Source organism: Triticum urartu, chromosome 1A, assembly GCF_056163025.1.
Source record: "Triticum urartu cultivar PI428250 chromosome 1A, HENAU_Tu73, whole genome shotgun sequence".
NCBI classification, from domain to species: Eukaryota; Viridiplantae; Streptophyta; class Magnoliopsida; order Poales; family Poaceae; genus Triticum; species Triticum urartu.
The window spans coordinates 528,401,473-528,462,420 of NC_141873.1; the positions used below are offsets into that span (position 1 = coordinate 528,401,473).

Consider the following 60,948-nt stretch of genomic DNA (forward strand, 5'->3'; position numbering starts at 1 on the left):
AAAAATCTTAAAATGCCACCGCGGTTGTACCGTCAGGCGGAATATGATGTCTGCATGCATGAAATCAAAACATCCGAAATTTTTAAGTATATGACCAAATTTTTGAGATACATAATACCTGCCATCGTTGGGCGTGAGGTTGGCTTGGCCAATCTTGAAGCGGAGTTTTATAAACCCACACTATTGGAGGAGATAGCAGCTCCTGTATATATATGATGCCGGTTTACTATGTAAACCGTGCCGGGTTATAATAAACACCGTGTTACTCCGTAATAGGATGTTAACAAAAATCAAACCGAGCAAATAGTCTCCGGATTAAAATGGACCGTGTACCGTCAATAGACAGTGTGAACCGGTTTAAAATTTTGTCGGTTTAAAAAACGCAATAAAAAGAAAGAAATATATTTCAAAGAAAAAGTGTAAAGCAAAGGCAATGACAAAACCGTTTGCAAAAAGAGGCTTATTTGAGCTGATCAGATGGCGTTAGCATGGTCGAACACGACCAAGCTCCCGATAGGTGTAGCTATGGTTCAAGTCAGCCAGGTCCCCAAATGAAACCGTGGCATTTATGCCGATCAAGTGGCATGGTAATGGTTCGGGTTTGACCAAGCCCCCAAGTGATTCTGTGGCCTTAGGCCGACCAAGAGGCATGACTGGTTCAGACGTGACCAAGTCCCCAAGTGATCTGGGGGCTCTCGCCTATCAAGAGGTATTGCATTGGTTCGGACACGACCAAGCCCCCAAGTGATATAACATGATGCTTTTGAAAAGCTAACTCAAGGGGTAAACCGGAGGCCGCTTTAGAACAACTCCGTGTAACCACACATGATGTAAAAGAACAGATACCCCGCTTTAGTTGAGGTTCCGGTTTATTATATTTAATCATAATATATACATCGTCGTAATATGTACATAAGTAGAGCCAATGGCTCAGGTATAGTAAGGCCGAAGATGAGCTATATTCCACGGCCTGTTGGTCTCCTCCTCTGATGTACGTGAGTCTTTATGCTCTCGAATATCGATCAGATAGTATGACCCGTTGTGCAGATTCTTGCTGACCACAAAAGGTCCCTCCCAAGGTGGGGATAGCTTATGCATATCAGTCTGGTCTTGGATGAGCCGAAGCACCAAATCTCCCTCTTGAAAGGTTCTGGTTTTAACTCGGCGACTGTGATAACGACGAAGATCCTGTTGGTAAATCGCTGAGCGAGCAACTGCTATGTCACGCTCTTCATCCAACCGGTCCAAAGCATCTTGCCGTGCTGTCTCGTTGTCCACTTCAACATAAGCCGTCACACGAGGTGAATCATGATGGATATCACTGGGGAGAACTGCCTCCGCCCCATAGACCATGAAGAATGGTGTGTATCCTGTTGATCTGTTGGGTGTGGTATTGATGCTCCATAACACAGATGGTAATTCTTCTACCCAACAACCCGGTGTTCTTTGCAAAGGAACCATAAGCCGAGGCTTGATGCCTCTCAAAATCTCTTGATTATCCCTTTCTGCTTGACCATTGGACTGTGGGTGTGCCACTGATGAAACGTCAAGCCGGATGTGCTCCCGTTCGCAGAACTCCTTCATGGCACCCTTGGACAAATTGGTACCATTATCTGTGATGATACTATGTGGAAAACCAAACTGGAAAATCACTTTTTTGATAAACTGAACCGTCGTGGCCGCATCACACTTGCTAACCGGTTCTGCCTTCACCCACTTTGTGAACTTGTCAACCGCCACCAGGAGGTGGGTCTTCTTATCTTTGGACCTTTTGAAAGGCCCAACCATATCCAGCCCCCAAGTCACAAATGGCCAAGTAATTGGAATCATTCTCAATTCTTGAGCTGGCACATGAGCACGTCTTGAAAACTTTTGGCAACCGTCACATCTTCTGACCAGATCTTCCGCATCGGCATGAGCAGTTAACCAATAGAAGCCATGGCGAAACGCTTTAGCTACCAAAGATTTTGAACCGGCGTGGTGACCACAATCTCCTTCGTGGATCTCACGCAAAATTTCATAGCCTTCTTCAGGAGACACACATCGTTGAAATGCCCCTGATATACTGTAATGATGCAACTCGCCATTGACAATAGTCATGGACTTGGACCGCCGGACTATCTGTCGGGCCAGAATCTCATCCTCTGGTAACTCGCCCCGGTTCATGTACGCCAGGTAAGGAAGCGTCCAATCCGGAATGACATGAAGACCTGCCACCAATTGAGCCTCCGGATCAGGAATAGCAAAATCTGCTTCACCAGGGAGCTTGACCGACGGGTTGTGCAGCACATCCAGAAAAACATTGGGCGGGACCGGTTTGCGCTGAGAGCCCAGCCAGCTTAAGGCGTCCGCCGCTTCATTCTTCCGTCGGTCCACGTGGTCCACCTGATAGCCTTTAAAGTGACCTGCAACAATATCCACCTCACGATGATATGCTGCCATGAGTGGGTCCTTGGAGTCCCAAGTGCCAGACACTTGTTGAGCCACAAGGTCCGAGTCACCGAAGCACTTAACTCGACTTAGATTCATCTCCTTAGCCATCCGGAGACCATGGAGCAAGGCTTCATACTCAGCTGCATTGTTAGTACAAGGGAACATTAAGAGGAGAACGTAACAAAACTTATCACCTCGTGGGGAAGTTAATACGACTCCAGCCCCCGAGCCTTCCAATTGCCTGGATCCATCAAAATGGATGGTCCAATATGTGTGATCCGGCTTTTCTTCAGGTGCTTGCAGTTCTGTCCAATCATTGATGAAATCAACAAGTGCTTGAGACTTAACCGCTGTCATAGGCACATACTTCAATCCGTGCGGCCCAAGCTCTATAGTCCACTTGGCAATCCGGCCAGTCGCTTCTCGGTTCTGGATGATATCCCCCAAAGGAGCAGAACTGACCACCGTAATTGGGTGCCCTTGGAATTCGGCTTGCCATAAAAACTCCGTACACCAGCTTCTGCCAATGCGGATACCTTTGCTTGGACTCAATGAGTACCTCGTTGATATAATAGACCGGATGTTGAACCGGATGCTCCTTACCTGCCTCCTTTCGCTCCACCACAATAGCCACGTTGACCGCATGAGCATTAGCAGCAACATATAGCAGTAACGGCTCCTTGTCAATGGGAGCGGCGAGCACAGGCGGATTGGCCAATTGCCGCTTTAAGTCCTCAAATGCTTCATCAGTAGCAGAACTCTAGACGAACTGATCCGTCTTCTTCAACATCTGATACAAAGGGATTGCCTTCTCACCAAGGCGGCTGATAAACCGGCTTAACGTGGCAATCCGGCCTGCCAGGCGTTGAACATCATTGATACACTTCGGTTTAGCCAGGGAGGTGATGGCTGTGATCTTCTCCGGATTAGCCTCAATTCCCCTGTTGGACACCAGAAAACCCAATAACTTGCCCGCCGGTACACCAAAGACACACTTGTCCGGATTAAGCATCATCTTGTATGTCCTTAGTTTATCAAAGGTTTCCTTCAAATCGTCAACCAGAGTCTCCTTCTCCCTGGACTTAACAACGATATCATCCACGTAAGCATGCACATTACGGCCAATCTGCTTGTGAAGACAATTTTGTACACACCATTGATAAGTTGCCTAGGCACTTTTGAGCCCAAAGGGCATAGACACATAGCAGAAGGCTCCAAAGGGAGTTATGAATGTTGTCTTCTCCTGGTCCTTAACTGCCATTTTGATCTGATGATAGCCAGAATATGCATCCAAAAAACTTAAACGCTCACAACCCGCCGTAGCATCAATGATTTGATCAATACGGGGGAGGGCAAAAGGATCTGCTGGACAAGCCTTATTAAGATCTGTGTAATCCACACACCTGCGCCAGGTGCCGCTTTTCTTAAGGACTAGCACCGGATTGGCAAGCCACTCAGGGTGAAAAACTTCAACAATAAAACCAGCTGCTAAGAGCCTGGCTACCTCTTCTCCAATCGCCTTGTGTCTTTCTTCGTTAAACCGGCGGAGGAACTGTTTCACCAGTTTGTATTTAGGATCCACATTAAGGGTGTGCTCAGCGAGTTGCCTCGGTACACCTGGCATGTCAGAGGGCTTCCATGCAAAAATGTCCCGATTCTCACGGATGAACTCGATGAGCGCGCTTTCCTATTTCGGATCCAAGTTGGCACTGATGCTGAACTGCTTGGACGAATCGCCAGGTACGAAGTCAACAAGCTTAGTTTCTGCTGCCGATTTGAACTTCAGGGCCGGATCATGCTCCGTAGTTGGCTTTTTTAATGGAGTCATGTCCGCCGGATCAACACTATCCTTATAATACTTCAGCTCCTCGGTGGCACAAACCGACTCTGCGTAAGCCGCATCTCCTTCCTCACACTCCAAAGCGATTTTACGGCTTCCGTGAACCGTTATTGTCCCCTTGTAACTCGGCATCTTGAGCTGCAAATACACATAACAGGGCCGTGCCATAAACTTGGTGTAGGCCGGTCGCCCAAACAGGGCATGATATGGACTTTGGATTTTCACCACTTCAAGCGTCAATGTCTCCGACCTGGAATCATGATCATCTCCAAAGGCCACTTCCAGAGCTATCTTACCAACAGGATATGCTGACTTGCCAGGTACTACACCATGGAACACCGTATTAGACGGTTTGAGATTTTTATCTGTTAGTCCCATACGACGGAAGGTCTCATAGTATAAGATATTAATGCTGCTCCCTCCATCCATGAGCACTTTGGTGAACTTGTAACCTCCCACCTGAGGTGCCACCACCAGAGCCAACTGACCCGGATTATCAACCTGGGGAGGGTGATCCTCTCTGCTCCATATGATTGGCTGTTCAGACCAGCATAGATAACGGGGCACGGCCGGTTCAACAGAGTTGACTGCCCGCCTCTGAACCTTCTGGTATCGCTTATCCAAGCTAGTGGTGAAGACATGGTACTGCCCACTATTCAACTGCTTTGGGTTACTCTGGTAACCTGACTGTTGCTGCTGCTGGTTATAACCACCCTGGTTGTTCTGATTATTTTGATTATTATGTCCGCCCGGATTACCATTAAATCCTGAATCGGAATTTCCTCCACCATAACGCGGCTCGGATCCTGAGCCACCGCCGGAGCCGTGATCATACCGGAAAAGCATTAGAATTCTTGAACTCCTGCATAATAAAGAAATCCTTCCAAAGGTGGTTTGCTGGCACCTCCTTCGTCCCATGTCTTGGACAGGGCTGGCTCAGTAGATAATTTAGGCGATCCGGGTTAGGGTTGGGTGCCCCACTGCGATTTTTCGGTTTACCCTTGCGTCGCTGGCCATTGTCCTGCGCGTTGGTATTAGCCACAAAGTCCATGTTACCATCCGCTTTACGCTTACCTCCACCACCATTGCCTGCCCAGTGATGCTGCTGACCTTTGGAGTTGTTGTTCCTCTTTCCCTTCCCTGCCTTGTCATCATCAGATTCGAGATCCTTGGTACTATCAGAATCAGCATACTTTACCAAAGCAGCCATGAGGGTCCCCATGTTAGTGCAATGGCGCTTCATCCGTCCCAACTTCAGCTTTAGGGGCCCAAACCGGCAGTTGCCTTCTAGGGTTAAGACTGCGGTGCCAGTGTTGATGCGGTCTGATGAATGCAACACTTGTGAGACCCGGCGCACCCAATGAGTCGTCGATTCTCCTTCCTCCTGGACACAGGCAGCTAAGTCTACTATCAACATGGGCTGCTTACATGTATCCTTGAAATTATTGATAAACCGGGCTCGTAATTGGGCCCATGAACTGATAGAATTGGCCGGTAAGCTTTTTAACCAAGTGCGGGCCGTTCCTTCAAGCATCATGGTGAAGTATTTCGCACATGCCGCATCATCCACATCCAGCATCTCCATGGCCATCTCATAGCTCTCCACCCATGTCTCTGGGGGTTGATCCGCCGTGTAATTTGGTACCTTGCGCGGGCCCTTGAAATCCTTGGGTGGGCGCACATTGCGTAAAGCGGGGACAAGGCAAGGCACCCCCAAAGAGCTAGAAGTAACACCGGGTTCGACCGAAACAGTTGGACGAACCGGCGTAAGCTGCCGAGCCTAATATTGTGCGGCTAACTCGGCCTCCCTGCGTGCTCGGGCCCGGTCCACCACTTCCTGAGCGTTATCCACACCACCCGCCGGGTTGTTGCTGCGGGGTGCTCCACGTCGTTCATTACTTGACACTGTCGGTTCCTCCATACGCCTGCTATAGCTCCGGCTTGGGCGAGGGGTCGAGTGGATCCGGTCGCGGCTGTACGAGTATGCTTCCTGTTGGTCCAAAGCTGTCCTAAGGAGCTCCTTGACCCGTCGCGTCTCTATCGCCTGCGGTGAGTCACCATCAATTGGAATGGCCTCCAGCCGTGCAGCAGCTGCGACGAGATTGTCCATTGGGATGGAGCAGTGACCCGGAGGTGTTGAAACAGCCTAAGGTATAACGGTGTTTTGACGAGGCGGATCCATCCGACGAGGCTGAACCGGCGCACCGGTCCCAGGAGCTTCCGCCCAGTTTCCCTCCAGCGGATTACTGGTTCCCGCTCCCGGGGTGTTGAAAAGGTCTCTGGCCTCGAAAACCGGAGGCAAACGGGATCGGTACTTCCTCCTCATGACTCCATGCGACGCATTCTGGTCCAACATGAGCCTGTAAGCTTGTGCGTCTAGAGCGGCCCGCTCTGCAGCCATCCTGGTATCCTCAGCTGCCAGGTCCGCCTTGGCCTGGGTGATCTGTTCCCTTACCTTTGCAATCTCCGCATTGTGGACGTCCTGATCCGCCGGATTAGCTTCCGCCATAAGCACAGCCAATGCATCAAATAGCTCTGATAGAACTTGAGCCGACGGGCGCACAGGGCCTCCTGCCCCGGTAGCCGTCGCCGCTGCTGAACCGGAGGCTGTTGCCGCAGCGGTCGAAGAATGAAGCACTGCTTGTGTGCCGGCCATGAATATTCCAACTCGGTTGGGCAGATCAGAGGGGTCCGGAATACTGTCGCCATCAGAACAGCCCCCAATCCGGCCATCTTGTAGCTGATATAGAGATTCGGGTTCTCCGGTTAATGACTCATCGCCGGAGTAAATGACGGTCTCGCCGCCAGATCCTGATCCATCCTCATGACCTCCTCCATGGATGACTCCCACGAAGGCACACTTCATGGTCGGTTTAACCCGGGCAGATCGCGCACGCTGAGCCGTTTTGACGAGGTTGGTGCAGATATCCGGCTCAGGGCCCGGTTCACCGATCTTGCCGATGAAAACGTGTATGCCACCAAAGGGGACCCGGTACCCGTACTCAACTGAGCCGGCCTCGGGGCCCCAACCTGCATCATCGATGTAGAGCTTGCCGCGATGACTCTTATGTTGGGTTTCGTAGTAATTTCAAAAAATTTCCTACGCTCACGCAAGATCATGTGATGCATAGCAACGAGGGGGAGAGTGTTGTCTACGTACCCAACGCAGACCGACTGCGGAAGTGATAACACGACGTAGAGGAAGTAGTCGTACGTCTTCACGATCCAACCGATCAAGCACCGAAACTACGGCACCTCCGAGTTCGAGCACACGTTCAGCTCGATGACGATCCCCGGACTCCGATCCAGCAAAGTGTCGGGGAAGAGTTTCGTCAGCACGACGGCGTGGTGACGATCTTGATGAACTACAGCAGCAGGGCTTCGCCTAAACTCCACTACAGTATTATCGAGGAATATGGTGGCAGGGGGCACTGCACACGGCTAAGGAATAGATCACGTGGATCAACTTGTGTGTCTAGAGGTGCCCCCTGCCTCCATATATAAAGGAGGAGAGGAGGGGAGGCTGGCCGGCCAAGGGAGGAGGCGCAGGAGAGTCCTACTCCCTCTGGGAGTAGGATTCCCCCTCCAATCCTAGTCCAACTAGGATTCCTCGGAGGGGAAAAGAGGAGGAGGGGGCCGGCCACCTCTCCTAGTCCTAATAGGACTAGGGGAAGGGGGGGCGCGCAGCCCATCTAGGGCAGCCCCTTCTCTTTTCCACTAAGGCCCACTATGGCCCATATAGCTCCCGGGGGGTTCCGGTAACCCTCCCGGTATTCCGGTAAAATCCCGATTTCACCCGGAACACTTCCGATATCCAAATATAGGCTTCCAATATATCAATCTTTACGTATCGACCATTTCGAGACTCCTCGTCATGTCCGTGATCACATCCGGGACTCCGAACAACCTTCGGTACATCAAAATGCATAAACTCATAATATAACTGTCATCGTAACCTTAAGCGTGCGGACCCTACGGGTTCGAGAAAAATGTAGACATGACCGAGACATGTCTCCGGTCAATAACCAATATCGGGACCTGGATGCCCATATTGGCTCCTACATATTCTACGAAGATCTTTATCGGTCAGATCGCATAACAACATACGTTGTTCCCTTTGTCATCGGTATGTTACTTGCCCGAGATTCGATCGTCGGTATCCAATACCTAGTTCAATCTCGTTACCGGCAAGTCTCTTTACTCGTTCCGTAATACATCATCTCACAACTAACAGATTAGTTGTAATGCTTGCAAGGCTTATGTGATGTGTATTACCGAGAGGGCCCAGAGATACCTCTCCAACAATCGGAGTGACAAATCCTAATCTCGAAATACGCCAACCCAACATCTACCTTTGGAGACACCTGTAATGCTCCTTTATAATCACCCAGTTACGTTGTGACGTTTGGTAGCACCCAAAGTGTTCCTCCGACAAACGGGAGTTGCATAATCTCATAGTCATAGGAACATGTATAAGTCATGAAGAAAGCAATAGCAACATACTAAACGATCGGGTGCTAAGCTAATGGAATGGGTCATGTCAATCAGATCATTCAACTAATGATGTGACCTCGTTAATCAAATAACAACTCATTGTTCATGGTTAGGAAACATAACCATCTTTGATTAACGAGCTAGTCAAGTAGAGGCATACTAGTGACACTTTGTTTGTCTATGTATTCACACATGTATTATGTTTCCGGTTAATACAATTCTAGCATGAATAATAAACATTTATCATGATTATAAGGAAATAAATAATAACTTTATTATTGCCTCTAGGGCATATTTCGTTCAGTCTCCCACTTGCACTAGAGTCAATAATCTAGATTACACTGTAATGATTCTAACACCCATGGAGCTTTGGTGCTGATCATGTTTTGCTCGTGGAAGAGGCTTAGTCAACGGGTCTGCAACATTCAGATCCGTATGTATCTTGCAAATCTCTATGTCTCCCACCTGGACTAGATCCCGGATGGAGTTGAAGCGTCTCTTGATGTGTTTGGTCCTTTTGTGAAATCTGGATTCCTTTGCCAAGGCAATTGCACCAGTATTGTCACAAAAGATTTTCATTGGACCCGATGCATTAGGTATGACACCTAGATCGGATATGAACTCCTTCATCCAGACTCCTTCGTTCGCTGCTTCCGAAGCAGCTATGTACTCCGCTTCACATGTAGATCCCGCTACGACGCTTTGTTTAGAACTGCACCAACTGACAGCTCCACCGTTTAATGTAAACATGTATCCGGTTTGCGATTTAGAATCGTCCGGATCAGTGTCAAAGCTTGCATCAACGTAACCTTTTACGGTGAGCTCTTTGTCACCTCCATATACGAGAAACATATCCTTAGTCCTTTTCAGGTATTTCAGGATGTTCTTGACCGCTGTCCAGTGATCCATTCCTGGATTACTTTGGTACCTCCCTGCTAAACTTATAGCAAGGCACACATCAGGTCTGGTACACAACATTGCATACATGATAGATCCTATGGCTGATGCATAGGGAACATCTTTCATATTCTCTCTACCTTCTGCAGTGGTCGGGCATTGAGTCTTACTCAATTTCACACCTTGTAACACAGGCAAGAACCCTTTCTTTGCTTGATCCATTTTGAACTTCTTCAAAATTTTGTCAAGGTATGTGCTTTGTGAAAGTCCAATTAAGCGTCTTGATCTATCTCTATAGATCTTAATGCCTAATATGTAAGCAGCTTCACCGAGGTCTTTCATTGAAAAACTTTTATTCAAGTATCCCTTTATGCTATCCAGAAATTCTATATCATTTCCAATTAGCAATATGTCATCCACATATAATATCAGAAATGCTACAGAGCTCCCACTCACTTTCTTGTAAATACAGGCTTCTCTGAATGTCTGTATAAAACCAAATGCTTTGATCACACTATCAAAACGTTTATTCCAACTCCGAGAGGCTTGCACCAGTCCATAAATGGATCGATGGAGCTTGCAAACTTTGTTAGCTCCCTTTGGATCGACAAAACCTTCCGGTTGCATCATATACAACTCTTCTTCCAGAAATCCATTCAGGAATGCAGTTTTGACATCCATCTGCCAAATTTCATAATCATAAAATGCGGCAATCGCTAACATGATTCGGACGGACTTAAGCATCGCTACGGGTGAGAAGGTCTCATCGTAGTCAATCCCTTGAACTTGTCGAAAACCTTTCGCAACAAGTCGAGCTTTGTAGACAGTAACATTACCATCAGCGTCAGTCTTCTTCTTAAAGATCCATTTATTTTCAATTGCTTGCCGATCATCGGGCAAGTCAAACAAAGTCCATACTTTGTTCTCATACATGGATCCCATCTCAGATTTCATGGCTTCAAGCCATTTTGCGGAATCTGGGCTCACCATCGCTTCTTCATAGTTCGTAGGTTCATCATGATCTAGTATCATGACTTCCAGAACAGGATTACCGTACCACTCTGGTGCGGATTTTACTCTGGTTGATCTATGAGGTTCAGTAGTATCTTGATCTGAAGTTTCATGATCATTATCATTGGCTTCCTCACTAACTGGTGTAGGTGTCACTGAAACAGTTTTCTGTGATGAACTACTTTCCAGTAAGGGAGCAGGTACAGTTACCTCGTCAATTTCTACTTTCCTCCCACTCACTTCTTTTGAGAGAAACTCCTTCTCTAGAAAGGATCCATTCTTGGCAACGAATGTTTTGCCTTCGGATCTGTGATAGAAGGTGTACCCAACGGTTTCCTTTGGGTATCCTATGAAGACACATTTCTCCGATTTGGGTTCGAGCTTATCAGGTTGAAGCTTTTTCACATAAGCATCGCAGCCCCAAACTTTAAGAAACGACAACTTTGGTTTCTTGCCAAACCACAGTTCATAAGGCGTCGTCTCAACGGATTTTGATGGTGCCCTATTTAACGTGAATGCGGCCGTCTCTAGAGCATAACCCCAAAATGATAGCGGTAAATCAGTAAGAGACATCATAGATCGCACCATATCCAGTAAAGTACGATTACGACGTTCGGACACACCATTACGCTGTGGTGTTCCGGGTGGCGTGAGTTGCGAAACTATTCCACAGTTTTTCAAATGTACACCAAACTCGTAACTCAAATATTCTCCTCCACAATCAGATCGCAGAAACTTTATTTTCTTGTTACGATGATTTTCAACTTCACTCTGAAATTCTTTGAACTTTTCAAATGTTTCAGACTTATGTTTCATTAAGTAGATATACCCATATCTGCTTAAATCATCTGTGAAGGTGAGAAAATAACGATATCCGCCACGAGCCTCAATATTCATCGGACCACATACATCGGTATGTATGATTTCCAACAAATCTGTTGCTCTCTCCATAGTACCGGAGAATGGTGTTTTAGTCATCTTGCCCATGAGGCACGGTTCGCAAGTACCAAGTGATTCATAATCAAGTGGTTCCAAAAGTCCATCAGTATGGAGTTTCTTCATGCGCTTTATACCGATATGACCTAAACGACAGTGCCACAAATAAGTTGCACTTTCATTATCAACTCTGCATCTTTTGGCTTCAACATTATGAATATGTGTATTACTACTATCGAGATTCAATAGGAATAGACCACTCTTCAAGGGTGCATGACCATAAAAGATATTACTCATATAAATAGAACAACCATTATTCTCTGATTTAAATGAATAACCGTCTCGCATTAAACAAGATCCAGATATAATGTTCATGCTCAACACTGGCACCAAATAACAATTATTTAGGTCTAATATTAATCCCGAAGGTAGATGTAGAGGTAGCGTGCCGACCGCGATCACATCGACTTTGGAACCGTTTCCCACGTGCATCGTCACCTCGTCCTTTGCCAGTGCTCGCTTATTCCGTAGTCCCTGTTTCGAGTTGCAAATATTAGCAACAGAACCAGTATCAAATACCCAGGTGCTACTGCGAGCTCTAGTAAGGTACACATCAATAACATGTATATCACATATACCTTTGTTCACCTTGCCATCCTTCTTATCCGCCAAATACTTGGGGCAGTTCCGCTTCCAGTGACCAGTCTGCTTGCAGTAGAAGCACTCAGTTTCAGGCTTAGGTCCAGACTTGGGTTTCTTCTCCTGAGCAGCAACTTGCTTGCCGTTCTTCTTGAAGTTCCCCTTCTTCTTCCCTTTGCCCTTTTTCTTGAAACTAGTGGTTTTGTTAACCATCAACACTTGATGCTCCTTTTTGATTTCTACCTCCGCAGCTTTCAGCATTGCGAAGAGCTCGGGAATAGTCTTGTTCATCCCTTGCATATTATAGTTCATCACGAAGCTCTTGTAGCTTGGTGGCAGTGATTGGAGAATTCTGTCAATGACGCAATCATCCGGAAGATTAACTCCCAATTGAATCAAGTGATTATTATACCCAGACATTTTGAGTATATGCTCACTGACAGAACTGTTCTCCTCCATCTTGCAGCTATAGAACTTATTGGAGACTTCATATCTCTCAATTCGGGCATTTGCTTGAAATATTAACTTCAACTCCTGGAACATCTCATATGCTCCATGACGTTCAAAACGTCGTTGAAGTCCCGATTCTAAGCCGTAAAGCATGGCACACTGAACTATCGAGTAGTCATCAGCTTTGCTCTGCCAGACGTTCATAACATCTGGCGTTGCTCTAGCAGCAGGCCTGGCACCCAGCGGTGCTTCCAGGACGTAATTCTTCTGTGCAGCAATGAGGATAATCCTCAAGTTACGGACCCAGTCCGTGTAATTGCTACCATCATCTTTCAACTTTGCTTTCTCAAGGAACGCATTAAAATTCAACGGAACAACAGCACGAGCCATCTATCTACAATCAACATAAACAAGCAAGATACTATCAGGTACTAAGTTCATGATAAATTTAAGTTCAATTAATCATATTACTTAAGAACTCCCACTTAGATAGACATCCCTCTAATCTTCTAAGTGATTACGTGATCCAAATCAACTAAACCATAACCGATCATCACGTGAGATGGAGTAGTTTTCAATGGTGAACATCGTTTATGTTGATCATATCTACTATATGATTCACGCTCGACCTTTCGGTTCTCCCTGAGTATTCTGCGTGTGCAAAACTGGCTTGCACCCGTTGTAGATGGACGTAGAGCTTATCACACCCGATCATCACGTGGTGTCTGGGCACGACGAACTTTGGCAACGGTGCATACTCAGGGAGAACACTTCTTGATAATTTAGTGAGAGATCATCTTATAATGCTACCGTCAATCAAAGCAAGATAAGATGCATAAAAAGGTAAACATCACATGCAATCAATATAAGTGATATGATATGGCCATCATCATCTTGTGCTTGTGATCTCCATCTCCGAAGCACCGTCATGATCACCATCGTCACCGGCGCGACACCTTGATCTCCATCGTAGCATCGTTGTCGTCTCGCCAATCTTATGCTTCCACGACTATCACTACCGTTTAGTAATAAAGTAAAGCATTACATCGCGATTGCATTGCATACAATAAAGCGACAACCATATGGCTCCTGCCAGTTGCCGATAACTCGGTTACAAAACATGATCATCTCATACAATAAAATTCAGCATCATGCCTTGACCATATCACATCACAACATGCCCTGCAAAAACAAGTTAGACGTCTTCTACTTTGTTGTTGCATGTTTTACGTGGCTGCTACGGGCTTAAGTAAGAACCAATCTCACCTACGCATCAAAACCACAACGATAGTTTGTCAAATAGACTCCGTTTTAACCTTCTCAAGGACCGGGTGTAGCCATACTTGGTTCAACTAAAGTTGGAGAGACAGTCGCCCGCAAGCCATCTATGTGCAAAGCACGTCGAGGGAACCGGTCTCGCGTAAGCGTACGCGTAAGGTTGGTCTGGGTCGTCTCGTCCAACAATACCGCTGAACCAAAGTATGACACGCTGGTAGGCAGTATGACTTGTATCGTCCACAACTCACTTGTGTTCTACTCGTGCATATAACATCAACATAAATAACCTAGGCTCTGATACCACTCTTGGGTTTCGTAGTAATTTCAAAAAATTTCCTACACTCACGCAAGATCATGTGATGCATAGCAACGAGGGGGAGAGTGTTGTCTACGTACCCAACACAGACCGACTGCGGAAGCGATAACACGACATAGAGGAAGTAGTCGTACGTCTTCACGATCCAACCGATCAAGCACCGAAACTACGGCACCTCCGAGTTCGAGCACACGTTCAGCTCGATGACGATCCCCGGACTCCGATCCAGCAAAGTGTCGGGGAAGAGTTTCGTCAGCACGACGGCGTGGTGACGATCTTGATGAACTACAGCAGCAGGGCTTCGCCTAAACTCCGCTACAGTATTATCGAGGAATATGGTGGCAGGGGGCACCGCACACGGCTAAGGAATAGATCACGTGGATCAACTTGTGTGTCTAGAGGTTCCCCCTGCCTCCGTATATAAAGGAGGAGAGGAGGGGAGGCTGGCCGTCCAAGGGAGGAGGCGCAGGAGAGTCCTACTCCCTCTGGGAGTAGGATTCCCCCTCCAATCCTAGTCCAACTAGGATTCCTCGGAGGGGAAAAGAGGAGGAGGGGGCCGGCCACCTCTCCTAGTCCTAATAGGACTAGGGGAAGGGGGGCGCGCAGCCCATCTAGGGCAGCCCCTTCTCTTTTCCACTAAGGCCCACTATGGCCCATATAGCTCCCGGGGGGTTCCGGTAACCCTCCCGGTATTCCGGTAAAATCCCAATTTCACCCGGAACACTTCCGATATCCAAATATAGGCTTCCAATATATCAATCTTTACGTCTCAACCATTTAGAGACTCCTCGTCATGTCCGTGATCACATCCGGGACTCCGAACAACCTTCGGTACATCAAAATGCATAAACTCATAATATAACTGTCATCGTAACCTTAAGCGTGCGGACCCTACGGGTTCGAGAAAAATGTAGACATGACCGAGACATGTCTCCGGTCAATAACCAATAGCGGGACCTGGATGCCCATATTGGCTCCTACATATTCTACGAAGATCTTTATCGGTCAGACCTCATAACAACATACGTTGTTCCCTTTGTCATCGGTATGTTACTTGCCCGAGATTCGATCGTCGGTATCCAATACCTAGTTCAATCTCGTTACCGGCAAGTCTCTTTACTCGTTCCGTAATACATCATCTCACAACTAACAGATTAGTTGTAATGCTTGCAAGGCTTATGTGATGTGTATTACCGAGAGGGCCCAGAGATACCTCTCCAACAATCGGAGTGACAAATCCTAATCTCGAAATACGCCAACCCAACATCTACCTTTGGAGACACCTGTAATGCTCCTTATAATCACCCAGTTATGTTGTGACGTTTGGTAGCACCCAAAGTGTTCCTCCGGCAAACGGGAGTTGCATAATCTCATAGTCATAGGAACATGTATAAGTCATGAAGAAAGCAATAGCAACATACTAAACGATTGGGTGCTAAGCTAATGGAATGGGTCATGTCAATCAGATCATTCAACTAATGATGTGACCTCGTTAATCAAATAACAACTCATTGTTCATGGTTAGGAAACATAACCATCTTTGATTAACGAGCTAGTCAAGTAGAGGCATACTAGTGACACTTTGTTTGTCTATGTATTCACACATGTATTATGTTTCCGGTTAATACAATTCTAGCATGAATAATAAACATTTATCATGATTATAAGGAAATAAATAATAACTTTATTATTGCCTCTAGGGCATATTTCCTTCATCTTACTCATCCGGCCTACGGCGTAGCCCTCAAGTCCTTCAAAGCGGCCCTCCAAGAACTTGAAACCATCGTGCGATAGCCCCACGGTGGGCGCCACCTGTCGTGGTTTTGTCACGGTAGATGTCCTAGAGAAAGGACGTAGTCATGGAGCCATCGCGACGGGTTAGCTTGAAGGGGTTAAAGCGGACACAGGGACGCAAGAGAGTTTATACTAGTTCGGCCCCTTCGATGAAGGTAAAAGCCTACGTCTAGTTGTGATGGAATTGATGGGGTTTCGATGACCAGGGAGCAAACAAGCTTCGCCTATGTCTCAAGTTGTTGTCTCTTCTCCTTGAACCGCCGCCGGGTCGTCCCCTTATATACACGGGTGACGCCCATCGGTTCACAGAGTCCCAATACCGGCTCATAGATGTGTCCGGTTTGGTCTCTACTTATTCCTAACTTACAATACAACTTAAATACTAACGCCGGTTTACGGCTACAGGCCTTGAACCGGCTATGGGCCTTGAGCCCTCATCTGCCTTCTTGGGCTTTAACATACTTAACTACTGACGAAGTTAACCCGGCCCAGATAGGCCGGTTTACGCCCAGTAGTGATATCCCCAACACATTGGATCAGTGATAGAAGGTGTACCCAATAGTTTCCTTTGGGTATTCTATGAAGACACATTTCTCCGATTTGGGTTTGAGCTTATCAGGATGAAACTTTTTCACATAAGCATCGCAACCCCAAACTTTAAGAAACGACAGCTTTGGTTTCTATCAAAACCACAGTTCATATGGTGTCGTCTCAACGGATTTAGATGGTGACCTATTTAACATGAATGCAGTTGTCTCTAATGCATAACCCTAATATGATAGTGATAAATCTATAAGAGACATCATAGATCGCACCATATCTAGTAAAGTGCGATTACGATGTTCGGACACACCATTACGCTGTGGTGTTCCAGGTGGCGTGAGTTGTGAAACTATTCCGCATTGTTTCAAATGAAGACCAAAGTCGTAACTCAAATATTCTTCTCCACGATCAGATCATAGAAACTTTATTTTCTTGTTACGATGATTTTCCACTTCACTCTAAAATTCTTTGAACTTTTCAAATGTTTCAGACTTATGTTTCATCAAGTAGATATACCCATATCTTACTCAAATCATCCGTGAAGGTCAGAAAATAACGATACCAGCCGCGAGTCTCAACACTCATCAAACCGCATACATCAGTATGCATTATTTCTAGTAAGTCAGTTGCTCGCTCCATTGTTCTGGAGAACGGAGTCTTAGTCATCTTGCCTATGAGGCATGGTTCGCAAGCATCAATTGATTCATAATCAAGTGATTCCAAAAGCCCATCAGCATGGATTTTCTTCATGCGCTTCACACCAATATGACCTAAACGGCAGTGCCACAAATAAGTTGCACTATCATTATTAACTTTGCATCTTTTGGTTTCAATATTATGAATATGTGTATCACTACGATCGAGATTCAATAAACCATTCACCTTGGGTGTAAGACCATTGAAGGTTTTATTCATGCAGACAGAACAACAATTATTCTCTGACTTTAAATGAATAACCGTATTGTAATAAACATGATCAAATCATATTCATGCTTAACGCAATCACCAAATAACATTTATTTAGGTTCAACACTAATCCCGAAAGTATAGGGAGTGTGCGATGATGATCATATCAATTTTGGAACCACTTCCAACACACGTCGTCACTTCACCCTTAACTAGTCTCTGTTCATTTTGCAACTCCCGTTTCGAGTCACTAATCTTAGCAACTGAACTAGTATCAAATACTGAGGGGTTTCTATAAACACTAGTAAAGTACACATCAATAACATGTATATCAAATATACCTTTGTTCACTTTGCCATCCTTCTTATCCGCCAAATACTTGGGGCAGTTCTGCTTCCAGTGACCAGTCCCTTTGCAGTAGAAGCACTTACTCTTAGGCTTAGGTCTAGACTTGGGCTTCTTCACTTGAGCAGCAACTTGCTTGCCGTTCTTCTTAAAGTCCCCCTTCTTCCCTTTGCCCTTTCCTTGAAATTACTGGTCTTGTCAACCATCAACACTTGATGCTTTTCTTGATTTCTACCTTCGTCGATTTCCGTATCACGAAGTGCTTGGGAATTGTTTCCGTTATCCCTTGCATATTATAGTTCATCACGAAGTTCTAGTAAGTTGGTGATAGTGACTAGAGAATTCTGTCAATCACTATCTTATCTGGAAGATTAACTCCCACTTGATTCAAGTGATTGTATCACTCAGACATTCTGAGCACATGCTCACTAGCTGAGCTATTCTCCTCCATTTTGTAGGCAAAGTACTTGTCAAAGGTCTCATACCTTTCGACATGGGCATGAGTCTGAAATACTAATTTCGACTCTTGGAACATCTTATATGCTCCGTGGCATTCAAAACATTTTTGAAGTCCCGATTCTAAACCGTAAAGCATGATGCACTTAACTATCAAGTAGTCATCATACCGAGCTTTGCCAAAGGTTCATAATGTCTGCATATGCTCCTGCAATAGGTCCGTCACCTAGCGGTGCATCAAGGACATAATACTTCTGTGCAGCAATGAGGATAACCCTCAGATCACGGAGCTAGTCCGCATCATTGCTACTAACATCTTTCAACTTATTTTTCTCTAGGAACATATCAAAATAAACGGGGAGCTACATCACGAGCTATTGATCTACAACATAGTTATGCAAATACTATCAGGACTAAGTTCATGATAAATTAAAGTTCAATTAATCATATTACTTAAGAACTTCCACTTAGATAGATATCCCTCTAATCATCTAAGCGATCACGTGATCCAAATCAACTAAACCATAACCGATCATCACGTGAAATGGAGTAGTTTTCAATGGTGAACATCACTATGTTGATCATATCTACTATATGATTCAAGCTCGACCTTTCGGTCTCAGTGTTCCGAGGCCATATCTGCATATGCTAGGCTCACCAGGTTTAACTCGAGTATTCTGCGTGTGCAAAACTGTCTTACACCCGTTGTAGATGAACGTTGAGCTTATCACACCCGATCATCACGTGGTGTCTCGGCACGACGAACTTTGGCAACGGTGCTGATGACCCACAAGTATAGGGGATCTATCGTAGTCCTTTCGATAAGTAAGAGTGTCGAACCCAACGAGGAGCAGAAGGAAATGATAAACAGTTTTTAGCAAGGTATTCTCTGCAAGTACTGAAATAAGTGGTAACAGATAGTTTTGTGATGAGATAATTTGTAACGAGCAACAAATAACAAAAGTAAATAAAGTGCAACAAGGTGGCCCAATCCTTTTTGTAGCAAAGGACAAGCCTGGACAAACTCTTATATAAGGAAAAGCGCTCCCGAGGACACATGGGAATATCGTCAAGCTAGTTTTCATCACATTCATATGATTCGCGTTCGGTACTTTGATAATTTGACATGTGGGTGGACCGGTGCTTGGGTGATGTTCTTACTTGAACAAGCATCCCACTTATGATTAAACTCTATTGCAAGCATCCGCAACTACAACAAAAGTATTAAGGTAAACCTAACCATAGCATGAAACATATGGATCCAAATCAGCCCCTTACGAAGCAACGCATAAACTAGGGTTTAAGCTTCTGTCACTCTAGCAACCCATCATCTACTTATTACTTCCCAATGCCTTCCTCTAGGCCCAAATAATGGTGAAGTGTTATGCAGTCAACGTTCACATAACACCACTAGAGGCTAGACAACATACATCTCATCAAAATATCGAACGAATGCCAAATTCACATGACTACTAATAGCAAGACTTCTCCCTTGTCCTCAGGAATAAATGTAACTACTCACAAAGCATAAACATGTTCATAATCAGAGGGGTATTAATATGCATATAGGATCTGAACATATGATCTTCCACCAATTAAACTAACTAGCATTAACTACAAGGAGTAATTAACACTACTAGCAACCTACTGGCACCAATCCCGGACTTGGAGACAAGAATTGGATACAAGAGATGAACTAGGGTTTTGAGATCAGATGGTGTTGATGAAGATGTTGATGGAGATTGCCCTCTCCCGATGAGAGGAGCGTTGGTGATGAGGATGGCGATGATTTCCCCCTCCGAGAGGGAAGTTTCCCCGGCAGAACAGCTCTGCCGGAGCTCTAGATTGGACCCGCCAAGGTACCGCCTCGTGGCGGCTGAGTTTCGTCCCGAAAGGTTGCTTCTTATTTTTTTCTTGATGAAAGACTTCATATAGGAGAAGATGGTCATCGGAGAGCCACCAGGGGGGCCACGAGGTAGGGGGCGTGCCCTAGGGGGCGCGCCCCCCACCCTCGTGAGAAGGGTGTGGGCCCTCTGGTCTTCATCTTTGGCGAGGATTTTTCATTATTTATTATAAGGTGTTCCATGGAGTTTCAGGACTTTTGGAGTTGTGCAGAATAGGTCTCTAATATTTGCTCCTTTTCCAGCCCAGAATTCCAGCTGTCGGCATTCTCCCTCCTTATGTAAACCTTGTAAAATAAGAGAGAATAGCCATAAGTATTGTGACATAATGTGAAATAACAACCTATAATGCAATAAATATTGATATAAAAGCATGATGCAAAATGGACGTATCAGGTGCATAATCAGGGAGAACACTTTTACCTGGAAATTTAGTGAGAGATCATCTTATAATGCTACCGCCGAACTAAGCAAAATAAGATGCATAAAGGATAAACATCACATGCAATCAAAATATGTGACATGGTATGGCCATGAACATCTTACGCCTTTGATCTCCATCTCCAAAGTACCGCCATGATCTCTATCATCACGGGCATGAAACCATGATCTCCATCATCTTGATATGTATCAATGTGTCATCACATGGTCGTCTCGCCAACTATTGCTCTTGCAACTATTGCTATCGCATAGCGATAAAGTAAAGCAATTATTTGGTGATTGCATCTTATGCAATAAAGAGACAACCGTAAGGCTTCTGCCAGTTGCCGATAACTTCAACAAAACATGATCATCTCATACAACAACTTATATCTCATCACGTCTTGACCATATCACATCACAACAAGCCCTGCAAAAACAAGTTAGACGTCCTCTACTTTGTTATTACAAGTTTTACGTGGCTGCTACGGGCTGAGCAAGAACCGTTCTTACCTACGCATCAAAACCACAACGATAGTTCATCAAGTTAGTGTTGTTTTAACCTTCTCAAGGACCGGGCGTAGCCACACTTGGTTCAACTAAAGTTGGAGAAACTGACACCCGCCAGCCACCTGTGTGCAAAGCACGTCGGTAGAACCAGTCTCGCGTAAGCGTACGCGTAATGTCGGTCTGGGCCGCTTCATCCAACAATACCGCCGAACCAAAGTATGACATGCTGGTAAGCAGTATGACTTGTATCGCCCACAACTCACTTGTGTTCTACTCGTGCATATAACATCTACGCATAAACCTGGCTCGGATGGCACTGTTGGGGAACGTAGTAATTTCAAAAAAATTCCTACGCACACACAGGATCATGGTGATGCATAGAGACGAGAGGGGAGAGTGTGTCTACGTACCCTCGTAGACCGAATGCGGAAGTGTTAGCACAACGCGGTTGATCTAGTCATACGTCTTCACGATCCGACCGATCCAAGTACTGAACGCACGGCACCTCTGAGTTCTGCACACGTTCAACTCGATGACGTCCTGCGAGCTCCGATCCAGCAAAGCTTCACATGAGAGTTTCATCAGCACAACGGCATGGTGACGGTGATGATGATGCTACCGACGTAGGGCTTCGCCTAAGCACCGCTACGATATGATCGAGGTGGATTATGATGGAGGGGGGCACCGCACACGGCTAAGAGATCAATGATCTATTGTTGTGTCTTGGGGTGCCCTCTTGCCCCCGTATATAAAGGAGGGAGGGAGGAGGAGGTCGTCCCTAGGAGGGGCACGCCAAGGGAGTAGGATTCCTACTCCTAGTAGGAGTAGGTTTCCTCCTTTCCTAGTCCAACTAGGAGAAGGGGGAAAGGAGGGGGTGGAGAAGGAAGGGAGAGAGGGGCCGCACCCCAAAGCCCTTGTCCAATTCGGACTGGGCTTGGGAGGGGAGCGCGCCACCTCCTGGCTGCTGCCTCTCCTTCCCACTAAGGCCCATTAAGGCCCATTGACTCCCCGGACGAATTCCCGTAACTCCCGGGTACTCCGAAAAATACCCGAATCACTCGGAACCTTTCCGATGTCCGAATATAGCCTTACAATATATCGATCTTTATGTCTCGACCATTTCGAGACTCCTCGTCATGTCCCCGATCTCATCCGGGACTCCGAACTACCTTCGGTACATCAAATCACATAAATTCATAATACTGGTCGTCACTGAACTTTAAGCGTGCAGACCCTACGGGTTCAAGAACTATGTAGACATGACCAAGACACGTCTCCGGTCAATAACCAATAGCATAACCTGGATGCTCATATTGGTTCCTACATATTCTACAAAGATCTTTACCGGTCAAACCGCATAACAACATACGTTGTTCCCTCTGTCATCGGTATGTTACTTGCCCGAGATTCGATCGTAGGTATCTCAATACCTAGCTCAATCTCGTTACCGACAAGTGTCTTTACTTGTTCTGTAATGCATCATCCCGCAACTAACTCATTAGTTGCATTGCTTGCCAGGCTTATAGTGATGTGCATTACTGAGAGGGCCCAGAGATACCTCTCCGACAATCGGAGTGACAAATCCTAATCTTGATCTATGCCAACTCAACAAGCACCATCGGAGACACCTGTAGAGCACCTTTATAATCACCCAGTTACGTTGTGACGTTTGGTAGCACACAAAGTGTTCCTCCGGTACTCGGGAGTTGCATAATCTCATAGTCATAGGAACATGTACAAGTCATGAAGAAAGCAATAGCAACAAACTAAACGATCATCGTGCTAAGCTAACGGATGGGTCAAGTCAATCACATCATTCTCTAATGATGTGACCCCGTTAATCAAATGACAACTCATGTCTATGGTTAGGAAACATAAACATCATTGATTCAACAAGCTAGTCAAGTAGAGGCATACTAGTGACACTTTGTTTGTCAATGTATTCACACATGTACTTGTTGGGGATCGTAGCAGAAATTTAAAATTTTCTACGCATCACCAAGATCAATCTATGGAGTAATCTAGCAACGAGGGGAAGAAGAGTGCATCTACATACCCTTGTAGATCGCTAAGCGGAAGCGTTGCAAGAATGCGGATGAAGGAGTCGTACTCGTAGCGATTCAGATCGCGGTTGATTCCGATCTAAGCGCCGAACCACGGCGCCTCCGTGTTCAACACACGTGCAGCCCGGTGACGTCTCCTACGCCTTGATCCAGCAAGGGGAGAAGGAGAGGTTGGGGAAGAATCCATCCAGCAGCAGCACAACGGCATGGTGGTGAAGGAGGAGCGTGGCAATCCTGCAGGGCTTCGCCAAGCACCGCGGGAGAAGAGGAGGACTTGGGAGAGGGGGAGGGCTGCGCAAGAACTTGAGTGCGGCTGCCCTCCCACCCCCACATATATATAGGGGCAAGGGAGAGGGGGCCGGCCCCCTCAGATCCAATCTGAGGAGGGGGCGACGGCCAAGGGGGTTGCCTTGCCCCCCAAGGCAAGGGGGCGCCCCCCTTTAGGGTTCCCCCAAACCCTAGGCGCATGGGCCCTAGGGGGGAGGCGCCCAGCCCACTAAGGGGCTGGTCCCTCTCCACACACAGCCCATAGGGCCCTTCGGGGCAGGTGGACCCTCCCGGTGGACCCTCAGAACCCCTCCAGTGGTCTCGGTACAATACCGGTAACCCCCCGAATTATTCTGGTGACCGTATGATGACTTCCCATATATAAATCTTTACCTTCGGACCATTCCGGAACTCCTCGTGACGTCCGGGATCTCATTCGGGACTCTGAACAAGATTCGGTAACCATGTATATCTATTCCCTATAACCCTAGCGTCATCGAACCTTATGTGTGTAGACCCTACAGGCTCGGGAGTCATGCAGACATGGCCGAGACAACTCTCCGGTCAATAACCAACAGCGGGATCTGGATACCCATGTTGGCTCCCACATGCTCCACGATGATCTCATCGGATGAACCACGATGTCAAGGATTTAATCAATCCCGTATACAATTCCCTTTGTCCATCGGTACGATACTTGCCCAAGATTCGGTCATCGATATCCCGATACCTTGTTCAATCTCGTTACCGGCAAGTCTCTTTACTCGTTCCATAACACATCATCCCGTGATCAACTCCTTGGTCACATTGTGCACATTATGATGATGTCCTACCGAGTGGGCCTAGAGATACCTCTTCGTTTACACGGAGTGACAAATCCTAGTCTCGATTCGTGCCAACCCAACAGACACTTTCGGAGATACCTGTAGTGTACCTTTATAGCCACCCAGTTACGTTGTGACGTTTGGCACACCCAAAGCACTCCTACGGTATCCGGGAGTTGCACAATCTCATGGTCTAAGGAAATGATACTTGACATTAGAAAAGCTTTAGCAAACGAACTACACGATCTTGCGCTAGGCTTAGGATTGGGTCTTGTCCATCACATCATTCTCCTAATGATGTGATCCCGTTATCAACGACATCCAATGTCCATGGTCAGGAAACCATAACCATCTATTGATCAACGAGCTAGTCAACTAGAGGCTTACTAGGGACATGGTGTTGTCTATTTATCCACACATGTATCTGAGTTTCCTATCAATACAATTCTAGCATGGATAATAAATGATTATCATGAACAATGAAATATGATATAATAATAACTAATTTATTATTGCCTCTAGGGCATATTTCCAACAGTCTCCCACTTGCACTAGAGTCAATAATCTAGTTCACATCGCCATGTGATTAACACTCACAGGTCACATCGACATGTGACCAACATCCAAAGAGTTTACTAGACTCAATAATCTAGTTCACATCACTATGTGGTTAACACTCAATGGGTTCTGGGTTTGATCATGTTATGCTTGTGAGAGAGGTTGTAGTCAACGGGTCTTGCCATATTCAGATCCCTATGTATTTCGCAAAACTTTATGTCATATCATAGATGCTGCTACCACGTTCCACTTGGAGCTATTCCAAATTGTTGCTCCATTATACGTATCTAGTATCTCTACTTAGAGCTATCCGGATAGGTGTTAAGCTTGCATCGACGTAACTCTTTACGTCGAACTCTTTATCACCTCCATAACCGAGAAACATTTCCTTATTCTTCTAAGGATAATTTTGACCGCTATCTGGTGATCTACTCCTAGATCACCTTTGTACCCTCTTGCCAGACATGTGGCAAGGCACACATCAGGTGCGGTACTCAGCATGGCATATCGTATAGAGCCTATGACAAGAGCACAGGGGACGACCTTCGTCCTTCCTCTTTCTTCTGCCGTTGTCAAGCTTTGAGTCTTACTCAACTTCACACCTTACAACTCAGGTAAGAACCCCTTCTTTGACTGATCTATTTTGAACTCCTTCAAAAACATGTCAAGGTGTGTGTTCTTTGAAAGTATCATCAGGCGTCTTGATCTATCTCTATAGATCTTGATGCCCAATTTGTAAGCAGCTTTATCCAGGTCTTCCTTTGAAAAACACTCTTCAAACAACCGTTTATGCTTTCCAAAAATTCTACATTATTTCGGATCAACAATATGTCATCCACATATACTTATCAGAAATGTTGTAGTGCTCCCACTCACTTTCTTGTAAATACAAGTTTCTAACAAACATTGTATAAACCTAAAAGCTTTGATCACTCTATCAAAGCATATATTCTGACTCCGAGATGCTTGCTCTAGTCCATAGAAGGATCGCTGGAGCCAGCATACCTTTTAGCATCCTTAGGATCGACAAAACCTTTTATTGTATCACATACAACTTTTTCTTACAAAAACTGGTAAGAAAACTTGTTTTGACATCCATCTGTCAGATTTCATAATCGAAAAATACAGCTAATGCTAACATGATTCCGACGGACTTAAGCATCGCTACGGGTGAGAAACTCTCATCGTAGTCAACTCCTTGAACTTGTGAAAAGACTCTTTCCCACAAGTCGAGCTTCATAGATGATAACATTACCGCCCACGTCCGTCTTCTTCTTAAGATCCATTTATCTCAATGGCTCGCTGATCATCGGGCAAGTCCACCAAAGTCCATACTCTGTTCTGATACATGGATCCTATCTCGGATTTCATGGCTTCTAACCATTTGTCGGAATACGGGCCCACCATCGCTTCTCCATAGCTCGTAGGTTCATTGTTGTCCAACAACATGATATCTGAGACAGGATTACCGTACCACTCAGGAGTAGTACATATCCTTGTCGACCTACGAGGTTCGATAGAAACTTGATCCGAAGCTTCATGATCACTATCAATAACTTCCTATTCAACAGAAGTAGGCTCCACAGAAAACATCTTTCTGTGTTGCATCACTCTCTGGTTGAAGTAAAGGTTCGACAACCTCATCAGGTTCTATCTTCCTCCCACTCAATTCTTTCGAGAGAAACCCCTTCTCGAGAAAGGACCCGTTCTTAGCGACAAACAATTTGCCCTCAGATCTAAGATAGAAGGTATACCCAACTGTCACCCTTGGGTATCCTATGAAGATGTGTTTGTCCGCTTTGGGTTCGAGCTTCTCCGGCTGAAGCCCTAAGCATCGCATCCCCAAACATTAAGAAACGACAACTTTGGTTTCTTGCCAAACCAATGTTCATAGGACGTCATCTCAACGGACTTAGATGGTGTCCTATCTAAAGTGAATTCAGCTGTCTCTAACGCATAACCTCAAAATGAAAACGGTAGATTGGTAAGAGACATCATAGATCGCACCATATCTCATAGGGTTCGATTACGACGTCCAGACACACCATTACCTTGTGGTGTTCCAGGTGGCTTCAACTGTGAAACAATTCCACAATGTCTTAAGTGATTGCCAAACTCATAACTCAGAAAATCCCCTTTTTTGATCAGATCGTAGGAACATGATCTTATTGTTATGATGATTCTTAACTTCACTCTGAAATCGCTTGAACTTTTCAAACGTTTCAGACTTGTGCTTCATTAAGTAGATATACCTATATCTACCCAAATCGCCAGTGAAGATGAGAAAATAGCGATATCCACCGCACGCTTCAATTCTCATTGGATCACACGCATCAGCATGTATGATTTCCAACAACTCACTTGCCCGTTTCATTGTACCTGAAAACGGGGTCTTAGTCATCCTGCCCGTGAGGCATGGCTTGCATGTGTCAAGTGATTCAAAATCAAGTGACTCCAAACATCCATCGACATGGAGTTTCTTCATGCATCTTACGCCAATATGACCTAAGCGGCAGTGCCACAAGAAAGTGGTACTATCATTATTAACTCTACATCTTTTGGCGTGAACATGTGTATTACCACGACCGAGATTCAATGAACCATTCACATAGGGTGCATGACCATGAAAGGTATTATTCATGTAAATAGAATAACCATTATTCCCTAATTTAAATGAATAACCGTATTGCAATGAACATGATCTAATCATATTCATGCTCAACGTAGACACTTGATAACATTTATCTAGGTTCAATACTAATCCCGAAGGCAGATGGAGCGTGCGATGGTGATCTCATCAACTTTGGAAACACTTCCAACACACATCGTCACCTCGCCCTCAGCCAGTCTCCGTTTAGTCCGTAGCTTTTGCTTCGAGTCACCAATAATAGCAACTGAACCGGTATCCAATACCCAGGTGCTACCAGGAGTACTAGTGAGGTATACATTAATAACACGTATATACTTTGTTGAAGTTTCCAGCCTTCTTATCTACCATGCATTTGGGGTAATTCCGCTACCAGTGACCGTTCCCCTTACAATAGAAGCACTTAGTCTCGGGTTTGGGTTCAACCTTGGGTTCTTTCACTGGAGCGGCAACTGGTTTGCCATCCATGAAGTTTCCCTTCTAGCCCTTGCCCTTCTTGAAACCAGTGGTCTTGTTAAACCATCAACACTTGATGCTCCTTCTTGATTTCTACCTTTTGCGGTCTTAGGCACCGCGAACAGCTCTGGGATCAACTCCATCCCTTGCATGTCATAGTTCATCACGAAGATCTAGTAGCTTAGTGATGGTGGCTAGAGAACTCTATCAATCACTATCTTATCTGGAAGTTTAACTCCCACTTGATTTAAGTGATTGTAGCACCCAGACATTCAGAGCACATGCTCACTAGCTGAGCTATTCTCCTCCATCTTGTTGGCAAAAGAACTTGTCAGAGGTCTCACACCTCTCAACACGGGCATGAGCCTGAAATCCCAATTTCAGCTCTTGGAACATCTCATATGTTCTATGGCGTTCAAAACGTCATTGGAATCCCAATTCTAAGCCGTAAAGTATGGTGCACTAAACTATCAAGTAGTCATCAGGATGTGTCTGTCAGGTGTTCACAACATCCACAGACGATGTTGTAGGGGTTTGCACATCGAGCGGTGCATCAAGGACGTAAGCCTTCTGTGTAGCAGTGAGGACACTCCTCGGACTACGGACCTAGTCCGCATCATTGCTTACAATATCTTTCAACTTGGTCTTTCTCTAGGAACGTATTGAAACAGGGAGCTACAAGAGCTATTCATCTACAACATATTTGCAAAGACAATTTAGACTATGTTCATGATAATTGAGTTCATCTAATCAAATTATTTAATGAACTACCACTCAGATAGACATCCCTCTAGTCATCTAAGTGAAACATGATCCAAATCGACTAGGCCGTGTCCGATCATCACGTGAGACGGACTAGTCATCAACGGTGAACATCTCATGTTGATCGTATCTTCTATACGACTCATGTTCGACCTTTTGGTCTTCCATGTTCCGAGGCCATGTCTGTACATGCTAGGCTCGTCAAGTCAACCTAAGTGTTTCACATGTGTCCCGAGGCCATGTCTGTACATGCTAGGCTCGTCAACACCCGTTGTATTCGAACGTTAGAATCTATCACACCCGATCATCACGTGGTGCTTCGAAACAACGAACCTTCGCAATGGTGCACAGTGGGGGGGGAACACTTTTCTTGAAATTTTAGTGAGGGATCATCTTATTTAAGCTACCGTCGTTCTAAGCAAATAAGATGTAAAACATGATAAACATCACATGCAATCAAATAGTGACATGATATGGCCAATATCATTTTGCTCCTTTTGATCTCCATCTTCGGGGCTCCATGATCATCGTTGTCACCGGCATGACACCATGATCTCCATCATCGTGTCTTCTTGAAGTTGTCTCGTCATCTATTACTTGTACTACTATGGCTAATGCTTTAGCAATAAAGTAAAGTAATTACATGATGTTTATGTTGACACGCAGGTCATAGATAAATTAAGACAACTCCTATGGCTCCTGCCGGTTGTCATACTCATCGACATGCAAGTCGTGATTCCTATTACAAGAACATGATCAATCTCATACATCACATATATCATTCATCACATCCTTTTGGCCATATCACATCACAAGGCATATGCTGCAAAAACAAGTTAGACGTCCTCTAATTGTTGTTGCAAGTTTTTACGTGGCTGCTATAGGTTTCTAGCAAGACGTTTCTTACCTACGCGAAAACCACAACGTGATATGCCAATTTTTATTTACCCTTCATAAGGACCCTTTTCATCGAATCCAATCCGACTAAAGTGGGAGAGACAGACACCCGCTAGCCACCTTATGGAACTAGTGCATGTTAGTCGGTGGAACCAGTCTCACGTAAGAGTATGTGTAAGGTCGGTCCGGGCCGCTTCATCCCACGATGCCGCCGAATCAAGATAGGACTAGTAACGGCAAGTAAATTGACAATATCGACGCCCACAACTGCTTTGTGTTCTACTCGTGCATAGGAACTACGCATAGACCTAGCTCATGATGCCACTGTTGGGGATCGTAGCAGAAATTTAAAATTTTCTACGCATCACCAAGATCAATCTATGGAGTAATCTAGCAACGAGGGGAAGAAGAGTGCATCTACATACCCTTGTAGATCGCTAAGCGGAAGCGTTGCAAGAACGCGGATGAAGGAGTCGTACTCGTAGCGATTAAGATCGCGGTTGATTCCGATCTAAGCGCCGAACCACGGCGCCTCCGCGTTCAACACACGTGCAGCCCGGTGACATCTCCTATGCCTTGATCCAGCAAGGGGAGAAGGAGAGGTTGGGGAAGACTCCATCCAGCAGTAGCACGACGGCATGGTGGTGAAGAAGGAGCGTGGCAATCCTGCAGGGCTTCGCCAAGCACCGCGGGAGAAGAGGAGGACTTGGGAGAGGGGGAGGGCTGCGCCAGAACTTGGGTGCGGCTGCCCTCCCACCCCCACATATATATAGGGGCAAGGGAGAGGGGGGCCGGCCCCCTCAGATCCAATCTGAGGAGGGGGCGGCGGCCAGGGGGGTTGCCTTGCCCCCCAAGGCAAGGGGGGCGCCCCTCCTTTAGGGTTCCCCCAAACCCTAGGCGCATGGGCCCTAGGGGGGAGGCGCCCAGCCCACTAAGGGGCTGGTCCCTCTCCACACCCAGCCCATAGGGCCCTCCGGGGCAGGTGGACCCTCCCGATGGACCCCCGGAATCCCTCCAGTGGTCCCGGTACAATACCGGTAACCCCCCGAATTATTCCGGTGACCGTATGATGACTTCCCATATATAAATCTTTACCTCCGGACCATTCTGGAACTCCTCGTGACGTCCGGGATCTCATCCGGGACTCCGAACAACATTCGGTAACCACGTATATCTATTCCCTATAACCCTAGCGTCATCGAACCTTAAGTGTGTAGACCCTACGGGCTCGGGAGTCATGCAGACATGGCCGAGACAACTCTCCGGTCAATAACCAATAGCGGGATCTGGATACCCATGTTGGCTCCCACATGCTCCACGATGATCTCATCGGATGAACCACGATGTCAAGGATTTAATCAATCCCGTATACAACTCCCTTTGTCCATCGGTATGATACTTGCCCGAGATTCGATCGTTGGTATCCCGATACCTTGTTCAATCTCGTTACCGGCAAGTCTCTTTACTCATTCCGTAACACATCATCCCATGATCAACTCTTTGGTCACATTGTGCACATTATGATGATGTCCTACCGAGTGGGCCCAGAGATACCTCTCCGTTTACATGGAGTGACAAATCCCAGTCTCGATTCGTGCCAACCCAACAGACACTTTCGGAGATACCTGTAGTGTACCTTTATAGCCACCCAGTTACGTTGTGACGTTTGGCACACCCAAAGCACTCCTACGGTATCCGGGAGTTGCACAATCTCATGGTCTAAGGAAATGATACTTGACATTAGAAAAGATTTAGCAAACGAACTACACGATCTTGTGCTAGGCTTAGGATTGGGTCTTGTCCATCACATCATTCTCCTAATGATGTGATCCCATTATCAACGACATCCAATGTCCATGGTCAGGAAACCGTAACCATCTATTGATCAACAAGCTAGTCAACTAGAGGCTTACTAGGGACATGGTGTTGTCTATTTATCCACACATGTATCTGAGTTTCCTATCAATACAATTCTAGCATGGATAATAAACGATTATCATGAACAATGAAATATGATATAATAATAACTAATTTATTATTGCCTCTAGGGCATATTTCCAACAGTACTAAGTTTCCGGTTAATACAATTCTAGCATGAATAATAAACATTTATCATGATATAAGGAAATATAAATAATAACTTTATTATTGCCTCTAGGGCATATTTCCTTCACCTAAACCTCTCAACCCACACAAATATCTCCCGTACAGTGTTTTTAGGTAATCTCGTGTATAGTTGGTTTTTTAACTAACGCTAGTCCATGCGATTAGACAATGTGAAGTTTGCGCAGTTGGGCCTCCTCTACCTGCTCGATGGAGCTGGATCGTTCGCTGTTTTTCTAGGTCGGACAACCACCCTTATTAGATGAGATTGTGGCGGCATTTTGATGTTGATTCATGGTGGCATTCACTATTCAGTTGCCGGATGGCGAAATGTGTTTGGGCTCTTGGAGATGAAGAGGTGCTTGAACATGTGATCTCAAACAGGAGTGAGGATCCGAAGCTATGGCTCTTTTGGGTTCTACTCACCATGGGGGCAGTTTGGTGGGCCAGACGACTGGCAATTCACGATGAAGAATTTCAAAGTCCCCTATCGACTATGTCCTTCATAAACAAATACCTCGAAGAACGGGAGATTGCCAATTTTTTAGCTAGCAGATTACAGGTTTCTCCTGTGAGAAGACTGAAGACTAGGAGATGGACAACTCCTGTCGAAGATGCTGCAAAGGCAAATGTAGATGGAGGAATTTCGCACCTTAGGGACAAAGGAGATGCATGACACTTATAAGGGACAAGACTGGTCATTATCTTGGTTCATCTGTTGTTGTGTTTGATGACCTTGTCGATCCAGCTATACTGGGAGGCTCATGCATGCTGCGAGGCGTTAGCTCTGGCACAAGATCTTAATATTCAGAGACTAGTAGTTACTTCAAACTGCATAGAGGTCAGTACAAACATCAAGAAAGGAGCTTCGCCTTCATATGCACAAGTTCTGAAAGACATTCATCTTAGTACTAGAAATTCATTTTTTGTGGATTTCTGCTTTGAGTTTAGGGAAAGTAATTTTGAAGCCCACTCTTTAGCAAAAGGAGTTGCATCTCTTTCAGTGTGTCTCCATCTGTGGCTAGGGGATTTACCAGTTGTTGCTTGCATTCCTCTTGTTTATGAACCATGATCGATGGGAAGCCTTGATCTGTTAACGTACTTGGGCCGGGGATGATGCCCTAGAAGTGCAGACCGTCGAATCACTATATTTTCACCATGGTGTCGATGAAAAATTTCACCTCCACAAAGAATCATACCAACAAAAAAGGCTTGACACAGCAACATAAACTCATCAGATCTGAATAATCGGATCTGCGAGGACAGAAAACTCTCTAATCTCATGGCACCGCCAAACAAACGAGAGGAAATTTATTCTTACAAAACTATAATGATCACTAGACAATGGCGAAGAATATAGAGGTCTTGAAGATCCAAGGTCCCCCCACCTCTCAGCGCCAAAATGGCAGTTGAAGGCGAGGGGACCTAAATTTCTCAGATGACGACGACTGCGGCGGCACAAGAAACCCTAACAATATTGGTTGTTTGGCGTTGTCTACCCCATAGACGCCTTACTTTGTTTTTAGGAGCATATGCCTTACTTAGGCGTCCGGTTGTAACTGCAAAAATTATTCCATTGTAGCCTAGGACGAGACTTGCCTGCTCCTCCCGCGGGCGCCCATCCATACTCCCGCGTATGTGGTTTGATTTGATTGGAACAAAATAAAGGCCCGGCCCCATCCCGTTAAAATCAGGAATGATTAGATTAGGAAGGAAAAAGCAAAAAAGAGCCGTAAAATGAAGTGGGAGCACAGATGGGAACATGAGGAGGAAGCAGGCAAGCTGGATCCTGTAGCCTAGTGGACCTTTTCTACTTTTCTAGCTCCTTAATGGGCCATAATCTGTGAAACACACAACATATGCAAAGCATGGGTCGGGATCCCCGCATAGAGCGGCTACAGTCTCCTCTATACCTGACCAAATGGGCCGGGTTTTTCGGACCGGCCCGTGAGCACGCCGGCACGGCTTGTCTCGGGCCAGGCACGGCATGCGCTAAACGGGCCGGGCCCGGCACGCGGCACGCCCTGGGCCGTGCCTGCGCCTGAAGGCTGGGCAAGCGGGCCGGCACGGCACGGCCCGATTAAGTTTTTTTTATTTTTTTCTACATCTATATATGGCTCAACATGTAAAAATAGGCTAAAAACGCTCAGTGCGTCAAATAATAGACTGAAAATATGCGGCCCACCGTACTAAACGGGCCAACGTGCCGACCCGTTTAGCACGCAGGCCGGCACGGCACGGCCCCATATAGTAATCATGCCCTGGCGGGCCGTGCCGGGCCAGGCACGATTACGATGGGCCGGGCCGTGCCGTGCCGGGCCGGCCCGTTTGGCCAGGTATGGTCTCCTCGGTCTCTCTTCCCTAAAAAAAGTCTCCTCAGTCTCTCACTGTTCATCAGCCTCATCGCCATCGGCGCGTCGCTAATGGAGGCGGCCAACCCCAATCCCACCGTGGTGCTGCACGCCTGCCTGGGCGTGGGCCACCTCATCCCCATGGTGGAGCTCGCCAAGCTCTTCCTCCTCCGCGGCGTCCCCGTCGTCATCGCCGTCCCGACCCCGCCGGCCTCCACCGCCGATTTCTTCTCGTCCACCGCCTCCGCCGTCGCCGGCCTCGAGGCCGCCAACCCTTCCATCGCCTTCCACCACCTCCCGCCCCCGGACTACCCCGACCCCGACCCCCACCCCTTCCTGCAGATGCTCGACCTGCTCCGCCTCACCGTGCCGTCCCTGCTCGCCTTCCTCCGCTCCCTCCCCTCCGTCGCCGCGCTCGTCCTCGACCTCTTCTGCATCGACTCCCTCGACGCCGCCGCCCAGACCGGCGTCCCGGCGTACATCTACTACACCTCCTCCGCTGGCGACCTCGCGGCGTTCCTCCACCTGCCCCGCCACTTCGCCACCACGGAGGGGAGCTTCAGGGACATGGGCAAGGCGCCCCTCCGCTTCCCCGGGGTCCCGCCGATCCCGGCGTCCGACATGCCGCACACCGTGATGGACCGCGCGGACCCGATCTGCACCATCAGGATCGGGCACTACGGGCGCATCCCGGAGGCCAGGGGCGTGCTGGTCAACACCTACGAGTGGCTTGAGGCGAGGGCCGTGGGGGCGCTCAGGGAGGGCGTGTGCGTCCCCGGCCGCCCGACCCCACCGGTGTACTGCATCGGGCCGCTGATCGTCTCGGACTCGGCGGCGGCGCAAGGCGAGCGGCACGCGTGCTTGTCATGGCTGGACGCGCAGCCGGAGCGGAGCGTGGTGTTCCTCTGCTTCGGCAGCATGGGCGCCGTGTCGGCGGCGGAACTGAAGGAGATAGCGCACGGGCTCGAGAACTCCGGCCACCGCTTCCTGTGGGTCGTGCGCACCCCTCCGGCTGACCCGGCCAAATTCTTCCTGCCGCGTCCGGAGCCAGACCTGGACGCGCTCCTCCCCGAGGGGTTCACGGAGAGGACACGAGACAGGGGGATGGTGCTGAAGATGTGGGCGCCGCAGGTGGAGGTGCTGCGGCACGCCGCCACCGGCGCGTTTGTGACGCACTGCGGGTGGAACTCCGTCCTGGAAGCGGCGTCGGCCGGGGTGCCGATGCTGTGCTGGCCGCAGTACGCGGAGCAGAGGCTGAACAAAGTGTTCGTGGTGGACGAGATGAAGGTCGGGGTGGTGATGGAGGGATACGATGAGGAGCTTGTGAGGGCTGAGGAGGTGGAGAGGAAGGTGAGGCTGGTCATGGAGTCAGAGGAAGGGGAGAAGCTGAGGGAGAGGCTGGCACTGGCCAAGGAGAAGGCCGCTGAAGCGCTGGCAGACGGCGGGCCGTCGCGGATGGCGCTCGCCGAGTTCTTGAAGCATTCGAAGCTCTCCACATGATCAAGCACACAAGATAGCTACAGGATTGGCCTTGGAATGTGTGATTCTAATGGTTTGAATCAATTCCCACCCTGAACTATGAACTTGCGCTTGTGGTGTTAAGATGATGTGGTGAAAGTTATAATAGCTGCCTCAGCAATATACTACTGAAATGATATGTCATAGCTCTGTGCTCCTGAATTCCACACTGAAGCTTTCCTCAGTTATGTTGTATTCAGAATTGACAGTACATGGGACTGTTGTATTTAGCACATGCTCCCTTGATGAATTGCTATGGTTATTATTTCGATTTTACTGGTGGCATGAGCCCTCCTACTCATGGCGCTGAAATGCGAAATCACAATAAGCGCCTAAACACGGAAGCACAACCTACTCATGATGTTCTTTTCTTGGAAGAACTCAGGTAAACCAACTACTTAAATGGAGTTGTTTCTATGTCAGTTTTTGTCCATTGCATTGCCCCTCTAGTCTTTTCTTGGCCTCCTGTGATCCACGCAAACCATTTTCATTGGTCTGTTGGTATAGCTTTAGTTTGTTGTGTGGAGCATATAAGCTAGACTGAAATATGTTTCTGTTTGACCTGCCCCTTTTGAAAGCTTTTAGAGACTACTCTGGTGCTGAGCACATCTCTGTTGCTGAAATGGATCTCATGGCATGACTAGGAGGGCTCACGGCACCAGCAAGCATTTACATAAGCATCTCTGTTGCTGAAATGGATCTGCAAGCTTTTTAATGAGCCTAATGTTCTTTGTGGCAACGGTTTTTTCAGAAGAAATACTTGCCTGGTGGTTCTTCCATTTTTATGTCTGTTAAGAAAGGATCACAGCTTTGAAATGGTCTGGAAAAGATCAAACACTGGTTTCAGTGGGGGAAAGTTTTTGTGGTTGGTAATGGGAGACAGGTCAGGTTCTGGCTAGATGTTTAGCTTGGCCATACTACTTTGAAAATCAAATTCCCTGAACTGTTCCTTGTGGCCCCTGATCCTGATATCTCGGCAGATAAGGGCTAAGGCTTATGATGTAGAGACCCACTGCCGGGATATTCATTTCAAACGAGCTTTCAGGTGTTCAGAATCGGAAATGCGGGAGGAATTTATGTCTTTGCTTCAGCCCATATACCTGAAGAATTGGGCTGACAAAAGTGTAGTGGAGTTTAACTAACAATAGTATTTATACTTCTAGTCCATGTATCCATTGCTGGCTTTCCAGGGAGTGTGGACTCCTTATCGGAAAAAAATATGGAAAATCAAGGTGTCTCTTAAGATTAGGTTCTTTGCTTGGCAAGCCGTTCTTGATCGGGGCTCCTCCTTTTCTAAAAAATCAGCCGTTCTTGATAGTGGTGCGGACTAGAGAGCAAATCTCTTTTTGAGAGAGAGAGAATAGAGAGCAAATCTTGATTCCTCAAGGGCCAACTGAACTGATGGCCTTTGACCATCTGCTGTTTCAGTGTCTCATTGCTGCTTTCTTATGGGCTGTGTGGTTCGGGAGACGCTGGGATGACGGTGGAGTCCTCTGTCCATGCACCATTTCCTTGGTTGTCTGAATTATGGCTCGAATGGGAGTGTGAAGTTTATTTGGTATGGTGTTATGGCTGTTTGGCTTTATGGAGAACTCGAAACAACCTTATCCTGATCTTCTTGCAGCATTGGCGGGTTCTCTGGACAAGGAAGCAGGAGATCTTAGATCTTGTTCTTCAACAATGTTGATGCTGCCTGAGGAAACTGCGCTGATCTCTTCGCCAGATGAAGATCCTGGATGTTTTTTTGTTCTGCCCTTAACCGTACTGTCTTTTTACTTTTGCTGGTGGTGTTTGGTCTAGGGAGCTACTTTGTTTCTTTTGCATTTTATCCTGATGTTATAGGCCTGGTTGTCTAAAAAAGATTGTGCATCGTATGTGCAGCTCTACTAACACAGGCATTGCTCTCATGCATTTTGTGCTGTTCTTACCCTGATTTTGGTTTAGTTGTCTTAAGATAATTACACTTATTCTGTAATGTGAGTCTGTCATTGCCGAAGGAGAAGGCCGCGGAAGCGCAGGCAAACAGTGGATCGTCGTAGATGGTGTTCTCTGAGTTCTTGAGGTGACTAAAGCTCCCAGAGTGACCAAGCACAGAAGACAGCAACAAGATTGGTCTTTGAATTGTGTGATTTTGAAGGTTAGCACCGATTCCCTCCCTTGATCAGAAGTATGAACTATCTGTTGTGAATTTACAGGCTTGCAGCAGGTGGTGATAGTAGTTTTGCTATGCAGATTAGCTGCTTCAGCAATTATATTCTCAAAATGATATATGCCCATAGCTAGTTGTGCTTCCAAATTCCAAACTGAAGCTATGAAAACTGCAAGCTCTATCACAATATGTTAGGTAATAGTCAGTGCATCTGTTCAGAATTGACAGTCACAATGAACAGTTTAGATCCCCCAAAAAAATCACAATGAACTGCTGTATTTGGCGCATGCCTCTCTGATAATTTGGTGCCGACATTATTCAATTTGATTGATACAATAATTTGAGTGAGCAATGAGCCCTCCCTGCTGCACTGGACACACTAATGCAGTAATACAAACTCTATTTTTCTCCTATGCTGCTGAGAAAATCTGCAGGTTGTTACTACCAACCTTGCAGAGTACATCTGTCATCCAGCCAGCTTGATCAATTGTTGCATCCTCCATTCTCCAAATCTCCCAAGAACTCGGCGAATGCCACGTCAGAAGACCCGCCGTCGCCGATGGCGTCCGACGCCATCTTCCTCGCCGTCGCAAGCGTCTCCCTGAGCTCCGTCCCTTCCTCAGTCTCCATCACCAGCCTCAGCTTGGCCTCTATCTCCCCCGCCTTCACCATTCTCTTCTGGTATCCCTCCAACGGCACGGCGATCTTCATCTCCTCCACCATGAACACCTTGTTCAGCGCCTGCTCGGCGTACATCGGGTAGCATATCATCGGCACCCCGGCCATGATCGCCTCCAGCGCCGAGTTCCACCCGCAGTGCGTCACGAAGGCGCCGGTGGCGGCGTGCCGCAGCACCTCCGCCTGCGGCGCCCACATCTTCAGCACCATCCCTCTGTCCCGTGTCCTCTCCGTGAACCCCTCGGGGAGGAGCGCGTCCAGGTCTGGCTCCGGGCGCGGCTGGAAGACGTCGGCCGGGTCCGCAGGTGGGCTCCGTACGACCCACAGGAAGCGATGGCCGGAGCTCTCCAGCCCATGGGCTATCTCCCTCAGCTGCGCCGCGGACACGGCGCCGATGCTGCCGAAGCAGAGGAACACGACGCTCCGCTCCGGCTGCGCGTCCAGCCACGCGAGGCACTCGTGCCGCGTCTCGCCGTCCCCGCTCTTCTTGCCGTCGTTGACCAACGGCCCGACGCAGAACACCCTCGGCGTCGGCCGGCCGGGCACGCAGACGCCGTCGGCGAGCGCCTTCAGGGCCGTGGGCTCCAGCCAGTCGAAGGTGTTGACCAGGACGCCCCTCCCCTCCGCGATGCGCTTGAACTGGTACATCCGGGCTTTGGTCATGTCGCTCTCCTTGTCCTGCACCGACAGCGGCATGTCCGCCGCGCGGACCGGGCGCATGCCGGGGCTGCGCACGAGCGCCTCGCCCATGTCCTTGAACGACGGCAGGCCGGGGTAGAGGTACGGCATGTGGAGGAAGACGGCGAGGTCGCTGGCGGCGGAGGCGAAGAAGAAGTAGGCGGGGAGGGCGAGGTCGGCGGCGACGTCGAGCGCGTCGACGCAGAACATGTCGAGGAGGATGGCGTGGGCGGGGGCCGGCAGCGCGCGCAGGAAGGCCCGGAGCGCGGGGTTGGCGAGGCGGAGGGTGTCGTGGGCGTGCTTGATGGGGTGCGCGGCGGGGTCCGGGCTGGGCGGGGCCGGGAGGAGCCGGAAGGCGATGGAGGGGTTGGCCTCGGCGAGGCGCGCCACCGCGACGGCCGAGGTGGGGTCGCCGTCGGGCGGGTCGACGACGGCGACGACGGCGCTGTGGCCGCGGCGGAGCAGGTGCTTGGCCAGCTCCACCATGGGGTTCAGGTGGCCCACGCCCAGCGACGGGTAGAGCACGAACGTCTTCTTCTTCTCCGTCGCCGCCGGCGGCGGCGCAGCCATGGCCGAGATCGTGGGGAGAGTGTGTGCGAAGTGAAGGACGGGATCGGGGGGAATAAAAAGTCGGTTTTTGGCAAGGGTGAGTGGAATAAAAGTAGGCCACGACTGACGAAGGCTTGTACCGGCGGGTCATCACGTCCGTCAGTCCGTCTAGGTGAGCCATCAGCGGTGACGATAGCCTGGCACAGCACCCAAGTGGGAAATACGTGACGGCTCGTGGTTTGCACGCTGGCGCTCCTGGAATGGATTTTTTGTCGAAAGAGACCCTCTGCCCACTGGAATTGACAAAAGAGACCCCCTGCGGATGAAATAGACAAAAAAGACCCCCTCACAAGTGGCGGCAGGCGCGGCAGGCGACACGTGTCACCTGCCGCCACGCCATGAGGCGGCGGGCCCGGCCGCCACAACAGGAGGCGGCAGCCCGGTGTATAACGGTGTGTGCACAGTGCACAGTCCGGCGACGTAACGGGCCGCGCCAGGTGGGCCCGGCCGCCACCGGGTGAGGCGGCCGCCCCTGCCGCTGTCGCTACCCTGCCGACAAGGCCTGCTGCGCGCGGGCCCAGCAGGTGGGCCACGCCGCCACCAGCCGAGGCGGCCTGTCCTGTGCTGCTGCACGCGCGACAGTGCGCAGACGGCGCTGATTCCGAGGCGCGACAGTGACGGCTGTGACTCCGACGCGCGCGGGAATATGGACGCTTTTGGTTCTTTCGCCCGGGAATCAATCCTGCCTTTGCTTCTTTTACCTCAGCGGATGCGATGGCACTGGGAATCCGAGGCTACGGGAAGCTGTTGTGCCGACACTACAGGGATCGTAAATATCCCCGCTTAATTTTCTCGCCATCATTTATCGTCTGAGCTTATAAAAGGAGACACCGAGGCTCTCGTCCAGCCATCCTCGAAATCGGCAGCGCGCAAAGTGTATAACATATTTTTTCAGTCGGTATGAGTTTGCCTTGCTCGGATCAAAGCATTAGGCCGAGGAAAATGAAGAATGCAAGTTTGCCTCCGGGGGTGGCAGTCCTGCGGTGTTGGTGTGGCGATCTTTGCAAGGTGAAGGAGGTTACGGATTTTTCAGATTGGTTGGGCATGAAGTTTTTCATGTGCGCCAATTATGAGGAAGATCCACCCATAGCTATTCAGAGTACGACAAGCCTCCGGTATGCTATAACCATCACAAATAGATATTGTTGATATTTTGATAGATTCTTTAATAACATTCTGGTTTCTTGTTGTAGTCTCCTTCGCCTCTGTGCATGTACTATCATTGGATTGACACGGAGATGCCCGCTTGGGCAGTGACTGAGATTCGTGAAAGAAGTCGCCGTGCGTGGAATAGTTTCTATGCGGAAGAGCGACGCGAGAAGGCGGAAGCTGAGAAGAAAGCAGAGCAAGAGAGAGAGTTAAAAGAATACTATGCAGAGCAACACCAGTTTTTTCAGGATTTAGGAAAGAAAAACAGGGAAGAGGCTCGTCACATGGAGGAGCAGGAACGACAGCGAAAGGAAGCTCGTGAGGCGGAGAGGCAGAGAAAGAAAGAAATGGCTCGTCAGGCCAAGGCAGCAGAAGAAGCTGGCGATGGAAAAGGAAAATATCCACGTTGGACTCAGTAGATTCCTGTGGTAGTATTTTAAATTTCGCAATCATTTGTATCTTTATTTCTGCAGTTTAATGTAGCTTCATTTCAGTAGTTAAATGTGGCTTTATTTAAATTCTACGATGTATCTTATTTTCAGTTGTACCTTGTCGTGCTGTATCTTATTTTCAGTTGTACCTTGTCATGATGGAAAAAATATATAGTTTTAGAATAAAGTAGTGGCATTTTCTTTCCCTCCACTAATTATCGAACATCGTGCAACAACTATAAAATGAAATTAAGATAGAACATAATGCCTTACAATAAGAGAGTACAAACTAATAATGCAAGTACATCTGAATTAAACGGTACAACTGGAATATAGCTTAAAAACTACATGAAGGCATCATCGTCATCCTCCGTCGATGCAGAACTCTTGCCCTTCGAGGATGCAGAACTCTTACCCTTGGACGATGAAGAACTCTTGCCCTTCGAGGATGCAGTACTCTTGCCCTTGGACGATGCAGAACTCTTGCCCTTTGACGATACAGAACCCGGAAGCGGCGGCATGAAGATATCATCTTCGTCCTCGCTCTCCTCAGTCCATAAAAATGGATGCTTTTCTGCGGTCCTTCTAAAATATTGAGGGGAAAGCGTTGCCTGAAAATATATTTTTCAATGTCTAAGACGGGCAATGGTTGCACAGTATTCATCAGCCCAAATTTTTTTAAAAAAATTCATTTCGGCCTAACATAAGCAAAAGAGTGGAGCGGGATAGTATGGCGGGAGATATAGGCGGGAAAAATTGTTCCTGACTGGTGCATTTTTATTTCAGCATACATAGATGTTCAAATCGAAAAGTCTGATACAGACATATGTAGATACAATGGGTCGCGCACGTGCATAGATGAATCACCCTAATTTACGATGACCACCTGGCCTTTCCTTACGACCGGAAGGCGACAAGCGATTAGATGGCCGGGTCACACGAAGACCGCGGCCGTACTTCAATTCGGCTTCATGTGTCTGCGAGTCCTGCGTAGGTGGTGGAGTCGCGAATCCTTGTTGCGAACCTGAAGCGTAATTGTAGGCGTATGGTTGTGACTCCGCGGGGATAAAAGATGGGCCAATAACGTCCCCTCCGAAGAACTCTGTAACTAATGATGTAACCGGGTCGCCAAGATCATGTGATGCTCCCCGGAGGCCTGTGTTGATGCCGCGTTGGGTGTTCTCATCGCCCCAATTAATATCAGGTGTGTCCTGCACATAGAAACATTTTAAACAAACTGTTAGAGGATAATATATGATATCATTGTAAATGCATTGAAATGTAAACACGACTACCTGAGCATATCCCTCTCCTATACTGTCTGGCCATTGTACGTTGTGCTGGTTTAAATCTGGTACACGAGTCTCCTCGGGCATGGGGATCCCTCGCGTGGAGAGATACGGCTGAGATCCCTCACCTTGGGTGTATGCATCATATCCTGTGTACGCATATGGGTTAGGGGAAAGAAACTGCTCAGGCATCGAATCCAAACCCGTGCCATGGTCCTGAGATGTCTGCCCCTGACGAAGCTGCATCGAAGAAGAGCGATGCAGTGGCAGAGATGAGTCATGTCGTGGCAATGTCGTTCTAGTACTCGGACCCTCCCCCCATTGCTCATGGCTCGTACGCACCTCGCTCGGTCTGGACGACGGCGCCGCACTTGGTCTGGCTGACCTCGCTACCGGCATGTATGCTCCAGTGACAACGTCGTCGCCTCTACCGCATCTGAACTTCTTTGCCACGAATTGTTGCAAAAGTTTCTGGAATGTCTTGCGATATGGGCCCTGGGCCGGCATGCTATCCGTAACCATCTGCCCTACTTCATCGACATTTTCAAGCTGAACAATATTTGGATGTTATTTAGTTCAAATGATTATAAAATGATGGACCTAAAAAAGTTACAAGTGATTACCATCTGGTCAGGATAGTAAGCTGCATGCAGCTCAACATGTCTCCGCACCTGCTCCTCTTGTGTGAGATGTGTTGGTATATTAGCTGGCTGACTGGCCAGGCTAGCACGTGTGTTCATGCAGTACCACTGCTTGTACGCTTGATCTGTACTTCCATCGTACGGTCTACAAAATTAAATAATTACATAAACCGTTGTGATGAAAGCAAAGCATATTCACGCATCGTATGATCATCGTAAAAAAATAATGTACATAAAATATACCTAAGTTGATGCACTATATCTGCTAGCGCTTCATTTTCCCACTTGTGTACCCATTCAATGTTCTCTTCCCTCCAATCGTATAAACTCCAACCCCTGCCCATATTGGTTAGCCTGCAAATTATGTAACAAAGTGTGAGTTTAGTAAATTAAAAAGGACACTAACTATTTAGGGATGTCACATCTTACTTATGTGTTTCCTCGTCGATACGTCTGGGAAAAGGTGGTGGAATTTCTTGATAGAGACCGAATTGTCTCATTACACGCTCTGGGTTGTAAGGCTCAACACACCACAGGAACAATAAGTTGCAGCGAGTCAGCCAGAATGCACTATCGGTCAACATGCCTGGTGTGAAGTGTCGAGCATCAAAGACCATTTTTAGCTGGTCCTGAGTCCACGGGTTCCATGTGACTTCTGCCTCATCAAGTATCTCAAACTGCTGGTGGTACATAGGGTAACAATTTTTCGCAATATCTGGAGACCAACGTTTCCGTGCCCTTGTCCACCTGGTGGCCATAGTTGCGCAAGCACCCTCGCTAAAGTCATATGGGTATATGGGTTGTACTATACGAGGTCGTCCTACAGGGAGGTATTCCCAGGACCACAACTGTAGAAACTCATAGGCGACACAAAGTAATGGAGCTTTTTGTGCGAAAGAGGTTTTTTGCGTGGCATCACACAAGCCTCTGTATGTATGAGATAGCATGGCAGAACCGAAGCTGTATTTTGGCTGCTCGGGTAAAGGTTCATCTACCATATTCTCTGCAATGTAGATGAGACCAGGGACAACAACGTCCCCATGTGAATTTGGAAATAGATTCCCGAGGAGCCACAACAAATACGCAAACAGATGTCTTTTTCTCGTCTCCTCATTGGCGAAGCTAGAAAAATTAAGAAAGTTATCATGAAGCCAGACGAGTGGGATGCCCCGAGGGTTACCAGAATGTTGTGATTCTGGCATTTCCATCCCAAGACGGGCTGCTATATCTAATGCCCAAGATGGAGACACTCGTGGAGAGACTACCGGCTCACCTCTAATTGGTAGAGCAGTGATCATAGAAACATCTTTTAGTGTAGGTGCAAGCTCCCCAAAACGAAAGTGAAAGGTGTGGGTTTCAGGTCTCCACCGGTCAACGAGGGATGTCAAAAGGGATGGGTCCGAACGTACTTGGTCGTGGCATGATGTGAGCCTAGCAAAACCTTGTAGTCCATAAGCGTCAAGGTGAGCAAGGAATTGATTGTGTATTGGCCATGTTTTCTTTATGGTTCGAAGTCTGAAAGGCCGATAATCATGCTTAGTATTTGGTTTCAAAAATAGGTGGCAACGGTGGCCGGCGTCATGGGGCCCCTGCAAAAGCACTGGCACTTCACCCATAACCTGCACACAAACATACAAATATAAATTACGAGGAAGACAGAAATACAAATGCAAATCAAAATTAACTTAAAAATACAAAGAGATACGATTTACATTAATTATCTGAAGTTAACATCAGGAGTACAATAATACAAAGAGAATCAATTTAAATTTAATATAAGTACACATAACGAGTAGAAATATAAATAGACATGGCGAGTACATATATATCAACATCATGCGTTGTTGTTGGCTCAATACGGGCAGTCTTTGCGTGAATGTCCAGGACACCTGCAAACGCGGCATCGCCTTGGTTCTCCCATCTGGCTATGGTCCATGTCATTGCGATGACGCCTAGACTGACGTCGTCCCTTTGCGGTTCTCATCAAGTCGGCGTTCGGAACCCATTTCGGCCCATCTGGCCACAACATTTTGTAGTTCATATCAATGCCCCAAGCCCAGAACTCACCGTTCCAAGTGTTGTACAGATTGTACATGTTGAAGTACGGCGATATGTATGGCTCGACGCTGATTTTTTGAACAGCAGCCGCCCGGAGCACATGACTGCAAGGGTAGCCCTCAAGCTTGGGCTTGTTACAAGTGCACTCACAGGAGGTTGAGCCAAGGGTGACAGCTTGCTTTTTTGATCCTCTGTGGTGACCCTTAACGTACTTGGCTCGCACATTGACCTCCCACTTATTCCTAAGTGCGTCCACTTTCCTGCAGCCATGACTTTGGGACTTCTTTGCTTTCTCGTCCAGATGTCTTTGCATCTTCTCGGACCATTGATACCTGCCCATATCGCATTCATTTTGGCTTCAGTTTTTTTGCATGCACATCCTCTTGAATAACTTGAACCAATCCTTGTTTTTGAATTTGGAGTAAAAGTTTGCTGCCAAATGCCTCATGCACCACCTTTCCTCTAGATCGGGCCAACCCCACTCTTCTTCCGATGCCTTAATTATTTCAAGAGCGCTTAATAATCCAGTGTTGCGATCAGAAATGATGCAAACACCTTTACGCTCTTTCACGACACCAATCTTCACGCAGCTCAGGAACCACAACCAGCTATCTTTATTCTCGCTCTCGACCAATGCATATGCAATAGGAAGAAGCTGATTATTTACATCCGTTGCAATCGCCACCAATAGTGTGCCCTTGTACTTTCCAGTGAGAAAGGTACCATCAACAGATAATACCGGGCGACAGTGCCTGAAGGCTTGTATAGTCTGGGCACATACACCATCGGCTGACCATACATTGAGTTATTGGGATTGCTTGCAAACCTCATGTACGACCCCCACGACCGATCACTTGTGACAGGCCGCAAACCCCAACGGGCAACTGTCCCATCATTTCCTTCGTCAATGACGAAGGCCTCCAATGTCATTTTTTTCCTGCACCACTGGGCCAAACACCGCTCGGATGCACCTTCTAACAGCTGCGTAACCCATGTTGACCATGTCTCTCACCATAACTGTAGTCGACTCGCACAAGGACACATCCACCCCGAATGGACCGTCGCGTAAGACGTTCCCATAGTACACTACTAAATTTTCCATAGTACCTAACCAACATACACGTTTACATTTCAAATAATTAGTAACTGAATATTTAGTAACGATGACAACATTTACATATCATACGACTAAAATAATAACCATATTTTTGTTACAAATATTCGGTTTGTTTCTAGAATCATTTGCTTACAAATATTTGGTTAACGGGTATTTAAAGATATATTTTTTCTCAAACTCTTCTACGAGAGTAGAAACGACTATTACTAAAAACTAATTTTGATAATATTTTTTTCTCAAACTCGTCTACGAGAGTAAAAACGACTATTACTAAAAACTAATTTTGATATATTTTTTCTCAAACTCGTCTACGAGAGTAAAACCGATGGTAATTACTCGCTATCCAAACAACCATTTAAAAATAATAGTACGATAATAACATTTTAATATCATATGAGTAAACATTTAATTTCTTCTGGCTTTATATAATTTTTAAATATCATACGATAGCAATCATTTATTTACAAATAATAATATTTGCAGCGGCATGCACACATTATTCGCAACAGTACATCAATATAAAAAATATTAACAAAATCACGGTGTCATTTTATACCTTAGCTCCAATATGGATGTGCTTGCGAATGCAATTAAGAGTCCAAATAGTTTGAATAAATTTCCATCACCAGTACTATATGAACGGAGTCAACCTATTTTTTTTTTGACTGGGGACTGTAGGGAAAAACCCCCACAGCATATCAAAACTTTATTAAAAGGCAAGACAAGACGGAGTCAACCTATTATCACATGAACATCAATATTACACACGGATTTTTCTTTCTGCTATCAAAAGTATGAAAATAGCACTTGCATCTATGTGATCATCACCTCAAAAGGGACAGCGAAGATGGAAACATAATTTCTTCAATCACGTCATCTCCTCCTTGTTTGCTACTAAGATGAATTATTTTACCTAATTACATACATCATTAAGTACATTAGCACCTAATCTTAACATAGAAAATTTAGATTACTGCAACATAACAAAGTAGACCTACGGTTTCCTAACCATGGACTTATTAATAAACATACCACATGCAATGAACAATTACAGTGCAATTTTTTTTCTTAATTACCGTATTAAGAGCTTCTCGCATGCCAATACTAATGGACGCAACTAACATTGATACAACATCTTCAACCTACTCTTCTCAAAAAAATAATATAAATGTTGTATCTGTCGTTTGAAATTATTTCTAACCTCTAAGCACTAACATCGCATAGCTAATGAATGGCTCAAAGACTAACTAATTACCATCATGCATGCACAAAAAAATCCATGTATTGCAAAGCTCATACCTTGATCTTCAACTTCGTATTTCACTTCGCTACGCAAATCCTACTCCTGAAGCTCTAAATGACTCCTCCAAGTGCTGAAATATTGCCTAAAACTATATAAAATACACACTTAGGAACTAATCAAGCAGAACAAAAACATCATGCATGCGAACGAAACCAACAAAAATGGATACACCTTACCTTGATTTAAATTTTCTTCAACTTCACCATCTTCATAATCCAACTCTAAATCACCCTAAATGACGAGTGAAAATGCCTACTCAGCTTTTCTTTCTCTATGTACTTAGAGACTTAGAGAGCAAAGGAGAGGAACGAGGTCACAGAGAGTGTGTTTGCGCACGGAGCAGAATCATAGTATATAAAAGGAAGAGGATCCCTGTAGTGTCGACACAATAGGATAAACTCACCTATCGCAGCCTCGGATACCCGCAACGAGTGAGTGTATTTCAGCAGTGTCATTGCGTAGCAACAGCCAGCGCTGGGTGAGTGATTCCCGCAGTGCCGTCACGTCTGCTCACGGACAGCAGCGAATCATCGCGAATAAAGAAGCTAAAGCAGAACTGATTGATTCCCGGGCGAAAGAAACGAAAACATCAGTGTGCATTTTCCCGCGCGTGGGAATCACCGCTGTCAGCAGCGCCTGGAAATCAGCGCGTGTAGCAGGCTGCCGCCAGCGTTGGTGGCGGCCGGGCCCATGGCTCGGCCCGCGAGTAGCAGGTTGTGTCGGCCTGTAGGCGACAGGAGCAGCGCCGGTCGCCTCCCGCAGCGGCGGCTGGGCCCACCTGGCCCGCCCCGTTCCGTCCCGCCTGCTGACGCTGTAGCTGGTCCGTTATACCCCGCGCTGCCGCCTCCTGCCGTGGCGGCCGGGCCCGCCGCCTCCTGGCGCGGCGGCAGGCGCCACGTATCGCCTGCCGCGCCTGCCGCCACGGCCCAGGGGGTTCTTTTTGTCAAATATATTCACAGGTAGTCTTTTTTGTCAATTCTGTTGGCCAGGGGGTCCTTTTGGACAAAAAAAATCCCTGGAATGGTGCATCTCCAATGTGCGTTAGCTTGTGGATTAAAGTCTTTTACTCCCTCATTTCCTAAATGCAAGTCTTTTTCAGAGGAGCAAAATGAGTGAATCTACACTCTAAAATATGTTCATATATATATTCGTATGTAGTTTTATTAAAATCTTTAAAAGACTAATATTTAGGGGCGGAGGGAGTACATCATTATTATTTATTTTGGCAGGGAAACAATACATCATTGTTTTGGGAAAATAAGTCATTTTGTTTCAGGCCCTAAAAAAACGCAGACACTTGACAAATCTGTCGGGCAGGCAGATTCACATCTAACGCCAACTCCACCGCACGACCCCAAACAGACGTCCGGATTGGCCGGATTTTGTCCCTTTGGGGCGCCGATGGGTTCGCCTGTGTCCGTCTTTGTCAGATGGGTCGTGCGTGCGCGCACCGCGCGGCCGCACCCCAAATCGTGTCCGGGGTGGACGTGAATAAAAGAAATATTAAAACTAAAACAAAATAACTAAAAAACTAAATAAACACATTTTAAAAAAACATAAAATATATATAGGGGGCGGCCACAAAACGGCCCAGTTTCCACGGCCACTTAAAAGGCCCATTTTTCATAATTAACATATAAAACAAAATAAAAAACGCCTCCACCTCCCGCGCGCTCCTGCCGCGCCCGTCGGTGCCGTGGCCGTCGCCGTCTTCACTGGCCGCCGGTGTCGTCGTCGTCGCTGACGAGGTCGACGTACTTCGGCGGCGTCCACAGGTGGGCCGGAGGTGCGTGGTGGACGGGGGCGGGCTGGACGGCCGGAGCTGCCTGCACCACCTCCTCCCGTGGCGAGGCCTCCCGCTCCGGAGTGGGGCACCAGTTCACGCCCAGGTCGGCGGCCATCTCCGGCGCAGTGCACGACCAGCCCCACCCCTGGCCCAGGAGCTTCTCGAACGCGGGCGAGTCCTCCTCCATCGGCTCCTCCTTGGCGGCCGCCGTGACGGCCGCCAGCTGCAGCTCCGGGAAGGCGACGTCCCCGGCGGCAGAGAGGGCCACGGCCTCCTCCAGGCCGTCCCACTGCCGCTCGTCATGCGTGTTCATGGAGTCGTCCATGACACGCTGCAGGAGACGGGCCTCCTCCTCCGCTGTCATGCGAGGAGGGGGAGGGGGCGACGGAGACGGGGAAGGCGACGGCGTGGGCGTCAGGCCACGCACCCGCGTACGCCCGCGCGGCTCTGCACGTGGCCTCCACGGCCCCGACACGGTGCCGGCGAAGTAGGACGCGCGCCGCACGTCGTGCTCGTCCTGGAGCCATGTGTCCCAGAGCGGCGAGTCGGGGGCATACCTGTGGTCGTAGTATAGGTCGTCGGGGAGGAGGCGGCGGCGGCGGTTGATCTCATCGCGCCGTGCACGACCGGTCGCCGGCACTGGCGGGATGGGGACCCGGTCCGCGGAGAGGTGCCACCCGTTGGGGAGGTGGGCGTCGCTCCACGGGACCGGCGTCCTCGTCTCCCAGTACCTCCGGCACACGTCCGCGCAGATGTACTGCCGGTCGCGCTCGCCGGAGGGCCTAGGGGCAATGGTGAAGGGGGCCGGCGCGGGGGCTCGACGGGAGGAGTGCGGCGTTGGCGCGGGGGCCCGACGGGAGGAGCGCGACGGAGACGCGGGCTCCTCCTTCTTCACGGAGCCGCGGCGGCGCCCCGAGGAGGAGCCGGCCTCACGGTCGTGCTTGCCCTTGCCGTTCCAGAAGCCCATGGCGAGGTGGGCGGCCGGCGAGCTCGAGGAGGAGTCAGGCTAGGGTTTCTGCGCTGTCGGGGTTCGAGGAGGCCGCTGGGTGGCGTGGGGCAGTGTGGACGACGACCCGTCCACGCTTCCCACTTAAAGAAGGACGGCGACCGCTCGATGTGCGGATGACAGGTGAGGCCGTCCGCTCGTGCGCATTGATGTGGGTGGGTGGGAGGTGGGTGGCCGCCTGCCACGCGGCCCCAACGCGGACGAGCGCGCGTCCGTTTGGTGGCCGTCGCGACCCAAACCCGGCGCAAGTTTGCGCTCGAAATGGGTCGGCCCGGACACAAAACGGACAAGATGGGTCTGGGCCGTCGCGCGCTGGGCCGCCTCCTTTGTTCCTTTTACCCCAAACAAACGGAACCGGACAGGCGGTGGAGTTGGCCTTACAATCCACACAAACTTCGGCTCTCGGCGGGGAAGTAATTTGCTTCGCTTTACATCCATTCCAGAGTATCATTTCTAATACATCCATGAAACAAGCTCGTACACATTGAGTGCATCCTATACATGTATCGTAAATTTTTGTGCTCTATAATGCCCACATCTTTAGTGGTTTAATATTATCCTCTCCCATTCAAAAAAAAAGTAAGATTATGTCGTCCACTCTTTCTTCATCCAACCTTATGTTGGTTGTAATCTTTTTCTCTCTTTGATTTTTTCATCGCTTTTTCCTAAAAAAATTGTCAATGTTTGCCCCAAAAAACATCATTTTTTATTTTTATTTTTAGAATTTTTGGGTGTCTTTACTGTTCATCCGAGCTAAGATACTCCGTGTCCCTCTCATCTAACCTTTTCAATTTTTTATGGGTTGTCTAGTTATGGGCCTTGTGTCAAGTCTTATTTTCTTTCTGTTTCTTTACCAGGACTTTTTTTTTTCAATTTATGCTGTCTAAATCCAAAGGTAGCTAGTTCATTCGTCTTTTTTTCTCTGTTATTCTACAAGTGGCCATCCCAGATCATTCATCCTTTTTATTTATTTTTTGTCTTGGCTGCCAGTTCAATGCTTAAAGCAACTCCAATGGGGCGACCCATTTCATCTATCGCCGTTCGTTTGGATCAGCGCGGACATAAAAGACGACCCAATGCGCCGACCCAAATGGACACGCGTCCGCTTTTCGTCCGGGAGCGATCCATTCCCGGTCTATTTTTAAGCTGGATTTGCGCCGACCCAAACGGATACGTGTCCGCTTTTCATCCACGGGCGATTCACTCCTGGCCCATTTTTGAGCCGGATTTGCGTCGGCGTGGACACGAGACGTACGCGTGCACGCTCGCCCTCTTCCCTCCCCGAGCCCGATAGCACATTGCCCTCTTCCCATCCAACAATGCACCCTCGCCTGCCTCCTTCGTCGTCGACGCCGCCCGCCAATTCAACATAGATAGTACCAAGGATTAACTGTTAAAAGAAAAGATGAACTACCCGCCGGGGTGGCCGGATAATATAAGGATACATACATAATTCATAGCATAGACTGCTAAAAGAAAAGATCAACTACTCGTCGTTTTCCGACTTCGACTCGGTAATGTTCTTCTCCGACGTCTGAATGTAAGCGTCAGCATACCGCTCGTCCTTGGAGTCCCAGGACGACGTTTCTCCTAGCTTCATGTTCAATTGAGCGGCCTGCTTCCGCACACGTTTGTCCTTCTGATAAGCGGCTCGCTCTGTCCTCCTCGCCTCCCTCTCCGTCCTCCGTTGCTTGTAGAACTGGCGCTCGTTGACGATGTTCTGCGGGAAGCGTTCGCGCCACACCGCCATGGCTTCCACGTCCATCTCGGCGATGGCGAGACGACGCTGCCACATCCAGTTGTTACGACGATCCTCGTCGGTGAAAAGCCACGGGAAAGGCTCGAGATGCTGCGCTCGCTGGCTCGTTGACACGTCGGGAAAATTCATCTCCCGACGAGGCAGCGGGAGGCGCCACACCGCCGCGTCGTACGCGCGGGCCGCCTCCTCTGCGGTGTCGAAGGTGTCGACACTGAGGCGTTTTTCGCCAAACCAGATTTCGGAGGAGAAGGCGCTGGAGTGGCACTCGCGGACTCCGGGAAAACCCGAAGCACCCAGGCGGCGCATCGACATGGTGGCGCAGAGGCGGCGAGGCGAGTGAGAGGCGGCGAAGCAAGTGGGCGGCCGACAGAGTGTGGAGGGAACGCCTTCTTAATAACGCGCGTTGGACGCGGCGCGCCAAAACCAGCGCGCTAGGCTGCTCAATTCCCCGCGCACGTTGGAGCGCCAAAACCAGGGCGACGACATGGCCGCTGGCTGATCTATGGCCGTGGGCCTTTTTCTAAAAATTGTGCGCGGACATGAAAGGGGTCGGCGCGGTGGGTGCCGTGCCGATCCAAATCTAAAAGAGGCTGGACGCCGGACGGGCGGCCGACCCAAACGAATAAAAAGCAGACGAAATCGCCGTCCGTTTAGGTCGCTCCATTGGAGTTGCTCTTGCCCCTTCTGTTGTCTGTTTCTTAGCATGCAGAAAATTCTCCACCAGACTTGCAACTGCAAGTAATGTTAATCCGATTGCAATGGCATGGCCCTCAGTGCAACTTAACTAGCCGTGGACGAGAGGTTGTTACAGTTTGGCATGTCCACCACTAGAGTTTTTGCAACTGAACCGGTAGGGGTTTTAGACTAGTTAGCCATTTAGTTTAGAGTTTAACTAATTATTAGTTGTTCTGTCAATGTAAGTCACAGTACAACTAATTATCTGTCCAAATTATTAGGAATGAAGTTGGTTTGAATTTTAGATTATTGGGGAACAACCTATGACCTATGAGCCAACAACAGGTGTTAGGAAGGGCGCATTATAATGACTTTGTGCTTGCGCACAACCGCCGCAATATCCAAATGCAGATGAAGTGTGCTGCTCCATATTTCGTGAATCAGGCTGGGATACGGAGTATAGCTGGCCAGACGGGCCGGGCCGGTTCGGCCTGGCCCGGCCCATCCTAATCGTGCCTGGCATGGTCCGGCCTGCCGAGGCACGATTATTATACGGGCCGTGCCATGCCAGCCCGCGTGCTGCAGCATGCAGCCCAGGCACGGTCCATATGCTAATCAGGCTGGCCCACAAGCACGCTAGGCCCGCTAATCTGCCACCTATTTTGCGCATTGGGCGTTTTTAGTCTATTTTTACCTGTTGGGCCACATTAGGATACGTAAAAAATAATAAAAAACGATAATCAGGCCGTGCCGTGCCGGCCCACGTGCTCGGCCTTCAGGCCCAGGCACGGCCCCTGGTGTGCCGCGTGCCGGGCCTGGCCCGTTTAGCACGTGCCGTGCCGGCCTAGCTATCCCGGCCCGTTTGGGCACCTATAATATGGAGCGCACATTTCATGAAAAATGGAGTTAGAGCTCCGAAATGGAGACTGAGGTCACATTTTTCTCTTATGCTGGTGGAAAAGAAGAGCTAGGACAAAGGACAAAGTAACACATGCCTCCCTGATAATGTAATGTGGTCATTATTCAATTTGACCGGTATAATACAGTATATGTGAACAATGAGCCCTGGTGCACTAGATACAGAAAATTGGTGTATTCGTGTCACAGGAGCTGCTGGTAATTAGCATATGCTCTTATTGATGATGTTATTATTGTTGTAATCAAAGACGCATTGCCCAAATGCCTTCAGAAAGATCGGAAGTAATTTGAGCTGTAATTATGCGTACATGTAAAAAATTCAAATGCAAAGACAGCACAATAATCATCTATGATGAACAAAGTCATATTTTTCTCTTATGCTGATCAGAAAATCTGCATTATTATCTGAATTGTGTAAGGTGTCGCTACCATCCTTCCACAGTTCATCTGTCAATTGTTGCATCCTCCATTCTCCATGCTGCCGTTCTCCAAATCACTCAAAAACCGGGCAAATGCCACTTCGGAAGACCCGCCGTCGCCGATCGCGTCCGACGCCATCTTCCTCGCCGCCGAAAGCATCTCCCTGAGCTTCCCCCCTTCCTCCGTCCCCATCACCAGCCTCAGCTTGGCCTCAATCTCCTCCGCCTTCACCGTCCCCTTCTCGTACCCCTCCAACGCCACGGCGATCTTCATCTCCTCCACCATGAACACCTTGTTTTGCGCCTGCTCGGCGTAGAGTGGCCAGCATATCATCGGCAGCCCGGACATGATCGCCTCCAGCGCCGAGTTCCACCCGCAGTGCGTCACGAAGGCGCCGACCGCCTCGTGCCGCACCACCTCCGCCTGCGGCACCCAGTTCTTCACCACCATGCCCCGGCCTCTCGTCCTCTCCAAGAAGCCCGCCGGGAGCAGCCGATCGAGGTCCGGCTCGGGGAACTCCCTCTGTTCCTCCGGCGGGCTCCTCACCGCCCACAGGAACCGGTGCCCGGAGCTCTCTAGCCCGCGAGCGATCTCCTTGAGCTGCGCCGCCGAGAAGGCGCCCTTGCTGCCGAAGCAGAGGAACACGACGCTCTTCTCCGGCTGCGCGTCGAGCCACGCGAGGCACTCGTGCCGCTTCTCGCCGCCCCCGCTCGCTTCGCCGCCGTTGACCAATGGCCCGATGCAGTAGACCCTCGGCGTCGGCCGGTCGGGCACGCAGACGCCTCCGGCGAGCGCTTTCAGGGCCGTGGGCTCCAGCCAGTCGAAGGTGTTGACCAGCACGCCCCTCGCCTCCGCGATGCGCTTGAACTGGTACAGCCGGACCTTGGTGAGGTCGCTCTCCTTGTCCTGCACCGTGACCAGCATGTCCACCGCGCGGATCGGCGGCATGCCGGGGCAGCGCACGAGCGCGTCGCCCGTGTCCCTGAAGGAGGGCAGGCCGGGGTAGAGGTACGGCAGGTTGAGGAAGACGGCGAGGTCGCTGGCGGCGGAGGCGAAGAAGAAGTAGGCGGGGAGGGCGAGGTCAGCGGCGACGTCGAGCGCGTCGACGCAGAACATGTCGAGCAGGAGCGCGTGGGCGGGGGCCGGCAGGGAGCGCAGGAAGGCCCGGAGCGCGGGGTTGGTGAGGCGGAGCGTGTCGTGGGCGCACCTGACCGGGTGCGCGGCGGGGTCCGGGCTGGGAGGGGCCGGGAGGAGGCGGAAGGCGATGGAAGGGTTGGCCGCGGCGAGGCGGGCCACGGCGGCGGCCGAGGCGGGGTCGCCGTCCGGCGGGTCGACGACGGCGAGGACGGCGCTGTGGCCGCGGCGGAGCAGGTGCTTGGCCAGCTCCACCATGGGGATCAGGTGGCCCACGCCGAGCGACGGGTACAGCACGAAGGTCTTCGCCGACGCCGCCATGGCCCAGAGCGGGGGGAAGGAGGGCGGGGAGAGTGTTTGAGGAGGACGCGCGAAACGGCTCGACCGCACAGGCACTTCCGGTGGTGCTCTGCCAACGGAGTAGGATAAAAAAGTCAGAGTACTTGACTAAATTATCATCAGGTCAGGTCGTTGCCGTATGCAATCAGCGACGACGACAGACTGGGCCGGTCAGCACGCAGGACTGACGATACACTGGACTGAAAGAGTTTTTATCCCATGTGATCAGAGTTACTGTCAGCCACCCTCCGTAAGCTCATCTTCCATATGCGCCCAAAAAGAGCTCCACGCATTAAAAGTTTATTTTTTTTGACGCCGGCAGCTTCAACAAAAGTTGTAGCGCTAAAAGTTTTTAGGCGCGCGCTGAAAAACGCTATGGCGCGCAGCATATTTTAGGTGCCGGATTGTACGCGCTTCACATTTTGCAATGTCTGTTTTTTAGACGCGCGTTTTTGGCGCCTGCCAAAGCAAAGTTTGTACCGGCGCACTAAAAATGCTATAGTGACGCGTTATAACGTTTATTGGATGCAGAATTTTTGTGCGGCCGTTGAAAATGCTTTAAAAAAATATACAAACGCTTTTATATTTCTTTCGGGTGTGTCTACGGCACATAGCCGCGCGGGGAGAGTGTTTGAGGAGGCACTTCCGGTGCTCGCTCCTACATTACTCATTTTCTGACGACGGGGTAGAATCGAAAGTCAGAGGACCTGACTAAATTATCACCAGGTCGTTGCCGTGTGCAATCCGGGACGACGATACACTTGACCGGGCAGCTCTCTGCTCTCAGCACTGACGATACACAAGGGAAAGAACTTCTTTCTTTTAGGCCGGGCGGCCGGCCGAAGCTTTCTGCGCCCGTCGTGCGATCGGTGCGCCTGGCGCCCCCCACGCTGGAACCCCACACAACCATATCTTCTTCCTCGCAGAAATGACGGAGCTTTGCTTTTTTGCTACCAGCTGCTTGCAACGGTGCTACAAAACGGCCAGGGTCATATGCAGTGACGGAGCTACGGTAGCAAAATTGGGCGGACCGGCACAAAGGAAGACCCATAATTTTCAACCTCATGGCTGAGTTTACTAATCTCCACTATAATTGCTATGAGCTGGCCGGGTCAGGGCCGATTTTACCAACACGTAGCTCCGGCAGTGGTCATATGGTCATGGGACGAAACACGGTTCATGGTATCTTCAATAGTTCATTGTCTAGTTGAAAACTGTTTAGAAATAAAGATCATTTGGCAAAAAACAAAGGAATAGATCCAAGCACCGGCTGGGAGAGAGATGAGTTGCTCCCGCGACTCACACCCGGCGGGCGATCCGCCGGACGCCCGTTGCAGCTCCCGCATCCTCCCGTCACCACAACCACCGATGCCGGCTCCGTCCCTTGGCCCTTGCCCGGCCTCCAATGCTGCTGCTGGGTGCCCCGTCGTGCTGCACCGCCCCGCCAGCGTTGACCTTGTCCCCCGTCCAGGTATCGCCTTTCATTCCCGCATCGTTGCTTCTTTCCTTTCCGGGGTCCCTTTCAACGCCGTGGAGTTTCCATCCCTATCGGCGCCGGTAACCGTGTGGGTCGTGGTGCCGTTCGTCGCTAACTGCTTTTACTGCGACGGCGTTGCCTCCCTCCTCTCCTACTTCTTCTGTTCGTCGTCCGAGCGGCTGCAGGCGGTCTAAGTTCGGCTGCGTGTGTTCTCGGTCCGCGTTGCTAGCGATGCTGTTGCGAAGTTCCTGGTCACGGTCTCGCCGGGGCTCCTCGTCGCCGTCAACCTTTGCCTCCATGCCTCTCTCCAAGATGCCGTTGCTGACGCGGCGTCGTCCAGTAAATGCACGGCCCGCGCGCGGCGCCTTTTGCGCCAGTCCGGTGTAAAAGCGGCGAACGCCCCCTATCGCAGTCGGCTTAAACCACTGTCAATTCGTTGTCCTGTCCGCGCGGCGTAGCAGGAGCCCCCGCTCCTCCCCCTGCCCACGCCGCTGACCTCTCCTCTCAGTTGCGATTGGTCGGGTCCGGACCCCGACGCCGCTGTCGCGCTCCTGGCCAGAGTCGATCCCATCCGAACTGTCGCTCACGTGGGTGACACCGCATGCGCCACGGGTGCGGGCGCCTGCATTACTCCCTCCGAACCTGCCTCACCCACCGCCTTCACTTCTGCGCCTAGGGCGGGCAACCCTTACATGCAGGCTCTCCTCTCGCCAGCTGCCCCCACAAACACAACCAGCCTCGTCCCCCGCAGCCGCCGCTCTCTCTCAACGGTTGCTAACGCTGCCTTTCTACCCGCCATTTCGTCAGAGATTGCCGTGACCCCGTCCGGTGCCGTCGGTGCCGGGTGTCCGGCCACCGTGCCTCCTCTCCCTGTTGCGCCATGGCCCCCAAGCGCGACGCTGCCGCTCCCACCCCCCTCCGCTCGCGCCCTGACATAGCCGCGCCGCGCGGCGGCATCCCCCCGGTCGTCGCCAGCCCACTCCCTACCCGCGGGCCCGCCCTTCAGCCTCCGCTAGCCGTGCCGCGTCCATCCACCCCAGGAGGCTGGAGGTGGGGGAGTCGAGCTCGGCTCCCGCTGCGGTGACGAGAGCCGGGGTCCCGGCGCCTGGTTCCGGCGGGTCGGCTTCCTCCTTGTCGTCGCCCCGCCCTCGCGACATCTCCATCACGGGGGTGGTCAACTCACCGCCGCCATACCCACCGGTGGGCCCTGAGGGGCGCGGGGCCCCCGTTGCGCCCGCTCCGACGCCTGCTTCAGCCACCCCTCCCGAGCTCCTGGCGTTTCGTGACCACGGCTCCTCCTCGTCCGAGTCCCGGGTCTCTCTGCGCTCCGGTTCCTCCGTGTCGTCGGGAAACTCCATCCCGTCCGTCATTGCGGACTCGGAATGCCCGGACGCCTTGGAGGTTTTCATGCCTGAGGGCGACTACGCGGCGACCCAACGCCTTGCCGTAGTGGTCATCGTCCCCCCCACCGCCTTCCACAACGACACGCTTGCTGTGCAAGCGGCCATCCTCGACAACATCGTCCATCTCCTCCCGGAGGTCGTGCCGTCGTCGGTCGGGGCCATGTATCTCCGCTTCGCGACCTGGGAGGACCGGGAAGAGGCTCTCCGGCGTCAGCCGTTCCAACACGAGGGCGCCCGCATTGACCTCTTTGCGGAGGAGGCCTACGACCGTGTCACTCCACGTCTCGACGTGTGCGCGGTGCTGGCCGCCACCGGTTTCCCTGCGGAGTTCATCACCCCCGTCTGCATCCCCGCCATGTTCTCCGGATTCGGCAAAGTGCTCGAGGTGGACCCGCTGGTGCTCTCCGGCCGTGAGCTCGCCACGGTGCGGGCGGTCGTCCTTCTGCAAAACCCCCGGCGTGTCCCATGTGATGTTTGGCCCCTTGGTGGACGGTGGGGGACTCGCATTATCGCGGTCTGTCCAGTCCGTGCCTGGAGCCGGGACGACTCCTTCTCGGCAGACGGGACTTACATCCCTTTTTTTGCTGAGCCGCCACCCCCTTTCGCCCACGCCCAGGCCGTCCTCCTTGGTCAGCCGGCGGGATCCCGGGCTGGCGGGGGCGCTGCCGTGCATGGGGGTGCGCGGGGCCCCGGGTTCCAGCTGGCCTCCATGCTGTGACTCTTGGGTGCCCCCCCTCTCAACCGCAGCCCGCCCCTGCGTCTCCCTGCTCCCCCTGTGGAGGACGAGGTCTCGCCGCCCCACAGTGGTGGGGGGGGGGGCTCTCCCAGCGCGGGATCGCCCGGCGGCCGGTCCAGCGTCACGTTGGTCAAAATCGAGGAGCCGCCTCTGGCGGTGGTGGCGCCTCTCCCTGAGCGGCGTAGGAGCGCCAGGATCGCTCGGGACGAGCCGTCCAAGTGGATCGGCATGGAAGAGAAGGCGATGTGGCTTCGTGCACTTCGTGATGCTCTCTCCGGCTGCTCGCCGTGCCTCAAGTCCAAGGTGGCCAAAGGCAAGATGCTGGATGCGGTTCTCAAGCCGTTGAGTGCCGCGGAGGCGGCGGTCGTGCGCTCTGCGGCCATGATTCCCTCCGCCCCGGTGATGACTAGTGACGATGTGTAAGGGCTCTCTGTGTGCCCCGGTGTACCGCGCGAGTCGCGCCGTTCCTCCTTCCCAGGTCCTCGTTTGCGGATACCTACAATGTTTGTGCTGCCCGCGGGTGTGGTGTGTGTCTGTTTCCTCTCCTGGGCTTGGTGTTCGGGACATGGTCTTCCCTTGTTCTCGTCGGTGTCCATGCCTGTAATGGATAGTGCCCCGTGTGTCAAGCTCTCGCTCTTGTGTTGGAATGTGCAGGGGCTGGGGGATAGGGATAAGTGTGACGTTGTTAGAAACTCTATCAATACTGTCAGCCCTGTCATTGCCTGCATCCAGGAGAGCAAGTTGGACGACCTACCCCCTCTCAAATCTTGCTCGTTCTTGCCGGCTCGTCTCGAGTCATATGTCTGTAAACATGCCGATGGGACCCGAGGCGGTATTGTCATGGCTTGGGACCCCCGCGTCTTGTCTCTGGCCTCCTCTTCGTCCTCCCGCTTCACACTCACCGCCTCCCTCCTCTCCACCACCACGACCTCTCCTTCTCGATCACCAACGTCTACGCCCCCTCGGATCACGCCCTCACGACGGATTTCGTCGACGACCTCCAAGCGGTCGCCCGGGGCATCTCCGGGCCCTGGATGGTGCTTGGAGATTTTAACTTGATCCGTTTCCCCCACGAGAAAAACAACGATCGGTTTGATGCCTCCCGCGCTGCGGTTTTTAACTCTCTCATCAACAGTCTTGCGCTGCATGAGCTCGCTCTGTCTGATCGTCTATTCACCTGGACTAATAAGCGAGACCCGCCCACACTGGCTCACTTAGACCGTGTCTTCTTCGACTCAGCCTGGGACGTAGCCTTCCCGGACTCGTCCCTCTCCTCCCGCCCACGCCCCACCTCGGACCACGTCCCCCTGGTCGTGGAAGCACTAACCAAAATCCCTTCATCTCCGCGTTTTTTCTTTGAGAACGCCTGGCTCCGCGACCCTCAGTTCCTCCCGTCCACCCTTCCTTCCTGGTCGAACGTTGGTCATGGGCGGTGCGCGGTGGGCTGCTTGGCAGCCCGCAAGAAGAGGTACAGAGCTGCGGCCAAGGTTTGGAAAAGGCAACACAAGTTCATTCCCACTTTCGATAATGACTGTAAATTCTTGATTGACTTGGTTGATTTTTGGGAGGAATGCCGTC

At 49.5% G+C, this 60,948-nt stretch overlaps 3 protein-coding genes and 3 pseudogenes across 3 annotated transcripts; 2 read left to right on the plus strand and 4 right to left on the minus strand.

Moving 5' to 3' along the window:
- Positions 1 to 34,104: 34,104 nt before the first annotated feature.
- On the plus strand, positions 34,105 to 35,891 carry LOC125525632 (anthocyanidin 5,3-O-glucosyltransferase). Its single transcript, XM_048690640.2, has one exon. The coding sequence runs from the start codon at positions 34,170 to 34,172 to the stop codon at positions 35,595 to 35,597; it is 1,428 nt and encodes a 475-aa protein (XP_048546597.2). The 5' UTR covers positions 34,105 to 34,169; the 3' UTR covers positions 35,598 to 35,891.
- A 2,114-nt stretch (positions 35,892 to 38,005) lies between these two features.
- LOC125525671 (anthocyanidin 5,3-O-glucosyltransferase pseudogene) lies at positions 38,006 to 39,772 on the minus strand (annotated as a pseudogene).
- A 146-nt stretch (positions 39,773 to 39,918) lies between these two features.
- On the plus strand, positions 39,919 to 41,297 carry LOC147992236 (uncharacterized; annotated as a pseudogene).
- Positions 41,298 to 49,429: 8,132 nt separating this feature from the next.
- LOC147992237 (uncharacterized) lies at positions 49,430 to 50,470 on the minus strand. Its single transcript, XM_087540054.1, has one exon. It carries the CDS (start codon positions 50,468 to 50,470, stop codon positions 49,430 to 49,432), a length of 1,041 nt encoding a protein of 346 aa, XP_087396180.1.
- A 1,525-nt stretch (positions 50,471 to 51,995) lies between these two features.
- LOC147992238 (uncharacterized) lies at positions 51,996 to 52,580 on the minus strand. Its single transcript, XM_087538974.1, has one exon. It carries the CDS (start codon positions 52,578 to 52,580, stop codon positions 51,996 to 51,998), a length of 585 nt encoding a protein of 194 aa, XP_087395100.1.
- Positions 52,581 to 54,057: 1,477 nt separating this feature from the next.
- Positions 54,058 to 55,830, minus strand: LOC125525643 (anthocyanidin 5,3-O-glucosyltransferase pseudogene; annotated as a pseudogene).
- Positions 55,831 to 60,948: the final 5,118 nt, after the last annotated feature.

Coding starts and splice junctions, on each gene's coding strand:
- LOC147992237 (XM_087540054.1), bottom strand. CDS start 50,470: ATGGGCTTCTGGAACGGCAAGGGCAAGCACGACCGTGAGGCCGGCTCC.
- LOC125525632 (XM_048690640.2), top strand. CDS start 34,170: ATGGAGGCGGCCAACCCCAATCCCACCGTGGTGCTGCACGCCTGCCTG.
- LOC147992238 (XM_087538974.1), bottom strand. CDS start 52,580: ATGTCGATGCGCCGCCTGGGTGCTTCGGGTTTTCCCGGAGTCCGCGAG.